This window comes from Pinus tabuliformis, chromosome 7 (assembly GCF_031772625.1).
Source record: "Pinus tabuliformis cultivar Carrire ecotype Pingquan chromosome 7, CPIR1, whole genome shotgun sequence".
Taxonomy (NCBI): Eukaryota; Viridiplantae; Streptophyta; class Pinopsida; order Pinales; family Pinaceae; genus Pinus; species Pinus tabuliformis.
In genome coordinates this window covers 1,859,940,816-1,860,012,904 of record NC_142293.1, presented here as the reverse complement: position 1 = coordinate 1,860,012,904, position 72,089 = coordinate 1,859,940,816, and the positions used below count along the sequence as shown (strand labels likewise).

The 72,089-nt window shown below is 37.8% G+C and overlaps 1 protein-coding gene and 1 pseudogene across 1 annotated transcript; both read left to right on the top strand.

Annotated features, from left to right (window-relative positions):
• Positions 1-30,365: 30,365 nt before the first annotated feature.
• Positions 30,366-30,818, top strand: LOC149255878 (protein mago nashi homolog pseudogene; annotated as a pseudogene).
• Positions 30,819-43,191: 12,373 nt separating this feature from the next.
• On the top strand, positions 43,192-45,032 carry LOC149255877 (GCN5-related N-acetyltransferase 1, chloroplastic-like). Its single transcript, XM_089460585.1, has one exon. It carries the CDS (start codon positions 43,415-43,417, stop codon positions 44,159-44,161), a length of 747 nt encoding a protein of 248 aa, XP_089316711.1. The 5' UTR covers positions 43,192-43,414; the 3' UTR covers positions 44,162-45,032.
• The last annotated feature ends 27,057 nt before the right edge of the window (positions 45,033-72,089 follow it).

The following is a 72,089-nucleotide window of genomic DNA, read 5'->3' as shown; positions in this document are numbered from 1 at the left end:
CCGGGGTCGTAACTTTGGCATATGATCTCCGTTTGACATGCACAATATCTCGTTAGAAAGATCTACCTGAGAACTATAACTTTGGAAAGAGCGATATCAATCTATAGACCCATGTTGCTCCAAGTTTTCCAAAAAAAAAAAACATCGTTTAGGGCCTTAAAACAGCTTCGGAAGTTCAAGACCGAAAAATTGCTAAAAATAGTAAATTGTGCTACAATTAAGGAAACTAAAAAGCTGAAAGAAACAATGGTGGGGGTCTAAGTGGACTTGGAAGGTGGCCACCAATATCCACCTAGACCATTGGACGTTGGATGCTCCTACGCATCCCTGGGTATCATGGCCTAAAGCTGTGATAATACGCTTCAGTCTGCACCTCACTGACATAGTCACCTCCATAGTCACGTCACCAGGTCGTCCGATGAATGGATCTCCATGATCTCAGATAATTGGATCTCCCCTCCTAATCCTCCCTAAGAGATCTAACATGCAAATATCCCCATGTACCTGTGGGGGTGTCCCTAAGGTGATGCTCCTCTGCGACCATTGTGCCCCATATATACATGGGAAATCCTCCTCTCCATATAAGGAACTATCCAGTGGCTTGTCGATGCCACCACCTTTGACAACCTCCTGCAAATGTACATTGATCATCTTATGCCCCCACACATGGCCAACATGCCAAGATAACTCATGGAGCCTTCCTACCCCTTTGTCAGCTCGACCTGTCATGGGTGTTGCCCAAAACTCCGGTGGGAATATGAAAATGGGGGTGATTCTGTTATGAAACCAGCTCAAGAAAAGATAGAAAAGATAGATCAACGCCTTAGAATTCAGCCTCTTCGAGGGGGCAACCTCCTTTACATTACATAAATGAACAATTCTTGGATGATACAAATGACAAAACCTCCTTTCTATATATAGGAGTCTAGGGAGTCACAATATAATCCAGCCGACCTAACAATAATAATATAAAGCCACAAAAATAACAATAGAGGGATTCTATGGGGCACAGAAATAACTATATGGGGGTAATAGGGGCACAACAATATAAATAAGGGGTATAACTACAATAGTAATGGGGTAATAACTAGTATTATAGGGACCCAACATGCCCCTCTCCTTAAAAAAAGTGTTGTCCTCAACGCTTGAGTAGTTCTGGATACTTCTGCATAAAATTCTCATCCTCCCATGTGGAATATTCAGCGGATAAGTTCTTCCACTTGATAAGATACTCTGAAATTGATCGATTTCGTAGCTGTCGAGTTCTTGTTTCTGTGACTGCTTCCGGTTCCAATATAATTTTTCCTTCCTCGTCAAGTTCTGGAAATATTGTTTGAATTGGGAGCTTGTCACCTATAACCTTCTTTAAACATGAAACATGGAAAACTGGGTGCAATCGAGAAGCTGCAGGAAGCTCCAATTTGTATGCCATAGTACCAATCTTTTGCAACACCTTGTACGGACCATAATACTTTGGTGATAATTTATTATCCTTCTTAGCTTGCTTTAGGGACATTTGCTTATATGGTTGTAGCCGTAGGAATACCCAATCACCTACATCAAAACTTCTTTCACTGCGATGTTGATCTTCCTGTTGTTTCATTCTATTTTGTGCCAACACGAGGTTATCCTTTAAGAGTTGGAGGACTTGTTGTTGATGTTCGATGTGATGTTCCACTGTTGTGGGGAAAAATGCCTATGCAGGACGATCCTATCCACCTAAGGTGTGACAGTGCCTTAGCAACAAACAAATACAGCTATTCTGGTTCTTTCCTTTATGAAATATGAAAGAGGGGAGATCGATAGACTTACCGTTGTCTTCCGTTTGTCCCTCGATCTAGATCCTCTCCTCTTTGGGTGTTCACAGTACTTGCCTCCTCGCTTGGTCAAGAGAACAGCTACTTGATTCCCACGAGATCACAAGAGAACAGCTACCTGTGACAAGAGAACAACTACTTGCAACAAGAGAAGAACACAACAAAAAGGCAAATATACATATTCATAAATGATTCAGGATTAGAAACAAATCAAATACACTAATGCAATCATATAAATACACCAGTATATAGGAGAAAACCAAGATAGCTTTATTGATTGATAACAAGGTTCAGGAAGAGATACAACCCAGAGGGCTCCAATCCAGCATCTCCTTCCCAGCAGAATGGAATTCCTTCTTCAGCTCCCTTCAAAGCATTAAGCACCCAATGTTTCCAGTCTCAAACCAACAGCAATTCTTTACATTCACAAAATTCCAGCCCCCAAATCTCATGGAGGTGAGATCCATATATAGATGTTTGGAGAGAGGATGAGTCAGCTTGAGATCTGACTAGTGTCCTCTCCCTCTGTCAGTTCTTGAGTCCACTTGGAGGTTCTTGCTTCCACTTGGAGATTTGGAACCTCTTACTCATCACCAGTCGAATTACCTGAGGCAAGTGTCATTTTGGAAGCTTCCTGGCTTCTGACACCTTGAGGAATGAGACTGCCACATGTCCAAACTCGCTCAGCGCAGGTAGCTAGTGTTGGAGTTGACATTCAACGCAGGTAGCCAGTGTAGCAGTTGACATTCAGCGCAGATGCTCCGTGGAGCAGTTGACATGATCCTGAATTGACTTGTTTTTGAGTGGTTTCAGGTGGAGAACTTCTGTGAATTGCTGTGGTTAGTTAGCCTTGTTCCTCTAGGGGTAGGAACAACATGTTTAGGGACTTTGGATCCCTTAGATTATGGACATTTCATGCTCAATGTTGTAAGGCACAAAAATGTCTATAACAGTTGCCCCCTAAAGTATGAGGCCGTTTATCGGGTGAAATGCTTTGTCCAGGAGGGTCCGAAGTTCATCCATTTGCTGGGAGGAGACCTATAATAAGATACAATACAATACATTATGATTCATACTGCTTTCATGATCTAGCTGAGTCGGGCATTCCCATGCTCAGCTTTATAAATTCATTTTTGTACATAGAACAGACGATCGTCTGATGGTAGACTGATAATTTTGGCGAAACTATCATCCTTTGAATAGGATGATCATCTGCTGCAATGATGTACATCTCAAATGTCTTTATCTTTCCTGAATATATATCGCAGCCCGGATGGATGAAACTAGATCCGGGGTCTTCAAACTCGTTCGATGTTCACTCTAAGTACAAGTCGATCCATGTGAGAATTGCGCTGAAGTCGAACATGGAAAGACATCGCTTGATTACCGGTCAATGATGTAAACCGTTAACAAGCGCGAGAGGAATCACCGATAATGATAATGACCCTCAAGGTACTGCAGTACAATTCACGTGGTGTGAATAAAGGACTTGGCGTCGAACACCACGCAAAATCTTCTGGTCGAAGGTCATTGATGTATACCTGTCGCCGGAAGTGAGAAACTTGCCATTGAGGCATGCAAGCTTCAAAGTACTGAAGGGGTTGTTCCTAGATCAACTTCTTGGATAATGAGCTGATGTCGACAAGAAGCGATCCGTCAAAGGAGGGCCTTGATGAATCCCACATCAGTGACACGGAACGGAGCTAATGATTTTAATGGAGGTGAAAACGATCTGTGACATATGATTCAGGGTGGCGGTCATGAATGGATGAAGGATAATGTATGGCAGTGGATGGGACCCAGTTGACTCTTTCTGAACGACTTCTCTTGAACATATGGCGACACTGATGCGATGGATTGGTAGCATTACCCCAAATATGGATGGTATGGCGAGACCATGGCGATGTGACCGGTGAATGAGACAACCCAACCCGATTGTAGTACGGAGGAAAAGTGTCATGTTCAAGAGCGACCTGCTACCATCAAAGTTTTCTTTAGTTTTCTCCCAATTTTTCCCCAGTCATTGCTGACCAGTACCTCTTTATTTTTGTCAAGCTTGAGGAGGATAACATATGCTTGTTCTATAACCTGCCCTTCGGGCAAGCCCATCGCTATGTTTTAACGAGCCTAGCGATAGGGAAACTCGTTCTCGTCTAAAGACAAGTTTGTCGCTATTTAATAATTTTAACGAGTCTAACGACAAGGATAACTCGGTTCTTTTCATTTTTAGAGAGTCTGAAAAGATACATAAAGTCAACTCCAAAATTCTTTTTTCGTCATCTAATCCCTTAAGTCCGAAAAAGTATAAAACAATACAGAAGGGATGAGTTTTCGATAGTTTTAACGAGCCGAACAAAACAAGCGCTCGATCTTTTTGTGCAATAATCCCTCAGGTCCAAAAATATTAAAATCTAGAGGAGGGATAGCACTTCCGGTCCTTTAACGAGCTGGAAGGCCGAGACTCGGCAATCTTTTCATATTTTACGAGTCAATTGAAAAGAGCTTAAAGAAGACTCGTCTTTTGAGGAACGAGTGATAAACAGGGATAGCAGCTGATTCCAGGTACAGGTTGGAATTTTCCAATCACGGCAGTGTCACAAGGATGGCTAGGTGAAATCACTCTTCGCAGCTGTTCCTCAAAATGGGTAAACAATCATATGGAGGTGAACGATCGGCCAAATGAAAAGTGGAGGTGGCAGGTGCAAACACGACCAAGGCTTTTATGGCTGATAAATTTACGATCACAGTGGTTATTTACCGGGATAGGTTCATTTTTTATTTTAAAATGAGCTTAAACACTGGAGGAAACTCTTGCTCACTGCTTATATTTATTTTTTAACGAGCATGAAGACCGTGTTAAAACTGCTCGGATCTTGCGTTTATTTTTTAACGAGCATGAAATTTATGCTAAAACTGCTCGATTACCCAGTCATAAGATAAGAGTGTCTCATCAAGATTCTATTTTTTATGGAGCTTCATCTCACTAAGCTTTGTTCCCTATCCTTTCTTTATGCAAGTTCGGAAACGACTAATCCTACGAGTTTAAAGGGTTAGAGGTCCTAAAAATTTAAAAAATAAATAGTTGCCCCTTGCTTGCACTCCGAAAGATTTGCATGCCCCCAGGTATAAAGTACGATTTCAAGGTCACCTCTACTTCTCCTCCTTCAAAACAATTGTTTTAAAGAGAGAGGCTTACCTCTTTCAGGTTACCCAAAGATTGTCTCGTTACTCTTTCAAACAAAACACTTCCTCGGCAATGTCTACCGAAATAGACAAGGGTGAATGACTCTGGCGCCAAACACGTAACTTTGACAAAAGAATCCTATTCTAGAACAACCCCTCTTCCATCCACGGACGGGGTACGGACTAGTCATATTCTCCCGCGGAAACCTACCCTATACCCAAAGTTTTCCTGCCGAAGCAGGCCAGGACGCATGCCCCCTGGGTTCCAGTCATACCCTCCCGGATTACTCGCGCTCATCAGGAGGACGGACCGTGGGTTGAGACACTTCTTGCGTGAATAGATCATTTAGGGATGGTTCATGACTATTTGCGATGCGTGATTCGGGAAATGAAAGTTGGTCCACGAGCTTGACCACTCTTCCTCCATACGGAAAACACATTACTCTAAAGAGTGAGGAGACTACAGCTCCCATGCAATATATATAGTCTCGTCCAAGGAGTAGGTTATAATCCAAGGGTCCTTGAACAACCATCACGTTCATTTGAACGGTCTTCCCTTTCAATGTTATAGGCACATTGGGGAGGATCCCTAAAGGTCGACTGGTTCCTTTATCAAAGCCCGATAGACTTCTCATCTCAGGCAAAAGCGTTGGCGAACCAAGCGCTTTCCAAGCAATAGAGGAAAGGATACTCACAGATGCCCCCTCATCAATGATAGTGCCAGCCATTACCATTCTGTATATTTGACAAATAATTCTGAATGGTATACTGGCTGGCAACCGGGGTCTGCCTAGTTGGTTCCAGTCAAAGGACACAACTAGGTTGCTTGGTGGTGGGACCAAATATACAGTCGGATAGCGCTCTGATGAACTTCCTTCCTGCGATAAAGGAATGGTGGCATTGCCCCCTTGATCATCAGAGTCAGTGCCGATGAAGAGAATCTGGACGGTGTCGTCTTGATTCTCCTCTGTGACGGTGTCATTCGAAGATAGAGCCTCTGAAGGCAAAACCGGGTCAACTGCCGTATCAACCTTTTGACTTTCGTCAGGCATGGATCCAGACGGTTCATCTTCAATGACAGGTGCTTCGGCTGACCACCTGGGCGGGTCAGTCGGATTCTCAACTAGCGAGGGACTTGGCAAGAGTTTTTGATATCCAAGAGGAAGTTGCGCTCGTAAAATCGGGCGATCTTCCAGAACTCTTTTTGCCTCGTCTAAGAAGGGACAATGGTGGATGGCGTGATCGCCTTCACACAGTCTGCAGGGAAATTTAGCTTTCCCGCTCTGTCCTGGGGCTTCACTCCCGCTAGTTGACGGTGAGCAGTCGACATGGCTATCAAAGGTCGATGCTACCGAACTGTGCAAACGGGGGGACCAGTCTCTTAGTATCCAGGGGATACAGGGACAATCTCTATGGAAGTGGTCTCCCTTGCATATGACGCATGGCGATTTAGGCCTTACGAGTGCTGTGTGTGGATTTTTGTTAGATGACACTTGTTTGCCCCCAGTCTCCTTAGGCTCCTTCTTCTTCTTTTCCTTCTTCTCCTTAGGAACACGGTTTTTTGATTTACCAGTTCCGTCAAGCGAAGAGGAAGGAGGGGAGGAAGATGAAGTGGAAGGCTGGGAGGCAACTCTTGTCTGATCTAACGGTTGACATGACTGTTCAGGAATGGTGGTATTCTGAACGACATTGGTTGAAAAGAGCCAAACTGGTAGGTCAATCGTCAGTCCTGGAAGCGACAATGTGGCCATGTGGGGCGCACCAACATCTCCCCAAGAGGAGAAGGGACTAGGATTTCCACCAAGAGGAATTCCTTGGTTGGTGTGCTCCATCTTTTCAACCTAAAGATCAACGCAGGATTAAAGGGTGATTGTTCCGTTTAAAATAAATTGTTAACGACGCTTTAGACACAACTTGCTTTTTCACTTTTAAAGAGTCGAGAAAAAGCTAAAGATGACTCTAGTCTCCTTCGATGTTTTAACGAGCCCGAAGTGACAAATGCTCGGATGGACTTTTTCTGTTATAGAGTCTGAAAAAGGCCAAAAGAAACTGCTCTGGAGTTCTAGGCAGAGGGTGTGCCAAACTTTTCGCAAAACCGCAGAATACTTTTTAGGGTATGGGCGGTCAATCTTCGTGAATGCTATGTTCACTGCATTGCGATCAGTAGGGCGGCCGACACGGCTTCCTAAGGATAAAAGATATATGCCTATAGGGGTCTCCCAATATATACGCGACGGTACGAGGGAGCACAATCCGTACTAGCGCTATCGTCCCTCAAGAGGAATCACCCACCTTCCACGAGATCGACAGTCACTAGGCTTAACGACGTCGGAACACGTCTCTAGCCTAGACCTCTATGTTGTGCGTTATGTTACAAAGCGTTGTTAGGTTCATTCAGTTTATTTTAGGTTGATCTTTTTAAAGTTTGCCTTTCAAGGTTCACCACGAGATGTATGATACAAATTCCTAAATGCAGTCTAAAGATGATAAGCAAGCTTTAAAATCTTTTCAACTTTGAAAATCCTAGCTACTAAGGGAAAAGAAACTATCTTTTCTCAAAGAGCAATCAGCACACTCTAATGCACTTTTCCTAAATCCAACATGCAAACTTATCAAATGCAAATGCACAATGCAGGTGTTTTTTTCCACTTTCTTAATATATATGCGTACAAAGAAAGATTTTTGTACAACTTTGAATTTGCTTTTAAATGATCAATACAAACAAGTTCACTTTTTCGAAATCAACAAGGGTAGAAGAGATTACAATCACTTTGCGATTTTCGAAATAAAGACTTGTTTTGACACTTAAAAGAGACAAATTCAAACCAATAAACAAAAGTAAATCTATAATCAATCTGCAAACAGCCAATGAACTCTCTTCTAAGATCACAATCAATCAGATCTGAATCAAAGGCTACAGGATGACTATTTTACTCATGCAAAGGAAAACTGTAAATGACGCCACAAACACATAAAAACACTTACAGTCTTTTTGTACAAAAGGAGGCGGAATCTAAGCAAAGAAAAGGAGTTATCAGACTGGTACCTATGCTGGTTAAAGGCTGCAAAAACAGAGATCAAAAACAGGGCAACAGAGGACAGAGAACCCCAACTGCACAAGGCCAAACTGGTTCAGCGCAACCTCAACACTGAGGATTTGACATTCAGCGTAGGTAGCCCTCACGGGAACTGCGTTGAAATGCAGACTGCCTTCACAGCAGTTGCGCTGAAGGAGAAACTCTCGTTTCCCCTGGGTTCTGGGTCATAAAATGCTCAAAAATCAACTGTTTCAGGCCAAATCAGAAACACAAGCAAGGTATAAACAGAGGGATGCTTTGAGAGGGTACTAAAGACTATCACAAAGGATCATCACATCATTTGTGAGTCCATTGTTAGATCATAGCCAAAATCCAGTGAAGGATTGAGGCAGCAACAGTCTACTTTGCAGAAGCAGTTCGATGCTGTTGACTCTATGAAGCAAACAATGATTTAAACACAAATGAAATGAATAAACAAGTTCCTCCCCAGCGGAGTCGCCAATTTGTTGTGGGGAAAAATGCCTATGCAGGACGATCCTATCCACCTAAGGTGTGACAGTGCCTTAGCAACAAACAGATACAGCTATTCTGGTTCTTTCCTTTATGAAATATGAAAGAGGGGAGATCGATAGACTTACCGTTGTCTTCCGTTTGTCCCTCGATCTAGATCCTCTCCTCTTTGGGTGTTCACAGCTACTTGCCTCCTCACTTGGTCAAGAGAACAGCTACTTGATTCCCACGAGATCACAAGAGAACAACTACCTGTGACAAGAGAACAGCTACTTGCAACAAGAGAAGAACACAACACAAAGGCAAATATACATATTCATAAATGATTCAGGATTAGAAACAAATCAAATACACTAATGCAATCATATAAATACACCAGTATATAGGAGAAAACCAAGATAGCTTTATTGATTGATAACAAGGTTCAGGAAGAGATACAACCCAGAGGGCTCCAATCCAGCATCTCCTTCCCAGCAGAATGGAATTCCTTCTTCAGCTCCCTTCAAAGCATTAAGCACCCAATGTTTCCAGTCTCAAACCAACAGCAATTCTTTACATTCACAAAATTCCAGCCCCCAAATCTCATGGAGGTGAGATCCATATATAGATTTTTGGAGAGAGGATGAGTCAGCTTGAGATCTGACTAGTGTCCTCTCCCTCTGTCAATTCTTGAGTCCACTTGGAGGTTCTTGCTTCCACTTGGAGATTTGGAACCTCTTACTCATCACCAGTCGAATTCCCTGAGGCAAGTGTCATTTTGGAAGCTTCCTGGCTTCTGACACCTTGAGGAATGAGACTGCCACATGTCCAAACTCGCTCAGCGCAGGTAGCTAGTGTTGGAGTTGACATTCAACGCAGGTAGCCAGTGTAGCAGTTGACATTCAGCACAGATGCTCCGTGGAGCAGTTGACATGATCCTGAATTGACTTGTTTTTGAGTGGTTTCAGGTGGAGAACTTCTGTGAATTGCTGTGGTTAGTTAGCCTTGTTCCTCTAGGGGTAGGAACAACATGTTTAGGGACTTTGGATCCCTTAGATTATGGACATTTCATGCTCAATGCTGTAAGGCACAAAAATGTCTATAACATCCACTGCCTGAACCTTAGAATTTTCTCTTAAATATGATGTGATGGATGGTGGTTGATACCCATAAAGTGCCATAAATGGGGTCATTTTTGTTGCTGTATGGAAGGAAGTGTTATACCACCATTCAGCCAGAGGCAACCATTTGACCCATTGTGTCTGTTTATCAGATACAAAGCAACGAAGATATCCTTCCAAACATTTGTTTACTATCTCAGTTTGCCCATCAGATTGAGGATGATAAGATGAGCTATGAGCTAACTGAGTACCAAGACAAGAAAATAATTTTGTCAAAAAATTTCCAGTGAAAATGGGATCTCTGTCACTTACAATAATCTTTGGGTTTCCATGTAGCTTTTGAACTGTTTCCATAAATGCAGTAGAAACTGTACTGGCTTTAAATGGATGTGATAATGCACAAAAGTGTGCATACTTGGTAAGTCTGTCAACTACCACCATGATGACACTCTTTCCCTCAGACTTGGGTAAACCTGTGATAAAATCCATTGAAACCTCCTCCCAATGTTGGCTTGGAATGGATAAAGGTTGTAATAGACCCGGTGTCTTAATTGTTTCAACTTTATTTTGCTGGCAAACCAAACATTCCGCCACAAACTTTTGAATATCTGATTTAAGGCCATCCCAAAAAAATTCCTTCTTAACCCTGTGGTAAGTTTTTAAAAATCCTGAGTGCCCTCCTAAGGGAGAAGTGTGCAATTCCATAAGAATCTTTTGTTTTAGTTGGGAATTCTTACAGAGGTATAAGCGATCTTTGTACCATAACGAATCATTTTGCCAGCTAAATGTATCAGAAGTACTGGAATCTTGTTGTAGCTTTTGAATAAGTGCCCACACTTCTTCGTCATTCTTCCATTCCTCCCTTGCTTCGTTTATCCAATCTGGTTGGATAATAGAAATGGCACACAACAATGCTTCCACATCCTCATCCTTTCTTGAGAGTGCATCTGCCACCACATTTTGCTTCCCTTTTTTGTAGATGATTTCAAAGTCATAACCCAACATCTTTGTGACCCACTTTTGTTGCTCTTCAGAGGATAATCTTTGTTCTAAAAAGTATTTAAGGCTATCATGATCGGTTTTTACCTTGAAGTGTCTTCCCATTAGGTAGGGTCGCCATTTCTTAAGTGCATGGAGTATTGCCAACATTTCCTTCTCATAAATAGCTTTGCTTAAAAACTTTCCCTTGATTGGACGACTTTCAAAAGCAATGGGTCTTTCATCTTGCATTAGAACAGCACCAATTCCATTTCCTGAAGCATCACATTCCACAATAAAGGTTTTTGTGAAGTCCGGTGTAGCTAAGACCGGTGCTTGGCACATTGCCTCTTTAAGATGTTCAAAGGCCTTTGTTGCTTCCGGAGTCCATGAAAATGAATCTTTCTTCAATAATGTTGTTAGAGGTGCTGCTATTCTCCCATAATTCTTAACAAACTTGCGATAATACCCTGTCAACCCAAGAAATCCTCGCAGATGCTTTATGGATGTGGGGATTTTCCATTCCTTAATGGCTTTAATTTTGCTAGGGTCTACCTTAACTCCTTCATGAGATACAATATGACCCAAATATTCCACCTCCTGGACTCCAAAGAAACATTTGGATCTTTTTGCATATAATTGTTTCTCCTCCAATAGTTGTAGCACCCTGTCAACATGTTCAACATGATCCTTCCAAGACTTGCTGTAGATTAGTATATCATCAAAAAATACTAACACAAATTTTCTAAGGAATGGTTTGAAAATTGAATTCATCAAACCTTGAAATGTTGAAGGTGCATTGGTAAGGCCAAAAGGCATGACCAAAAATTCATAATGACCCTCATGAGTTCTAAATGCCGTTTTCGGAATGTCTTCAATCTTCATTCTGATTTGATGATATCCCGAACGAAGATCCAACTTGGTGAAGTAAATTGATCCATGCAATTCATCCAGTAATTCATCAATAACAGGAATGGGGAACTTATCTTTAATAGTGAGCTTGTTGAGCTCCCTATAATCTGGACACATGCGCCATGATCCATCCTTCTTGTGCACCAATACTACTGGAGCTGAGAAAGAACTTTGACTCGGTTGAATTATACCAGCCTCTAGCATTTCTGCAACCATACGTTCAATTTCACTTTTTTGGACATAGGGATATCTGTACGGCCTGATGTTTGGAGGAACACTTCCTGGAATCAGATGAATAGCATGATCATGATCACGCATAGGTGGGAGACCCTTGGGAGTCTCAAATACCTTGGAATGATTGTCCAAGACTTTTTGGAGATCTGGAGAAATAGATGATTCCAATGTGGAAACATCTAGCGAACATAATTGTGCAATTACACCTCTTTGCTCCTTTTTTAGAAGCTTTGTCATACCATTAGAGCTGATTATCTTTCCTGGTTTCCCTGCAATACCCCTTAATTCAACTTCCTTTCCTTCCGTAGAAAATTTGATGAAAAGTTCTTGAAAATTAAAAGCTATTGTACCCAAGGATTGTAGCCATTGGACTCCTAGTACAACATCAGCACCTCCCATTGGAATGGAAAGCATTGGGCTAGTCAATACATATTCTCCCATGGATAGCTTGATATTATGGCACTTTCCAGAGCAATTTATTGTTCCTCCATTTGCAATCATCACTTGACACTCTGGTGCTGGATATAGGAAGCAATTCAATTCTTTTGCTACCCTACAATGAATAAAATTGTGGGTGCTTCCTGAATCAATCAACACTATTACCTTTTTCTTCTTGATTTGTCCTTCTATCTTGATGGTTTGAGGAGTGGTAATTCCCGCCAATGCATTACAAGATATGGTCGGATTTATTTGTTCTTCATCTAGGCTTTGTTCCTGAAGTATATCTTCTTCTTTTGACCTTTCTTGCTCCTTTTCTTCTTCCTCTTCACAATCTATGTAGAATAATTTCTTCTCAGCACACTTATGACCTTTAGTGTATTTGCTATCACAACTGTAACAAAGCCCTTTTGCTCTTTTTTCTTCCAATTGTTGTGGTGTCAACCTTATAGGTTGTGGAAGACTAGGGGCAACAACACTTCCGTCTTTATAGTTGTGAGTGGTATGCTTCCTGGTTGCCATAATTTTGCTTTCCATTTTTCTTGCTAACCTGAATGCCTTCTCTAATGAATCAGGTTCCCAAAGGCGAACATCATGTTGGATATTATCCTTTAAAGACCCTATGAACACATCAATCCTATGCTCCTCTGGAATATCTTTTACCCTTATGTTCAATTTTTGGAACTCCTCAATGTGCTCCATTACTGAACCCTTTTGTTTGAGACTTATCAATTGGCTAAAAAAAGTGTTGCTTTTTGTATCTTCATAATGTGCTATCAATTCTTCTGTAAAAATTGCCCAAGTGATAAATTGTTTACGAGAGCAAAGCCATTGATACCATACAAACTGATTTGGTTCCAAATATACAGTTTCCATACGTACCTTTTGTGCGTTTTGCACATTATTGAGATCGAAGAATTGCTCCATCTGTAATATCCATGTGGCGGGATCCTTGCCATCAAACTTCCTCATATCGATTTTTGGAATATGGTGATTCTTCGATCCAACATTAGCGTCTATGGAATCATGATTAACATTTCTTTTGTTCTCATCATGAGTTTCCTTTACTACCTTTTCACCATTAGTGACCCTTTCTTGTAGCAACTTCTTCAATTCTTCCATGTCTGTCTTCATATCTATCTTCAAATCTGCCATGTCTCTCTTCAAATCTGTCTTCGAATCATCCATCTTAGCTTCCATGCCCTTTATCTTATATTCCACGCCATTTATCTTAGATTCCACGCCACTTATCTTAGCTTCTGTTAGCTTTTGTGAGCGTGACATTTGTTGCACTTGTTCTTGTAATTTTGATATATCATGTAGCATTTCTTCCTCTTCTTCATGGGTCATGCTAGAGCTTTCAGGTTCCTTACTATGTGTTTGCATTTTCTTTCCTCGGGGCATCAGTTACCGATAATAATGATTTACTATGCCCTTTGAATTCCGTTAAACCAAGCTTACACAAAAATTAAAAAAAAAACTACACACCTTTTTTCACTTTATAGAATCCTGATATTGAATCTGATGTATCTCTGTAATTTCGGATCATCCAATTCTGAAATTGCTACCTATAGTAGCCTTCTGCTTCCTCTTTCCAATGCCACAAGTCTGAGCCAAATTGGATTCTCCAAGGAAGAGTTATGTGAAATCTCCCACAGTGACCTGTTTTTAGACTGGTTCAGTAGAGCGAACTTGTAAGACGTGCCACGAGTCACTGTTTCAACCTTTGAATCTGAAACACACACACAAGAAACTACAGTCCGTCCTCTTTCTATACCTTCTTACGAAATTTCAATCCGATCCCCAGAGAGAAAGTTATGACGATTTTCCCCAGGTCACCTGTTTTGAATGTAATTCAGGAGTCTGCAAAAAGACCAACTTCCTCAGATCATATCTCCGAAAATATCGCGCGAAAAGCTTTGAAATTCGGACCCAAGGTTCAGCGTGATTTATTCTCAAATGGGTTTTTTTTGCGACTTCTGAAACGTCACAGAAAAAAGTTATAGCAAAAATGCCACGATGACCTGTTTGGAGCAGCGAAACCCTAGAATCCAAAGCTCTGATACCAAATGTTATGAAACCAGCTCAAAAAAAGATAGAAAAGATAGATCAACGCCTTAGAATTCAGCCTCTTCGAGGGGGCAACCTCCTTTACATTACATAAATGAACAATTCTTGGATGATACAAATGACAAAACCTCCTTTCTATATATAGGAGTCTAGGGAGTCACAATATAATCCAGCCGACCTAACAATAATAATATAAAGCCACAAAAATAACAATAGAGGGATTCTATGGGGCACAGAAATAACTATATGGGGGTAATAGGGGCACAACAATATAAATAAGGGGTATAACTACAATAATAATGGGCTAATCACTAGTATTATAGGGACCCAACAGATTCCAATCCTTGGATCCCCATCTTGCTACTACCCTGATTGAACCAATCCATGGAGTGGTCGGGAGTCCCACCTGGGTCCCAATGACGATCCAACCCTTGAGCCCCTCTGGAAAAAAACAACACCTGCTGAACTATGCACCTGACCATGGATGTATTCAAAAACCTAGTTAGCCCTATCAGGTACCAACTAAATAACTCATGCCACCCAACCCCATGAGAGGGATCAAATGCAAGGGTCCCCAAATACGTAGCAAGTCCATCATGCGAGTGTTACACCCTATGCAACTCATGTTGGCTCATCTCACTGGCCCGGTCAACGTATACAATCTATCTATGTAACTTAGGCACTCTCCCTCCAACATGCAGAGGTAGCCTAACAATACTGTAGGCCTCATTCATGTAAGCCCAAAGAGAGCTACTGAATGGAAGTACTACAACTCTACTATCTTCCTGTGCATCTATCTGCTCCATTTTGATGGCAGACCCAAAAGATGACTTCCCATCCTCCTCCATCATGGACTCAACCGAAGTCTTGAGCTACCCCACCACAGATGCCTCCTCAAGCATAACATCCTCATCTAGCTCACGCTTCTCAAGGTGCTCTCCATGATGCTGTATGTAGCTATCGTCTAGGAACTCTGTCACAGATTTTGGTACCTCTGTGCCTACTGACACCTCGTCAATGGATGGTCACATGGGTGTGTGCCCAATTGTCTCCACCAATGTGTCAATCAAGTTTACCAAAGGAAACTCCCATAAGGGTGGCCCCTGTGTCATGCTATGTGTATCTACGTGATCCTTACAACCTTGCGTGGCCTTAGCCTCATGTTCGACTTCCTCATCAGTTTCCTGATGTCTAAAATTAGGTCTCCACCAGCGAAATCGCCTCTGGGTCTTATCCTCTAACTACCCACCTCTACATGTTGGTCCAACCCCTGAACTATACTTCTCCTTCTCCTGTTCATCCAAGGAATGAGGCATGGTAGGATGGCCAGACTGACCATACATGTGGGTGTTGTACAACTGGGATGCGAGTGTATGTACTTGGCTTCTGTGTTGGTTATGTATCAATCATTGCATCCCCTCTAGAATTTGTTGGTTCTGCCTCAACAATTGTTGGCTTTGCCTCCTCAACTCCTTCATGATCTTGCTAGCCTTTCCACAGCTGGCCAAGATCATGCTATGATACCACTATAAGGTTCTTAGGGAATTTTTATAGTAAATAACAAAGCAAACATAAAGATAAAAACCATGAAAATCAAACACATGAATCAGTCCATGAAATTGCACTAAAAACTGCTTTGCTGAGCCATTTTATTATAATATGAAGATGATAAAATGAGGTGCTGGAAAGAGTGCATCTGGGCTTGCTCAAGGTAAGCTAGCTAAGCCCAAATGAACAATAAGAAGTCCCTCCCAAATTTGATGTGGCTCTCTCTTAGCTCTGTGCTGAAACTGCCAAGAAATATGCTGCTGGTTGTGAAGAACTGCTGCTAGGGCCTCCTCTAGTGCTCGAAAAATTCTGGGAAATTAACCCCAAGCTCTCCACCAAAAACCCACGAAGGAATTGGCCAAATGTTGACCTCGGAATTTCGACCCAAATTTCCCCTAGCTCCTCTTACTGCTAGCTGAGTTGGGACCCATGTTTTACCCCTCAAATCTACCTAGAAAATTATGCAATTTTAGATATGATATCCTTATTAAAAACCCAGAAAGGGTTTCCCTTGGTTCCATCCTTCAAAATTTGACCCTTCACAGCTTAGCCCTCCACCAAATTCGAATTCTATTATTGTGGCTGCTCCTATCAATCTCTACTCTCCAAACTACAACAATCCTCCTCCAATGGCCCTCCAAATGAAATCCCAGTAGCTTAGCTCCTAAATCCTTCTCTCAAGCCTCCCCACAATCATCTCCACTAATGACTATGCAGTCCTGGGACAAGTCTACACAGGCCCAACCAAAGAAATCTGTCTTGCTGAGAAGGGCACTCTCAACTCCCATAAATTCTCTTCCTTCACTTGCAATTTGGACAAGGAATTTCCCAGTAATGGTGTAGCCTCCAATTTCAGTGCCCCACTTCACCCAAGAACCGTGTGGTTCTTCTTCTGCGTCTAGGCTGAAGCTAAGGCAAGTCGTACCACTTGAGACTGGTCCCCCAAGTCTCCACAAAGTCGTGACAACACCTTCCTAGGGTGGCACTCTTGGTCATAGAAGAAGAGGGTGAGATTTCCCCTTTGAAACCTCTAGTGCTAAACAACACCTGCGACTCAGTTGAATAGCTAGAGCAACAATGTGTGAATTTCAAATTATCAAAAGGTGCCCAATGCTGCCTTTAACTCTCTATTTATAATTGTTGCATCACCTTTCCTTGTGGGTCCCTCATCCAAATATTTCGAACTCCTCTCCATAAAATCGATTCTTCCTCCAAGGGTTGTGTATTCCATGAGGGGTGGCCCCCATATTCCACTAATATTGAGGTTTTCGATTTCTCATAAGTCCCATGTACCAAAAATGTCTCCAATGCTCATATTACAAAATTGTGCTATGCTTAGCACTTCCCCAATAAACTTAGTTAATCCTATTAAATAAAAAAAAATCAAAATTGGGGATATCACAAGTACTTTGAAAATACGTTGAGGAAATATTAATGTTGTGGCAATATTAATCTGTTGTAACATTAACATTAATCCTACATTGAGGCAATATACGTTGACACCCATATTGCCACAAAGCCACTACCAACGCTGTAATTCATGCAACTGTCATTCCATCTCATTCAAACTCAACATTGTCATACCAACTCAATGTTGTTCATTCCAACAATGAGAGCATGAGGATGGAAGCCATTGTAATGTAGAAATTCCCACTGTAGATCAACAGATTATGCAATATACTAAAGCAAAATACAAGATCTACTTCTACAACAAAATTTGCAGAAGCTTAATCGAATATGAGCAAGATCAATTAGAAAACATATCACTGAGAATGAGAAATCAATCACACATAACACAGAAGAATAACCTAGGGAAAGCCTCAGCCTAAAACCCCAATCTCTGTATTATCATACAAGTGGAAATATGTTCGAGTTACAAAAAGAACCAGCTCACAAGCTATCATACTCTCTATGCAATCAAACAATACAACTCACAGGCTGAGTAGACACAAGATATGGATTTCCTCAGCCCTCCAAGCCTCCTATTTCCTTGCGCAGTTTTTCTTGGGGTCCAATGATGTCACATGTGTGAATTGGCCTCATCACACTCACTAAACTGAAGAAGTAACTGCGCAATCTCCAAGGAATGAATTCCTTCTGCATGCAAGAGATATTCACAATGGAATATTCCTGCAACTGATAGTACATTGTCCCTCCATCTGATCTCAACTGGGTCTCTATCTGAACTGACATGCATGAGTTATTTATGAGAGAATATTCAGTTATTTGAAGTGCAGTAGTTACATGCATGCATGCATTAACTAACTGAACTCACAATTAATTCAACAAACTGTTTGAATTAATCTAACTGGACTTGACTTAGTTAACTGAGCCAACTAATTACAACTCATCCTTATCTCTTTAACTGATGGATAAATTCCTCAATTAATGGAGAAACTGTTGCATGTCCCCACATAGACTTCATGTTTGATTTTCTACAACTAATTAACTCAGGGTTAATTAATATATTATTTTACAAACAACTGCTAAGATCAAATTCGAATTTTTACTTCTTTATTTTAGTTCAGGGACTAACTAACATAGGAAGGTATCCCAGAATGCTATTTATAGCAGTACTAAATTTAGCATTTCTTGCTACTATTTTCAACACTCCCTCTCAACAAGAAAGGGATTTTCAGTAACCCCAATCCTGTCTCTGTGGAACTCGAACTTGCATTTTGACAATGCCTTAGTCAAGATATCTGCATCATGTTCCTCGGTCGAAACATACAACAACAACATGATCCTCTTGACCACACAGTCTCAAAGATGGTGATATTGGATATCATTGTGCTTGGACCTATCATGAAAAATTGGATTCTCAGAGAGTTTGATACAACTCTGATTATCGCAGTAGACCACGGTTGGATCCATCCTCTGACTAAACAATCCCACTAGAATCTTTCACATCCAAATGGCCTCACATGTAGCCTAACTAGCAGCCATGTATTCAACCTCTGCTAAGCTAAGTGCAACTGATCTCTGTTTCCTGCTGTACTAGGAAACTGCAGCTGAACCAAGGTTGAATATTCCTCCAGAAGTGCTCTTCCAGTCTGATGGACACCCTGCCCAATCTGCATCTGTGAAGCCTTGAAGCTTCACTCCCTCTGTTCGTCTGTACCACAATCTGCACTGAGATGTGCCTCTAAGCTATCTCAGCACATGCTTCGCTGCCTTCCAAAACAATTTGGTAGGCTGAACCATAGCTTGACTTAGTTGGTTCACCACAAAGCATAAGTCGGTTCATGTGTTCACCAGATACATAAGTGAACCCACCAACTACCGATAAACAGTAGCAACTACTACCTCACCTGAAGTAGCATCCTCCTTCCTCCAGTTCTCAGCTAGAGGAGTCTACATGGGCTTGCACTTCTCCATGTGAAAGCATCTGAGTATCTCATTGGCATACTTGCCTTGAGACACAAATACTTCACCATCTTTTTGCCACACCTCCATGCCTAGAAAGTAGTGCATAAGACCTATGTCTTTCATTTCGATCTCTCTTGCAGATCCTCCTTACACGATTGTATCAGCTAATCATCACCTGTCAAAATCATATCAACGACATAAAGAACAATGATCAATGGTTTACCTTCTACCATGATGTGGTAAAGGTTCGTATCTACTTCACTCTTGCTGAAGCCCAACCCGGTGAAATAACTGTCGATCCTAGTGTACCAAGCACAGGGTGTTTGCTTCAGCCCATACAAAACCCTCTTGAGTCGGCACACATGCGACTCACAATCGAAGGTCTCGAAACTCTCTGGATGCTCAATGTACACCTCCTCCTCAATCTTCCCATTGAGGAATGTTGTCTTCACGTCCATCTGATGGATCTTCCAACCCATCTGAGCTGATAGTGCCAACATTGATCTGATAGATGAGTACCTTGCTACAAGAGCAAAGGTCTCATCGTAGTTGATCCCCTCGACCTGTGAGAAACCTCAGGCAACAAACCTTGCCTTATGTTTCTCAACATTGCCATCAACTGCCTGCTTTACCTTGTAAATCCATCTGGAACTAACCATTGACTTGCCCTGAGGTCTTGGGACAACATCCCACACACTATTCTGAATGATAGAGTCGTACTCCTCTACCATTGCATCAACCTAGACTGGTTGCTGCACTGCCTCCTTGAATGAAGAAGGTTCGGTATCTACACACTCCCCAACCAGGGCCATGTACCCAGTGTACTGCTCGGGCGACCTCCTCTATCTGCGCTGAGAAGATGGTTGTCCCACATTCTCCCGTGCATCCAACATCAACCTGTCAGCTTCCCTTGAGTGTTTCCACCCATCTCTGGAAGTCTCAGCATGAGTGGATGTCTCCACTCCCGGATCCTCTGCATGCGGCTGCTCTGCATCAATCTGAGGCTCCTCCTCCTTAGGAACTAAAAGTTCCTCCTCTGCATGCAACTTGAGCTCCCTCTCAAGTGATAATCGCATGGCTTTCTGCTCGTCGAACTTCAGATCCCTGCGTACCACTGTCCTCTGACTGGTAGGCAGGTACACCCGATAGTTGTGGGGTGTATCCGTGTACCCCACAAGTATTCCCAACTCAACTGTTGGATCTAACTTCTTCCGGGCATCTTTGGTCACATGACAGTAAATTGATGATCCAAAGATTCAGAAGTGACTCACATCTGGTCGCTTCCCAGAAAAGGCCTCCATAGGTGTCTTCATTCCCAGTATATGGTGCGGGCTTCTGTTCTGCAAGTATACTGCTATATTGCATGCCTCAACCCACAAATGCAGTGGTAGGCTTTGGTCATGCAACATCGCTCGAGCTACTCCCACAATAGATTTGTTCTTCCTTTTTGTTGTGGGTTATGGGGTGCCGTCAACTCCCGTTTAATTCCTTCTTCAGCGCAGAAGTCCTTAAACTGTTGGGAGACATACTCTCCACCATTGTTGCTACGCAAGGCTTTTATTTTCTTTCTAGATTCTTTCTCTGCCAAGGCTTTAAACTCACAAAACCTCAAGAAGGTTTGATCCTTCTTTTGCATAAAGTAGATCCAGCGTCTACAAGAAAAATCATCAATAAAAATAACATAGTACCTTTGTTTAGCGGTGGAGGCTGTAGAGAAAGGTCCACAAACATTTGAGTGAACTCGCTCCAAGATTTCTCTAGCTCTACTATCTCGATCCGGAAAGGAAGATTTTGCATACTTACCTAAGGTACAACCTTTGCATGTATTCGTCTGCTCCAGTTTTCCCTTAGGTAGCCCGGTAGGAATCTGCTGCATGATCTTCAAGGCTCCATGGTGCAAGTGGCCCAGTCTTCTATGCCATAGCTCACCAACATCTTGGCTCTGAACCATCTCAACTTTGGAACTCAATGCAGCACAATCATCTACCTCCAGCTTGTAGAGATTCTTTACTCGAATCCCGATTCACTTTGTTTGTCCAGTACTGATATGCCTAAGGAATACCTTTTCTTTACTAAAGACTACATCATAGCCTTTATCTTCTAGCATAGTGACAAACACAAGATTCTTCTTCAGACCTGGTACATACTTTACATCAATCAGGGTGAGGGGAGTTCTATGCTCCCTCTAAAACATAACCGTACCTTCACCTGAAACACGGTACTTTCCATCATCACCCATCTCGATCCGCATCTGGAGATCCTTCTCCTCCAAGGTACTGAAAAGATTCTTGTCACCTGACATGTGGAATGAAGCTCCATTGTCCAGGTACCACACGCATCCCATTATGGATGAAACCATGCATGTGATAAGAGAGAAATCCAACTCAAGCTGTGAGGCCAGTGCCTCACCATCAGATCCCTTCGAGGATCCCTTCTTGGATTTCTTCTGTGGACTATTCATAGTGTTGTAGATCTAACCCAAATATATTATGATAATAGAAATAACCCAAGAATAACAAGATAGAAATAGATAGAAATGCTTCTTTATTGATATCAAACCCTTAAGGTAGGGCAACACCATACGTTCACTCCTTAAGGAAGGAGAACACTCCACAAGCCATATGTCTGTTCATACAATATTCCTTCACTATCTCCATGTGGAGTCTCTAGCCTATATATAGGCCTCATACATACAATACCATGGGTCATTACCATGGTTCCCTCATACCATCAACTAATACCATGGGCCCATTACATTATTATTAACTACTTGTGGTCCCTTACATGATATGGGTTAACCACCTTATTTATTACTATGGTCCATCTCATTATTACATTATTACCTTGGGTACCTCCCTTGGTACCCCATATTATCCCCCCTAGGTATATAACATTCCACCCCCCTAAGCATGTTTCGTCCCCGAAACATGGGAAGAACACAAATAATAAGATCTACTTAAAATAGTAGTCCATTGATACCATGCACGTGCATCTAACCATCCAAGAGAAAGGTGAACCCTCGATCTCGATGATGCCTCGCTCACTTGAGATGGAAGTTGACCGTGGCAGTTTTTTTGTGTTGATGTGTGGTAGGTGGATCTTCTCTCCTCGCTATCCGTCATATGGGGGTTGTTGTCCTTGTGACTACTTGGTTTCCATCTTGATGGTTGTCTTGCGGGGTGATGTGGGTGATGATATGTTGAATTTTTAACCCACGATGTATTTTTCTTTAATTCACTCTGCTGTGGTGCCTGTTGTGGTGTCTTCTTTTCCAATATGACTTCAACCACTGAACCCTCATCATATGTGTCAGCACCTGTTACCTTTTCGGCTTCAGCCTCTGTTTGTGTTTGATTATCGACCATCAACTGCTCATCATCTGATATGTCAGTCCCTGGAACATCTTCTGCGTCAACCTCCGTGGACTCTACCTGTTTATTGATGGAAATATCCTGTAATGTAATTTTCTTCTTTTTATACCAGAGCTTCAGGAATTTCTTTTGCACATTAATATTGACTGTACCCACAGATTCCATCCAAGGATATCCCAAAATAACATCCATGTTATCCATATCTGAAGTATAAAAGTCACAATGCAACACATACTTATCTATAGAAAGCTTCAAATCTTTATAAACTTGAACATCCTCATTATCAACCTGTATATTTTCAATGTGTTTTGTTGGAACTTGCAATTTTTTTGCCAAATTAACATTGATAAAATTATGCTTACAACTAGGATTTATAGACACAACGATCTTCTCCTTTTGGATGAATCCATGAACCTGCAATAAGGAGACACCCGTAGCAATTAACCCCTTATGTGTCTCATTCTCCTTTTTTCTAGCTCGAGACCATTTGTCCAAAAAGACTTTTTCAAATTCTGCATCTGAAAGTTTGGTCAACTGCTTGTGGTCAAGTGATAACCACCATTTTTCAGCCTCATCTCTCATATTAAGCTTCATTGAAATCTTCCAATATCTCCCATGTATGGACTTGTATCTCTGTATGAATTCTTCAATAGTAGGACCATCATCTTTCCCTGTAAAATATAGCATCTCCATGAAGAGGGTTTGAGAAAAATTCACTTACTTGGCGAAAATTTGAAATTGTCACAGTTTCGTCAATATTGCTCAGAATCCCTATTATGACCTATTTTCAGAAATGGAACAATCATTCTGCATCTACCCATATGATAGAAATCTTGATTCCGGCACTTAAAATTTCAGATCTGCGCTGCAACTCTCCCGCCGTCACCAAAATTTCTGCAAAAAAGAGCTGATTTTAAATCAGCGATATCTCCCTCATCCGGACTCCGATTCGACTGATTTTTTTTTTGAAATTATGTGTTTTTTCACAAAGATTCCAGATCTACAATTAGATCTTGCACCAGGATGTCCAGATCTGCGCTGCAAACTCGCTGCCCTGAAAAATTGTCTGCAACCCCACTGATTTTTAGATCAGCGATATCTCCTTCATCTGGACTCCGATTCAACCAATTTTTTTTTTAAATCGGCTATTTTTTCACAAAGAATATAGATCTACAAATAGATTTTTCAGATCTTGCACCAAAACGTATAAATCTGATCTGCAACTCGCCACCCAAAAAATCTCTGCAAAAAAAATAAAAAAAAATAAATAAATAAATAAAAATTAAAAATTCTCCACTTTTGTGCCCAAGAAAGTGCTCAAATACCACTTGTTGTAGATCTAACTCAAATATATTATGATAATAGAAACAATCTAAGAATAACAAGATAGAAATAGATAGAAATGCTTCTTTATTGATATCAAACTCTTAAGGCAGGGCAACACCATACATTCACTCCTTAAGGAAGGAGAACACTCCACAAGCCATATGCTTGTTCATACAATATTCCCTCACTATCTCCATGTGGAGTCTCTAGCCTCTATATAAGCCTCATACATATAATACCATGGGTCATTACCATGGTTCCCTCATACCATCAACTAATACCATGGGCCCATTACATTATTATTAACTACTTGTGGTCCCTTACATGATATGGGTTAACCACCTTATTTATTACTATGGCCCATCCCATTATTACCTTGGGTACCTCCCTTGGTACCCCATATTATCCCCCCTAGGTATATAACATTCCACCCCCTTAGCATGTTTCGTCCCCGAAACATGGGAAGAACATAAATAATAAGATCTACTCAAAAGAGTATTCCATTGATACCATGCACGTGCATCTAGCCATCCAAGAGAAAGGTGAACCCTCGATCTTGCTGGTGCCTCGCTCGCTTGAGATGGAAGTTGACCGTGGCAGCTCTTCTGTGTTGATGTGTAGTAGGTGGATCTTCTATCCTTGCTATCCATCATACTGTGGTTGTTGTCCTTGTGACTACTTGGTTTCCATCTTGATGGTTGTCTTGCGGGGTGATGTGGGTGATGATATGTTGAAGTTTTAACCCACGATGGCTTTTTCTTTAATTCACCCTGCTGTGGTGCCTGTTGTGGTGTCTTCTTTTCCAATATGACTTCAACCACTGAGCCCTCCTCTGATGTAACTGCACCTGTAACCTTTTCTGCTTCCGCCTCTGTTTGTGTTTGATTGGCTATCATCACTGGCTCATCATCTAATATGTCAGACCCTAGAACATCTTCTGCTTCAGCCTCTTTGCACTCTACCTGTTTATTAATGGAAATATCATGTAATGTAATTTTCTTCTTTTTATACCAGAGCTTCAGGAATTTCTTCTGTACATTAATATTGATAGTACCCATTGATTCCATCCAAGGGTATCCCAAAACCACATCCATTTTATCCATATCTGAAGCATAAAAATCACCATGCAACACATACTTATCCATAGAAATCTTCAAATCCTTATACAATTGAACATCCTCATCATCCACCTGTGTGTTTTCAATGTGTTTTTCTGGAACTTGCAATTTTTTTACCAAATTAACATTGATAAAATTATGCTTGCAACTAGGATTTATAGAAACAATGATCTTCTCTTTCTGAATCAATCCATGAACCTGCAATAAGGATATACCAGTAGGAAATAGCCCCACATGTTTCTCCTTATCTTGTTTTCTGGCATGAGACCATCTGTCTAAAAGTAATTTTTCAAATTCTTCATCGGACAGGTTGGAACACTTCTTTTGGTTAAGTAATCCCCACCATGTGGCTGCCTCGTCTTCAAAATTACACACTACAAAAGTTCTCCAAAGATTTGTCCATAATAACTTGTGTTTTTGTATGTATTCTTCAATAGTAGTACCATTATCTTTTCCTGTAAAACATAGAATCTCCATGAAGAGGGTTTGAGAAAAATTCACTTACTTGGCGAAAATTTGAAATTGTCACAGTTTCGTCAATATTGCTCAGAATCCATATTATGACCTGTTTTCAGAAATGGAACAACCATTCTGCATCTGCCCATGTGATAAAAATTTTGATCCAGGCAATGAAATTTCAAATCTGCACTGCAACTCTCCCGCCGTCACCAAAATTTCTGCAAAAAAGAGCTGATTTTAAATCAGCGATATCTCCCTCATCCGGACTCCGATTCGACTGATTTTTTTTTGAAATTGGGCAATTTTTCTCAAACAATTCATATCTAGAATTAGATTTTGTAGATCTTGCACCAGGACGTCTAGATCTGCGCCGCAAACTCGCTGCCCCGAAAAATTGTCTACAACACCACTGATTTTTAGATCAGCGATATCTCCTTCATCCGGACTCCGATTCAACCGATTTTTTTTTTGAAATCGGCTATTTTTTCACAAAGAATACAGATCTACAATTAGATTTTGCAGATCTTTCACCAAAACATACAGATCTGATCTGCAAACTCGCCGCCCCTGAAATCCTGCAAAAAATTAAAAAAAATTCTCCACTTTTGTGCCCAAGAAAGTGCTCTGATACCACTTGTTGTAGATCTAACTCGGAAATATTATAGATCTGATATGAAAATATAAAATAATGCAAATAAACCCAGAAATAATATGAAATGATTCTTTATTGATATCAAACCCTTACGGTAGGGCAACACCATACATTCACTCCTTAAGGAAGGAGAACACTCCACAAGCCATATACCTGTACATACAATAATCCTTCACTCTGATACCAACTGTCACGCCCCTACACCTGCGGTAGTCTTCCAACCGCTTGTAGCAAGGTGCGGCACCACCGAACGCTTACTTATCAACTGTCAAGTGCATCCACACCTGCACTTCGTCACGAGCAACCCTGCTCACCAGCTCCAACCGAGCTTTGATACCACTTGTTGTAGCTCTTATACCACTTGTTATAGATCTAACCCAAGAATATTATAGATCTGATATAAAAATATAAGACAATGCAAATAAACCCAAAAATAATATGAAATGATTATTTATTGATCAAACCCTTAAGGTAGGGCAACACCATACATTCACTCCTTAAGGAAGGAGAACACTCCACAAGCCATATGCTTATTCATACAATAATCCTTCACTATATTCCTTCACATGGAGTCTCTAGCCTCTATATAAGTCTCATACATACAATACCATGGGTCATTACCATGGTTCCCTCATACCATCAAACTAATACCATGGGCCCATTACATTATTATTAACTACTTGTGGTCCCTTACATGACATGGGTTAACCACCTTATTTATTACTATGGCCCATCCCATTATTACATTATTACCTTGGGTACCTCCCTTGGTACCCCATATTATCCCCCTATGTATAATATGGTATAAAACATGAAGAGGGTTTGAGAAAAATTCACTTACTTGGCGAAAATTTGAAATTGTCAGAGTTTTGTCAATATTGCTCAGAATCCCTATTATGACCTGTTTTCAGAAATGGAACAATCATTTTGCATCTACCCATGTGATAGAAATCTTGATCCCCGCACTTAAAATTTCAGATCTGCGCTGCAACTCTCCCGCCGTCACCAAAATTTCTGCAAAAAAACGCTGATTTTAAATCAGCGATATCTCCCTCATCCGGACTCCGATTCGACTGATTTTTTTTTTTGAAATTAGGTATTTTTTCACAAAGATTCCAAATATACAATTAGATTTTGCATATCGTGCACCAAGACATCTAGATCTACGCCGCAAACTCGCTGCCCTGAAAATTGTCTGCAACCCCACTGATTTTTAGATCAGCGATATCTCCTTCATCCGGACTCCGATTCAACTAATTTATTTTTTGAAATAGGCTATTTTTTCACAAAGAATCCAGATATGCAATTAGATTTTGCAGATCTTGCACCAAAACATACAGATCTGATCTGAAAACTCGCCGCCCCCAAAATCCTGCAAAAAAAATAAAAATTCTCCACTGTTTGCCCAAGAAAGTGCTTTGATACCACTAGTATCAGAGCACTTTTGTGCCCAAGAAAGTGCTTTGATACCACTAGTATCAGAGCACTTTTGTGCCCAAGAAAGTGCTTTGATACCACTAGTATCAGAGCACTTTTGTGCCCAAGAAAGTGCTCTGATACCACTTGTTATAGCTCTGATACCACAAGTAGTAGCTCTGATACCACTTTATTGATCAAACCCTTAAGGTAGGGCAACACCATATATTCACTCCTTAAGGAAGGAGAACACTCCACAAGGCATATGCCTATTCATACAATAATTCTTGACTCTTTCTCCATGTGGAGTCTCTAGCCTCTATATAGGCCTCATACATACAATAACATGGATCATTACCATGGTTCCCTCATACCATCAAACTAATACCATGGGCCCATTACATTATTACTAACTACTTGTGGTCCCTTACATGATATGGGTTAACCACCTTATTTATTACTATGGCCCATCCCATTATTACATTATTACTTTGGGTACCTCCCTTGGTACCCCATATTATCCCCCCTAGGTATATAACACATAACATAATGGCCCACTTCATGACAATAAAAGCATCGCACTTTCGATTTGTCAAACTTCTTCCCACCATGGGAAGAACTGGATTTGGAATGGGACGCCTTCCCTTTCCCCTTCCTCGCCTTACTCGCTAAGGCTAGATTTTCCTTATCATCTTGCTTCGATGAGGATCCATCTTTGGTGCTTCTTCTTATCTCCTCCTGCATCAGATCCGGCCAAAGTCGCTCCCAATCTAGCAGTCTTTCTCTTCCATTAACCGAGTCTTGGTAGCTATGCCAGCTCTTAGGAAGATCGAGGAGTGCAAGACTCACCATGTCATCATCCGCTGTCGTGATCCCTACGCTTCCAAGCTCATCCCTGTAGGTGGTGAGCTTGTTCACACTTGATTTTTCGAAGCTTGTCTTTCAGGGCCAGCTTCCTATGATTAATGCTGTTCTGATATAGATCTTTTAATGTTTTCTACATCAAAAATGGTGTCTCCTTCCCATGGAGACTTAAGACTATGTGGTCTCAAACTCCCTCCAGAAGGATTTTCCTTACTCTAGCCACACATTTCTTCCATTCCGCTAATTCTGTAGCATTAGTCGACTTGGGGACTTCTTGATCAATGAAGTCCTTTAGACCATTATCCTCTAATACTGCTTCCATGCGATTCTTCCAGGCTATATAATTCGAGTTGCCATCAAGGGCATACTCGAGTCTTAAATCGTTGAATGCCATTGGTGAAATTGAGATGTGATAAGAACTCGATTTCTATATTCAGGAACCTCAAACTTCGAACTTCTCCCTTCTTGTATATTGTTCTTCACTTTGATCAACTTTGCTCTGATACCATGTAGAAATTCCTACTGTAGATCAACAGATTATGCAATATACTAAAACAAAATACAAGATCTACTTCTACAACAAACTTTGCGGAAGCTTAATTGAATATGATTAAGAACAATTAAAACACATATAACCGAGAATGAGAAATCAATCACACATAACACAAAAGAATAACCCGGGGAAAGCCTCAGCCTAAAACCCCAATCTCTATATTATCATACAAGTGGAAATATGTTCGAGTTACAAAAAGAATCAACGCACAAGCTATCATTGCTCTCTCTGCAATCAAACAATACAACTCACAGACTGAGTAGACACAAGATATGCCTTTCCTCAGCCCTCCAAGCCTCCTATTTCCTTGCGCAGTTTTTCTTGGGGTCCAATGATGTCACATGTGTGAATTGGCCTCATCACACTCACTAAACTGAAGAAGTAACTGCGCAATCTCCAAGGAATGAATTCCTTTTGCATGCAAGAGATATTCACAATGGAATATTCCTGCAACTGATAGTACACTGTCCCTCCATCTGATCTCAATCGAGTCTCTGTCTGAACTGACATGCATGAGTTATTTATGAGAGAATATTCAGTTATCTGAAGTGCAGTAGTTACATGCATGCATGCATTAACTAACTGAACTCACAATTAATTCAACAAACTGTTTGAATTAATCTAACTGGACTTGACTCAGTTAACTGAGCCAACTAATTACAACTCATCCTTATCTCTTTAACTGATGGATACATTCCTCAATCAATGGAGAAACTGTTGCATATCCCCACATAGACTTCATGTTTGGTTTTCTACAACTAATTAACTCAAGGTAAATTAATTAATTATTTTACAAACAACTGCTAAGATCAAATTCGAATTTTTACTTCTCTATTTTAGTTCAGGGACTAACTAAAATAGGAACGTATCCCAAAATTCTATTTATAACAGTACTAAATTTAACACTTCTGTATTTAGCATTTCTTGTTGCTATTTTCAACATGTAATACCAACTAAAGGTTGTTTCCCAACGCCATTGTAATACCAACTCAATGTTGTTTCCCAATGCGATTGTAATACCAACTTAACATTGGAGACCCCATTGACGCTGGAGGCAGTGTAATACCATATTAATACATCATATCAAACATTAATGCAATCAATATCAATGTATAACGCAACACACGATAATTATCCACCATGATATGCCAACACACCATTACGTGAATCGAGGTAATATATATATATATATATATATATATATATATATATATATATATGCCAATATACCAATGTTGTAGTGAATATGCATGTTAGAAAAAGTATTGAAGCTGGCACAATATGAATGCAACCATTGGCAAACATATTGAAGCTAACTGAAGCTAGCCACTAATACCCTTACTAATGCCGATCAATTCAACGCCATACATATTATTGCTCACCAAATCCTGATGAAAAATCAAATTTCGACAATGGCAAACGATCTAAGAGAGTTTTACGTTAGGTACTACGTGGGTCATAAGGGAAAATTCACCCAGGAGTTTCTCAAGTTCGAATTCCATCCTGACTGCAAGCTCTGTTATGCAAAAAAATTCAAACTACAAGATCGACACAATGATTCAAAGAGGATTTTCCTTACTCAGGTTGTTCTTGGGAAATGCCAACAAATCATTGTCGAATGTGAGACAATGAAAGAGGACGATAACAACTGGCCTGAGCTGGACAGGGTTGGGTATCAAGAGTTGGAAACAATTATGGGGAATGAGCATATTTTCTTTACTATTTCCAAAATAGGACCTCTTGTCGATGAGAAATGTAGCAAGGATCCTGAAGGCCTTCAAATTTTCTATTATCTTGTTCAGGACCTCAAATGCTTTGTGTTCTCTCTCATTGGTCTGCACGTCAAAATTAAGCCTATATAGACATAAATGGTTGCATATACATGCAAATGCATATTATATGATCTGAAGATTTAGATTAAAGAGCACAATGGATCTTTTTGTATGCTGTGTATTATTGTCGTGCGCCATAAATCATTTGAAAGCCAACGATCCATTTTACAACAACCGATAGGCAACACTAATATGACATTCGTGCCAACATATATTATTATAATTGGCTGATATATTAATAAAACCTTCTATATCAACGAGCATTTCAACAATAACATCAAATATACTTTAAGCACCATATAAACCATTGAATGTAACCACCATCGTATATGTGATAAAATACCAAGCCATACATCTCTGTATTAATGCCACTGTATACCACCAATTGAACGCACTGTCATCATTGTACGCACTGTAAGATGCAACACTTGTTTACTGTAAGGAATGTAATATGCTCTATCATAGGCTAAATTAAGGCATGAAACCCTAAAATTCGTAATGGACGTTGCAATGCAATGAATATTCACTGAATATAATATCGTTGCCAATATAATAACGCATTATCGCTGCCAATATAATAATAATCCCATAATAAAATATTGCTGCCAATATAATAATGCATTATCTCTGTCGATAAAATACCCCTCCCAAAATATTCGCTGCTAGTGAGTTTACACCAATAGATTTAGGTTGCAAAATTAATAATGTATAACGTTCATCTGACCATCCATCAGTTTCAGTTATCATTGCCACTTTTTTGAAATCCTCTTTGTCGATTCTGATGCTTTATGCCTCCTTCTCATACTTTGAATGATTGTGCCAGCTAGAGCTCTTCTTTTTAGTTTTATTACTATTCGTGACATCAATATGCTCCTCTGAAACATTACTGGCCATATTGTCCATTTTTACCTCTTTATAATCGTTTCCCATGGAAGAAGTTTCAAAACACCGTTTTGATCGATGATGATATTCAATAGATGGGGCTTTAGCTAGTTTTTCTTGACCTCTACCAAACCATACTGAATGTTTATTTTTATCACTAGACAACACTTCTTTGATGGCATTTTAAATATAATTTTCTTTCAAATTCTTTGCCTACTTAGTGGCTAACACTGGTTCATTATCTCCTTCATCCAACCTTATCACTGCAGGTCGTGCTTTAGTCCACTGTGGTTTTTTTGGCAATAAAAGATTGCCCATGTTGCTTCCATTGTTGGGATAAAAGTGAAGTTGACGGTGACTCCTCCTTAGTGCACAAACAAAACACAAGAGCATCATCCCACTCTCTGAGCTGAGGGATAGACCACTCCCTTTCTCCACTGTCATAGACACACTGTATATTATTCTTTCCAAGACATTCTTGGGCTTGCTCTCTCCATGAAATGGTGTTTCTCTTAAAATCATCATTTTCTTTCCTGAGAATCTCCCCTTGAAGTCATGCTTGCTTCATTTTGTCATTGAACTTCCATGTTGCTATTTTTTCTTTTCTTTCCATATTTTAGTAGGCTGCATTCTACTGTCTGCATTTCTTTTTAATTCAGAGTTTGGTCTGCTTTGTTTGGCTTTCATCATTTGCCTAGAGTTCTTTAGGGTATTTGGAAGTTTGCATTCTTTGGATTTGTGACCAATATCATACACAAGACATCTTGTGTGGTCGGTAAATAGAGAAAATTATGTGTTTCTTCTTGCATTTAAACTTTCCTTTATGCACAATTTGCATTCAACAACTTTATGTCCAAATCATTGCACAAATAACAATTACCATAAAAATAATTTGTATACCTTGTGGATGACTGTTTTCTCTGCTTACTTGCTTGAGGTAACTTTATTTGATTGTTTGGTTGAGGAAATCTTCTTGCTTTCTATACCTTATGCTGATTAGTCTTGACTTGCTTTTTCTTACAATCCGCTGCTACATGTCCAGGTCCATGGCAAGAAAAACACTTGATATCTTTCCCAGGAGCAAAGAATCTCTTTTGAGATATTTTGAATTTTCTCAACTCATCTCTAGGAGGAAATGCCCTTTTTGCAAAAAAACACTTTCTTTGATTCAATCTTTTCATTTTTATTCTATTGTTTGCCTTTGTTTTTAATCATCTTTCTACTAGCTTCTTGTAATTTTAACTTTGAAATTGTTTTATGTTCATTATCACTGCCTTTGAGTTATTGTTCTTTTTTTCGAGTTCTTCTTGGAGACCTTCTCCTCTTCTAATTCTTTAAGTAATATACTCTTTTCATCTAATTCATTATTTGCTAAGATAACCTCTCCTAATCTCCTTGCTTCTTCAGGATGTGTCTTCAGGCTAACAATTTCTTCCTTGTACTCACACTCTTTCTCATCACATATCTACATGATTTTCTTTAGGTCTCTGCTCTCATTCCTTAGTCTTTCTATTTCAGCCAATGCTAAGTCAAGCCTAGCTTGATGTTCATCTATCTTTTCTTCATGATATTCAGGTACATCCACATATACAAAGGTTTCATTTAATTGAACACTTTCCTTTTGACATGGCTTTTTCTTCTTCTTCTCTCTCTGTTCTTTTTTCTGCACTGCTACTACTAGTCTCTCCTTCATGCATAAGCTGCAATCTATCCCAAATTTATTTTGCAGAATTCAAGTTTATTACTGTATCGAGATCCTTATTATGAAGATTGTTATACATAGTACATTTTGCGTTAACATTTGACTATTGTTCTTGCGTAGATGGAGAGTCTTTAAAATAGCCATCACATACTAGTTTCCATACATCAAGTCCATAATCTATCAGTCCAAATTTTACCTTATCTCTCCCTTCGTGAAAGTTTGTTGCACTCAACACAGGTACATTTGATACTCCATGACTAAACTATACATACCTTCAAGCTGTTAAGCTTACACAAAAGGAACTAACTCTGATACCAATTGATGAAAAATTGACTAAAATAAAAGGGGAGGGAGAAGGTGAGGATGAATCCGTTTAGTCCATTCATGGACATTAAAATTCTTATTTAAACTCATTAACTCAAAAATTAAATGAGCAACTTAACAAATAATGACTAGTGGATTGAATATGTGAACAACAAGTAATAAGCAAACCTAAACATCACATAAACACATAATAACAACACATATTGATACCAGATATAAGTGGAAACCCATAAAGGGAGAAAACCACAATTTTGTTATTGTTGTGATGCAAAGGCAAGTTCCCACTCCCTTATTACATTTGATTTTTTGCAGGCTCCACCCTACAGGAGGATGCTACCTCAATTTTCAACAAGTTGCAACATGCAAGGATGCTCCATCTCCCATATGTTTTCTATAGGCTACAACCCACAGGAGGCTCCTACCTCAATAGGCTCCAACATGATATTTATCAAGCCACTACTTGAAATGAGACTACAATCCCCCATTGCAAACAAGAAACAACAATGTGTTGGTTTACCTGGTCATTAATTCTGCATATCTCCATCTTCATCTTTATCTCTTATTCCCTTCAAATCCGCTTCACATGATCTTCATATATGCCATGTAACTAATGCATAACACCTCAATCAACTGCCACACATTGTCTAACTCTCTAATTCTCTCTTGCCTTCCAAAATCATATATTTTATCTGGTTGTTTGTAGCCAACATAAGAATATGAAGTGAATAGCCTTGACTCTCTGCCTTCCACTCATTCGTTTCCAAACTCCTCATATTTTGAATATTAGAAGACAAAAATAAATGCTCCACCCAATATTATTTCCATCCATGTGTAATGATCAAATTCATCAAGATAATGCCAACATCATGTAACATTATAGGAATAACATATGACTATATAATTGAGCATTCATTTCTCATTATCAATAACAACATTTTCCATTAATGCATCACAATAATATCTGCAACATCTTTGTCTTTGCCTTGGACTTGCATCACAACATCTTCATGTCATTGTCTCAACAACCTTGCCTTTGTTGCCTTGGATTCTTGTCTTGTGTGTCATGGAGTCTTGCCTTGCATCACAACAATTTTCTCTGACAAACCAGTCTTCAAATAAGCCTTATACACAACACATGCAACCATCTATGTTCTGCCAAACCATCAAGGTATTTGCTGCTCCTTTGTTCTGTTGTCATCTAGCATACCAAACATAACTCACTGCTTTGCAACCTAAACATCACATCAACACATAATAACAACACATATTGAGATTGGATATAAGTGGAAACCCATAAAGGGAGAAAACCAAAATTTTGTTATTGTTGTGATGCAAAGGCAAGCTCCCACTCCCTTATTACATTTGATTTTTTGTAGGCTCCACCCTACAGGAGGATGCTACCTCAATTTTCAGCAAGCTGCAACATGCAAGGACGCTCCATCTCCCATATGTTTTCTATAGGCTACAACCCATAGGAGGCTCCTACCTCAATAAGCTCCAACATGATATTTATCAAGCCACTACTTGAAATGAGACTACGATCCCCCAGTGCAAACAAGAAACAACAATGTGTTGGTTTACCTGGTCATTAATTCTGCATATCTCCATCTTCATCTTTATCTCTTCTTCCCTTCAAATCTGCTTCACATGATCTTCATATATGCCAGGTAACTAATGCATAACACCTCAATCAACTGTCACACATTGTCTAACTCTCTAACTCTCTCTTGCCTTCCAAAATCATATCTTTTATAAAGATAGTTTGCTGGTTGTTTGTATCCCACATAAGAATATGAAGTGAATAGCCTTGACTCTCTGCCTTCCACTCATTCATTTCCAAACTCCTCATATTTTGATTATTAGAAGACAAAAATAAATGCTCCACCCAATATTATTTCCATCCACATGTTGTTATGTAAAAAATTAGTTAATTTTAGGTTTAACCAGACGAAAGGGCACGATCATAAGATCATGCCCTTTCCCAAAGGGTGCCCATGGCGGTATATAAGCCAGGCAACCCATTGCAAATGATCATCGTCTATCTATTCATCTTTTTAATAAATATTTATATATAAATTTCTGCCTATTTTAAGTTTTTCTGCTTCATCTGGTATCAGAGCGAGTAGATTCTCTGGTCTCCACCTGCAAATACATAGAATTTGCGTTGTGATAGTGTTATTTCCTTCCACCACCGTTTTCTGTAGACGCTACCAGCCAACGCCTTCTTCTTCTGTTGTGCCCTAAGTCATCTCCCTGTTGACATCCTCTACCCTCGAATTCACACAGTGTCCCTGCTGTTCCCATCCACTCCTATCCACAGCCCCACACCATTCGTTGTCCGCAGTCCGCACCAATTTCTTAACCCTCGTTATCTGGCCACGTCTCTCGGTTGTGCCGTTCCATTTATTATATATATATATATATTAATATATATATATATATATATATATATATATATGTGTGTGTGTGTGTAAATTATATTAATTAACTATATATTATATAATTATTATATATAATTTATATATACATATAGTATATATTTGGAAACCATATCGGTCAACGGTGGTTATATACATTTATAATATATATATAGTTATATTATATATTATATACAATACAAATAATTTGATTAATTAAATTTATTTTAATTAATTAAAAATTATATATATATATATATATATATATATATATATATATATATATATATATATATATCTTATTTTAATTAATTAAATTTATTTTAATTAATTAAAATTTATATGTATAAAATTTATTTTAGTTAAAAAAAAAGAGGGACGAAAAATATTTTAGCTGGCAAATAAATACACGTCCCCGCAAACCCGCTCAATGTCGACAATGACAATGGCGGATTTCCAAAAAAAGTTGTTGGATGCAGAGCATAAGATAAATAGCAACCACGATGAGGTCAATAAAAGATTAAATGAATTCCAGATCAAGCTTGGAGAGCAAGCTGATGAAATAAAAAATCTTCACGATACGACAAATCGAATAGAAACAAAGATGGAAAATTACCATGTCGAAATAGATGCAGGCATCAGAGAGGTCTTAACAATGCTGAAAGTTTTGTGTAAAAGGTCGAATTGTACACCCGAACAACTACTAAAAGAAGGAGAAGAGAATCAAGAACACGTCTCGTCAAATTCAACTAAATCCACAAATTCTCATGACAAGGTTGAATCCCCAAAAAAATCAGCGACACCCCACCAAGAAGCAAGTAACACAGCCTTTACAAACAAACAACTCTGGGATAACTTTACCAATCAACACCATTTTTTCGCTCAACCAGTAGCAACATACCAGCGAAGGGCAAAAGTCGAGATGCCTAAATTCGATGGAAACGAAAAAAACAATGTTGCATGGATAAATAAAGCAGAAGAATACTTTGAGATATATGACATCAATGACGATGACGAAAAGCTCAAGCATGCATCCATGAAAATGGAAGGAGAAGCATATAAGTGGTATATGTGGTGGAAAAAGACAACACACGTCATTAGCTGGAGAAAGTTTAAAGATGCATTCTTCAAAAGATTCCAAGGTGTAAAGGAAGAAGAATTCTTTTCAAAACTCATCAAATTACGACAAAAAGGAAGTGTGGATGAATACACTCAAGAATGGGAGACCTTAGTAACTCGAGTACCTGGGTTATCAGAATCTCGTCTAATTCAGTCATACATCTCAGGACTCAAAACCCATTTACAAGCAGAACTTGAGATGCATGACATTACATCTATAGAAGTAGCAAGACGAAAAGCAAAAACAGCCGAAAAGAAATCCAAACCAATATTTTGGTCAATAGCGGAAAAAGCTTATGCAAGACGAAGGATACCCCAGTATGTGGACTCAAATAATACAAGATATGTTCCACCACATCGTCGTGAAGATGAAAAATCTAATGTGGAAATGCAAAGGATAAAAGAGGGTAAATGTAAACGCTGTGGTGAGAAGTGGGACCCCAAACATAGATGTGCTAAAAGAAAAGAACCTAAGAACCTATATAATTGTGAAGCAACCAATGATTCAAACAGTGAAGATTATGACATAGAAGACACAGAAGACGCCCCAGAATTCTCACCAGAACTAGATGATGGAAGTATTCCACAAGTATCATTATCAGCTATGACAGGTATATCACAACCTCAGACTTTAAAGTTAAAAGGACACATAAAGAAGAACAACGTAGTGGTTCTCGTCGACTCTGGAAGCACACACAATTTTTTAGATGCAACGGTTGCAAAGAGACTCAATATCTTTTCATTTCCCTTACCAAATATGAAAGTGATGGTAGCTAATGGTAAGAAGATTGAAAAGGTAGGGAAATGCCATAAGGTCAATTTGCAGATTCAAGACTTTAATCTAGAGTCTCCATTCTTCACGGTACCATTAGGAGGAGTAGATGTAGTCTTAGGTATCCAATGGTTACGAACTTTAGGTACTTATGCCGCCAACCATCAAGTACAATTTATAAAATTCAAATGGGGAGGTCAGAAGTACAAGCTACACAGATTCCAAGCACCAGAAAATCAAGTTGTATCATCATCTCAGATGATGAAACTAACTTGGAAAGGAGCACCCGCTTATGTAGTACAATGTCACCAGTTAGAGATGTTATTTGCAAATATGACGAGAGAAGAGTCACTAGAGATACAAGATTTGATTCGGAAGCATGAAAAAGTATTTCAAGACCTACCTATGAAGATGCCACCTAATAGGGAAATTGAGCATACAATAGAAGTCAAGGCAGGGTCAGACCCTGTCAACATCAAGCCATACCGATATCCACATCACCAAAAAATGGAACTTGAGAGATTAATCCAAGACCTTTTAAAGTAAGCGACCTTGATCATCTTGGAATATCTGATCAAGTGGAAGGACTTACCCGAAGAAGACGCTTTCTGGGAGAATGAATCATTCTTCAACAACATCCGTCGTTTCTTATGCTTTGAGGACAAAGCATTCTTTTGAGAGGAAGGCAATGTTATGTAAAAAATTAGTTAATTTTAGGTTTATTATTTAATTTTAGGTTTAGCCAGACGAAAGGGCACGATCATAAGATCATGCCCTTTCCCAAAGGGTGCCCATGGCGGTATATAAGCCAGGCAACCCATTGCAAATGATCATCGTCTATCTATTCATCTTTTTAATAAATATTTATATATAAATTTCTGCCTATTTTAAGTTTTTCTGCTTCACATGTAATGATCAAATTCATCAAGATAATGCCAACATCATGTAACATTATAGGAATAACATATGACTATATAATTGAGCATTCATTTCTCATTATCAATAACAACATTTTCCATTAATGCATCACAATAATATCTGCAACATCTTTGCCTTTGCCTTGGACTTGCATCACAACATCTTCATGTCATTGTCTCAACAACCTTGCCTTTGTTGCCTTGGATTCTTGTCTTGTGTGTCATGGAGTCTTGCCTTGCATCACAACAATTTTCTCTGACAAACCAGTCTTCAAATAAGCCTTATACACAACACATGAAACCATCTATGTTCTGCCAAACCATCAAGGTAATTGCTGCTCCTTTGTTCTGCTGTCATCTAGCATACCAAACATAACTCACTGCTTTGCAACCTAAACATCACAGCAACACATAATAACAACACATATTGAGACTGGATATAAGTGGAAACCCATAAAGGGAGAAAACCAAAATTTTGTTATTGTTGTGATGCAAAGGCAAGCTCCCACTCCCTTATTACATTTGATTTTTTGTAGGCTCCACCCTACAGGAGGATGCTACCTCAATTTTCAACAAGCTGCAACATGCAAGGACGCTCCATCTCCCATATGTTTTCTGTAGGCTACAACCCACAAGAGGCTCCTACCTCAATAAGCTCCAACATGATATTTATCAAGCCACTACTTGAAATGAGACTACAATCCCCCAATGCAAACAAGAAACAACAATGTGTTGGTTACCTGGTCATTAATTCTGCATATCTCCATCTTCATCTTTATCTCTTCTTCCCTTCAAATCTGCTTCACATGATCTTCATATATGCCATGTAACTAATTCATAACACCTCAATCAACTATCACACATTGTCTAACTCTCTAACTCTCTCTTGCCTTCCAAAATCATATCTTTTATAAAGATAGTTTGTTGATTGTTTGTATCCCACATAAGAATATGAAGTGAATAGCCTTGGTTCTCTGCCTTCCACTCATTCGTTTCCAAACTCCTCATATTTTGAATATTAGAAGACAAAAATAAATGCTCCACCCAATATTATTTCCATCCACATGTAATGATCAAATTCATCAACATAATGCCAACATCATGTAACATTATAGGAATAACATATGACTATATAATTGAGCATTCATTTCTCATGATCAATAACAACATTTTCCATTAATGCATCACAATAATATCTGCAACATCTTTGCCTTTGCCTTGGACTTGCATCACAACATCTTCATGTCATTGTCTCAACAACCTTGCCTTTGTTGCCTTGGATTCTTATCTTGTGTGTCATGGAGTCTTGCCTTGCATCACAACAATTTTCTCTGACAAACCAGTCTTCAAATAAGCCTTATACACAACACATGAAACCATCTATGTTCTGCCAAACCATCAAGGTAATTGCTGCTCCTTTGTTCTGCTGTCATCTAGCATACCAAACATAACTCACTGCTTTGCAACCTAAACATCACATCAACACATAATAACAACACATATTGAGACTGGATATAAGTGGAAACCCATAAAGGGAGAAAACCACAATTTTGTTATTGTTGTGATGCAAAGGCAAGCTCCCACTCCCTTATTACATTTGATTTTTTGTAGGCTCCACCCTATAGGAGGATGCTACCTCAATTTTCAGCAAGCTGCAACATGCAAGGACGCTCCATCTCCCATATGTTTTCTATAGGCTACAACCCATAGGAGGCTCCTACCTCAATCAACTCCAACATGATATTTATCAAGCCACTACTTGAAATGAGACTACGATCCCCCAGTGCAAACAAGAAACAACAATGTGTTGGTTTACCTGGTCATTAATTCTGCATATCTCCATCTTCATCTTTATCTCTTCTTCCCTTCAAATCTGCTTCACATGATCTTCATATATGCCATGTAACTAATGCATAACAACTCAATCAACTGTCACACATTGTCTAACTCTCTAACTCTCTCTTGCCTTCCAAAATCATATCTTTTATAAAGATAGTTTGCTGGTTGTTTGTATCCCACATAAGAATATGAAGTGAATAGCCTTGACTCTCTGCCTTCCATTCATTCATTTCCAAACTCCTCATATTTTGATTATTAGAAGACAAAAATAAATGCTCCACCCAATATTATTTCCATCCACATGTAATGATCAAATTCATCAAGATAATGCCAACATCATGTAACATTATAGGAATAACATATGACTATATAATTGAGCATTCATTTCTCATGATCAATAACAACATTTTCCATTAATGCATCACAATAATATCGCAACATCTTTGCCTTTGCCTTGGACTTGCGTCACAACATCTTCATGTCATTGTCTCGACAACCTTGCCTTTGTTGCCTTGGATTCTTGTCTTGTGTGTCATGGAGTCTTGCCTTGCATCACAATAATTTTCTCCAACAAACCAGTCTTCAAATAAGCCTTATACACAACACATGCAACCATCTATGTTCTGCCAAACCATCAAGGTATTTGCTGCTCCTTTGTTCCGTTGTCATCTAGCATACCAAACATAACTCACTGCTTTGCAACCATAATAACATATGCCACATCTAACATACCTATAATCTCCTTTGCATACCTTGTTGCTCCTACAATACACAATCCCTTCAATACAATGTTCACACAATGCCATATCTAGTTTTGTAACTGCTGCTCCTTTCTTGCTCAATGACATATCTTTGTTATGTTGGTGTTGCTCCTTTGCTGCTCTTCTAGTGTTCCTTGCTGTTGCTCCTTTGCCTTGTTGCAGCTCCTTTGCCTTTGTTGTTCCCGCTGTTTCTTTGCCATCACCTTCATCTCTTGCTGTCAAATATCCCTACAACATACCTTGCTGCTCTTGTGCTGCTCCTTTGCCATAAATGACAACAATGCCATCAATAATAATTGATTTTTATTTGTTTATTTTTATTTATAATAATATATAACTCTTTTTTAATATATATATATATATAAAATTGAGCAACAACAATCTCCTAAACCTTAGCTTTTTGTCAACAACACTCTCTAAATAAATTTTACCTTGCATAACCTTGTAAAAAATTTCATCTCACACATGTATATACCAGTATAGATCCATCTTAACCATGGATCTAGCAAGAGTAGAGAGTCAAATTTCTTGAAACAAAACTTATTTTCAAGTGCAAAATTTGAATAAAATGTTTGCACCTCTACATATTTGATCCTCTGATTATATATATATATATATATATATATATATCAGAGGATATACCACTTGTATTTTTTAATTGTTTATGTTGCATTTTTGAATGTATAAAATGGATCAAAATTTACTTGAACATAAAATAGTGATATGGACATCTAAATATTTTATTTATGGTTGAGAGTGACAATGAACTAGTTTTACTACTTAGTATGGACATTGAGAGTGAAATTATTGATGTTTTATGATACTTTTAATTAATGTATATTTATTTTTGTTTTTTTATTATAAATATTTTATTTAATGGTTAAGAGTGAGTGAAATATTTTTACCACTTCTCTTTAGTATGGTCACTGAGAGTGAGATTGTTATGTTTCATAATACTTTTAATTAAACAAACCAAATACTTTCTGTTTTTTTATTATATCAACCCTGAAATATTTTACGTATGATGGAAAGTGAGTGAAATATTTTTACCACTTCTTCCTATTAGATTGATAGTAAGTAAAATATTTTTATCACTTCTCCGTATTATAACTAGTGAGAGTGATGAAATAAACTTCTCAATACAATCATCTTTTTTTTTTAAAATTATTAATTTTTTTTTCCAAAATAGAAATTAAAAAACAAACAGAAATATGGTTATGGTTAAAACATGATTTTTTATTACATTTTATATCAAAATCTAAATTTAACACCATTTAAATTTTTCCATCTCAAAATTAGAAAACCAAAATGATAATCACTGTCCAAAAATAACATACAACCTAACAACTCAGTAATGTAACTCCCCAACTCCCAAGGAAGAAGGCGGTCATCCACAAAGTAATGATAGCCATTCCAACAACGCAACACACTCACGTCTATTCACTGTGCACGTAATAATCAACAATGCAAATGCAATACACGCCACATGTAATCACAATCCAATCCAAATGATAGCTTGTGTTCACTTTTGTATATACAAAATAGCAATCAATATTAAATGCCCTTATTATAATCAATAACACAGCGCATATATGTTGCGTGTACCCACTTCTCGACAAATAATACTAGAATCTCGAGAATGTAAGAATTTTTAGAATTTTAAAACAACACAGGTTCGTCCGCCTTATCCAATGGAGAGAACTACTATGCAACACACATCGCCTTTATATGGATGCCGTCCAGGTAAAATGCAAATGAACCTGGATCCAACATGTTTGAATGTAAATCTGTTTGTGGTCTGGGGATGGATAAGAAAGGACTCAGCAGTCGAGGATCCCTTTCATACTAACGCGGCTGTGAATGGCGCCTGCGAAAAGATGAAGACCGAGAGCAATGGCATCGATCACCTCTGCTCATTTTCATCATTTGAATTACATCCCGACAACATCGATGATGACGATATCGATACCCTCTGCCCATGTTCATCAATTGAATTGCTTCGGCTCTTTTGAACCCCAAAAAGCCATTACTTCATGCAAATTTTCCTCTCTGAGAACTCCTTACAGACGCCGAAGAAGTGGATTAAATGGGCGATTGGCTTGCAGGGGAGCGTCAGAACCCATAATAGCTGAAGAAAGAGAAGAAAAAGACAGGGGAATTTGGATAACAGAGTCCGGCAAGTTTTCCATCTCGGACTCCCAGCTCAGCTCTCGCGGATTCGAGCTTCATTACTTCTTGGACAACCTGGATTTGGATGAATTGAATGCCCTGTTTGTCAAAGTGGGGTTTCCTCGCAGGCAGAAGGAAAGGCTCAAACGCGCTCTGCATAACACCCCATCCCTGCTGTGGGTGGAAGAGAAGAAATCCGGCAAGGTTGTTGCATTTGCAAGGGCTACAGGGGACGATGTGTTCAATGCAATCATATGGGATGTTGTGGTGGATCCCGCCTTGCAAGGGATTGGATTGGGTAAGGCTGTTATGGAGCGTTTGATGGGCAGTTTGCTGGATAAGGGTATTACGAATATTGCTCTTTATGCTGAACCCCATGTGTTGGGGTTTTATCGGCCCCTGGGATTCACTGCAGATCCTGATGGAATCAAGGCTATGGTCTATTCTAAGACAATTTCAGGAAACCGATGAGGGAAAAACAAATTAGGTATGTTGTAGTTCTACATTTGGAATTTGGTTTGGAGGTTTTGGGTTTTTGATCATTATTTTCAGTCCACGAATTCCAAGTTGGTTTTTGTTTTCAACCTTGCTATTGGTATTGACGCTGTCTTGTTAAGTTCAGATAAAGTTCTTACTTGGGTATTCATATTACTTGTTAAGGCCAACAGTGTAACGCTCAGATTTAAATCTCGAATTTGGTTGAAGTTTTGGATTTTCTGTCATTATTTTCGGTCCCCGAATTCCAAGTTGTATTGTTTTCAACCCTCCAATCGCTATGTGAACTGGCTTGTTACGTCCAGATAATGTTCTTACTTGGGTAATCAAATTATTTGTGAAGGCAAATTGGGTAATGTTCAGATTTATACTTGGAATTTGTTTTGGGTTTTCTATCACTTTTTTCAGGCTTCGAATTCCAAGTGTTTTATTTTCAACCCTGTAATCGGTATCTAGACTGACTTGTTACGTTCAGACCAAGTTCTTAATTGGTAATCAAATTACTTGTCAAGGAAAATTGGGTAATGCTCAGATTTACATCTCTCAATTGTTTTGGAGAGTTTTCTATCATCATTGTCAGCCCCCATATTCCAAGTTGGTTTGTTTTCAGCCCTGCAGTTGGCATATAGACCGAGTTGTCATGTTCAGACAAATTTTCTTACTTGGGTAATCAAATTACTTGTTAAGGCAATTTGAGTAATGCTAAGATTTACATATCGAATTTGGTTGGGAGGGTTTGGGTTGTTTATCATTATTTTCAGCTTCCCTAATTACAAGTGTGTTCGTTTTCAAACCCGCAATCAGTATGTAGACCGACTTGTCACGTTAAGACAAAGTTGTTCTCATTTGGGTAATCAAATTACTTGTTAAGGAAATTCGGTAATGCTCAGATTCACATTTGGAATTAATTTTGGAGGTTTTGAGTTTCGTATCATGATTTTCAGGCCCTGAGTTCCAAGTAGGTTTTTTTTCAACCCTTGAATTAGCGTGCACACTGGCTTGTTAAGTTCAGTCGAACTTCTCGGGTATTAGAATTAGCAAATTGGGTAATGCTTAGATTCGCATCTGGAATTTGGTTTGGTTTTGAATTGTATATCATTAATTTCAGGCTTCAAATCCCGAGATGGTTTATTACTATCCCTGTAATCGTTATGTACATTGACTTGTTCATTTTAGAATTTTCTTACAAGGAACCCAAAATTCAAAATTGTAAAGGTTGCAATTTTAACCCTTTTCAGCAATCTGCGTTTCTAGTTGTGTCTGCATTTTATCGCCAAGAATGTGCTACTTCTCGGTTGCTGTGCTTTATGCAGAATAACTGTAAGCCGATTTGGTTCACTTCTAAAGAACTGTTAACTGTGACGAGGAACATATATTTTATCGCATTTCTGGTCAGTTCTGGACATCGCAGAGCTGCTTTACTTCCAAGGATGACCTTGTAAAAGAAAGGATATTGTCCTTGAGTGGAGAATTGATCTTCATATATGTAAAGGTCATTCAAGTTACATTCTTCCATTTCCACACAGTGTTAGTTTAAGTATATCAAATTCCCCTGATCTTGATGGTGAAACTAGTTGTATTTACTGGATAACATACAATGTTCTAGCTTTTAATTGGATGGCAGTAAGTTACCCCCAAATTCTATCGAACTTCGTTTGCATAGGTAGCATAAACCATACAGCAGCAACAATGAAGCAATGCTATTTCTCTGATGGAGTACAAAATGGCTGAAGGTTCCATGGAGTTTTTTGTTGCACCAAGATAAGGGAGATGCTCTGGTGGGCAGTGTGGAAGGGATGTCAACTGTCCATTGGTGAAATTCTAATAAAATGAAATGGTAGTGTAAACCAAAAAAGGGACCACAAGTGAAAAGACGGCTGACCAAAACAATAAAAAAACAGCCCGGGGTGGAAGGGATTGGTGCTGCCCAAAGTGCAAGGTTTGTCAGTTCTTTGTTGGTGTAACCTTAATAATATTAAATGGGAAAAAATTGACATCTAAAGTAAACTGAAAGAAAGTGACTTGAAAGGTTAAAAACATTGACCTAAGAAAATAAACTAGTATAAATCCATCTTAAGCGTAGATCTTTTAAGCATGGGAGGTTTGCAGTTTGGTTTTTAAAACCTCTTTTAGTGCTTAAGATGAATCAATGCCAGTGTTATACAGTAAAATTCATCTTATTAACTTCGAAAAGCTGGCTTTTTTTTCATCAATTTCTTAAATAAGGATGACATTATTGCCTTTTAAGATGGAATGATCCAAATTGTCCTTTGATCTGGTTTATTGATTTATTGGATAAGAAGGATATTATTACCTATTAAATGCTTTATGTGGGATTTGTATTCTTCTCTGATGGCATTGTCAAAATGGAATCACACAAATTGGTCTTCTGATATGGTTTTTGCAAGTGGCATGCGTTGCTACAAAGAACAGAATTATACTAATGAATTTTGTGAATGTCATAAGCAACCAAAAGGATGATTACCATAGTCATGGTCACATAACTATGTGTAAGGTTTTAAATAATTTACTCGGATATTTACCTTAAACATAATATGAAACCTGTTTTAAGAATTTAACCGGCATTCATAATATCATAATTTATCAGTTTGATGTTGGGTACCTACTTGGGTTTATGTGGTTAAAGATGCTTTTGATTTTCTCTTGCTCTCGCTCCTCTTACCAAAAGATTAAAACTTCCCAGCCAAACTGGGTAAAACCTATGTACTCAGTCAGTTCGAGAATGCGTCTCAATTGATGCAATCTGGTACCCCATGCCCAAAAACCTAAGAACAATTGATGCTCCTCCTCTCAGTTGTAAGACTTTCCTCTAAATTTCCCTTCCTCCTTTTATTTCTCTGCCCACCGGCTTCCTCCCATCTTCGTGTCTTTGTTTTTGTTACGTGGAACTTTACATGAAATCAAATCTCATTTGATTTTCATGGATTTTATTTGAATACGTAGGATTTGGTATGATTAAAATTTATATTATTTTAATAATTTAATTTAATATATTTAGTTTATTATTTTTAATTAATTTATATTATTATTTTATTAATCTTAATTTAAATATAATTTGCAAATTAAAATTATCATTTTCTTTTAATTAAGGATTTATCATATATATGTACTTAAGGTGGTATACGTATCACATATCTAATTTGATATATTCATTATATTCTGGCGAGGTAGGGATTTATTTCGATAATCAATTCATTACTTTAATTTAGACATTTCCCTGTATTAAACAGCATATATATAGTGCGATACATGCGGGTCCATGCATACGTAGCTATCGTATGGATGTCGCATATGTATGCTAATATTCATATATTTTGTTTGTAATTGTAGGTGGGCCATTACACTGCAAATCAAGTGCAAATCAAGTGCGTTTTGGTATGGATATGGTGAAACGCAGGTGATACACGTATCAAGAGGGATGATATGTGTATCTAGCACCATACATTAAGAGGCTATAAAAGAGGCTTTCCCTAGCATTTCTCCCCACACTGTTTGAGGCTTGAGCAAGGGAGAATTGAGCAAGCACTTGCTCATTTATTCTTGAATCTGTATTTATATTCTAAATTATAATGTTAAAATTTTAATTTTAAATGCTTGCTTTCAGAGTTTCAATATAATTTTCATATATATATGGCATATCCACATTTCCTGATTTTTTGGGGTTCACGTTTCGAGCGCATTCCTGTGTCAGAGATGTGTTTCCAACTTTCCATTTCCCTGTACCATGCAACTTAGGTTAAGATCACACATTAGATTCCCTTATTAAGATTGCAGAGCATATTGTCTTGTTTTAAATTACAAAAATAACATAGCAGAGATGTGCTACGGCATACATCATGTAATTGAAGAGAGGCAGCCAATAATCAACAGTGCATTTCATAGGGACATGCTACTCTACTGGACTGGTATTTGTTTTAAATATCGCTTCAAGTTATCAATTTAGATGCGCTGGCAAACAAGTGCTTAAATCATACACTAATACTAGGAGATGGTGCTTAAATGATCGATTAATACAAAGATATGGGGTGTGGACAGACTGGGAAATGTCTTGATAGAAGCCGTTGGAGTTACAGGTGGAAAATTCCTCTTGTATTAGGTCAATAACATAGTTCATGTCACATCAACGCTTCCTTTTCATCAACAAAGTGACTAAATAGAATAGAATGGCTATTTTTCAACCAGACCCACTCTGCGCTGTTTTTGTGGGAGCTAATGAATATGGCAATAGGCTACCCACATTATCCGGCATGCTACTATTCAAAAGGATCGAGAAATTGTGCACTTAACGTATTGGCATATTGATGCTCTCAAACCACTTAAAATTCGTTAAAAGGTTGGAATTGGATTAGTGCCAGGCTGCCAGCCAGTTTGCTGGTCCGTGCTTCCTTGGAAGCCCTTCGGGTCTTAATGGAATGGACAAATGAACACATCAATATATTAGAGAGATATATTATAACTGCATTCAATGGGAGCATTTACTCTAGCCTTTTTCAAGGACTAACTAGATTTTTGTAAGATTTGTCATCCCTGAAATTACTACATTCCCCTATAGTGAACACAAGATGCAGCTACAGCATTTACATTAAATGGAAATTTGGCTCTACTAGAAAATCTTAACGCTAGCAACCATCTTATTTGGTTATTCTAAATTGAAAATAATTAATATTATTTTGTATTAATGGAGAAATGGTTACATAGTTGTAATGTATCTCCTTAGTTTAGGATTTGTTTCTAGAGTTTAGGAGTGTGGTTGCAACTTCCTGATTTCCAGAGTTGTATTTAATGATGTAATCTTTTCATTGATGATAATAGAGTGTACGAGAGTGATTTCTCTATTTTGTGAGTGTAGTCTCCAGGTGCAGGCCACACCTGAGAGCTACATCTCCTTCTTTTCAATTTTGTTCACATTTTATCTTGGTATCGGAGCTCAGATTGGGTGAGCTTGATCTTTTATCACCTTTATGGCTGAAGTGCCTTTGTAGCTAGCTTGCCTGTGTGGTAGAATTGCCTGTGTGGCTTGAAGTGCCTTTGTGGCCGCGTGTACACAAGAGCTCTGTGCTCAATTGAGCAGGTGGACTGCAGAACACCTGGCTCGGACTCAGAAATTTTTATTTATTTATTTTTTATTTTTTCTGAGTGGAAAGGAGATTGGCGCGCTTTTCGCGCTGACAGTAGCGCCAAGAGGCGGAATTGGCGCGATTGTTAGGATATTAATCGCGCCAGAGCGCCAGAACACCAGATTGGCGCGGAATTTCACGGATTAATCGCGCCAGCAAATTTTACTCTAAGCGATTTTTCCTTGGCGCGGTTTTCTAGCTCGGGAACGCGCCGATACGCACGGGGACGCGCCAATCTACCTTCAAGGGGATCTGCGGGAAGCCTCATCTTCGTTTGGCGATTTGCGAGGGGTGCAGATCGGCGAAGTTGCAGATCTATCCGGGAGAGGCAGATCGGATCAGTTTTGATCAGATCAATTCTTCGGCTGTATTGAAAAACGCCGAATTTGCTCAACGGAGCGGGACTGCCAGACACTGTAGATCGGTGGCAGAGGTGACAGATCGATCTGACAGGTATCGTTTTTTGTTGGGTAATTTTATAGATTTGATCAGAATGAGTAACACGATGGAATCTTACCTTCATGAGTCTGGTAAACTTGATGGATCTAACTTCACGAATTGGAAGTTTAAGATCCAGACCTTGCTTGAGGGTGCGAGTGCTTGGTCCATAGTTACAGGCGATGAGCAGAAGCCGAACGCAGGGCCACAGGAGCAAAATTGGGAAAAACGAGAGAACAAGGCCAAAGTTTTGCTGAAAATGTCTGTGAAGGACAACGTTATTGCGCACATCAGAGACTGTAAAACATCTGTGGAGATCTGGACGACCATCAAAAATCTGTATCAGACCCAGAACACAAGCAGAGTCTTGGCACTTAAAAGCAAGCTATTTTCGATGAGGATGAATGAAAATGAGATTGCTGCTGCATTTGTTGCGCGAATCAAAGATGTGAAAGACGGATTGGGGAACATCGGAGTCATGGTGTCTGACTCTGATCTTGTCGCAATCACACTGAATGGGATGCGAGATGAATTTCAAACGTTCATCACTGGATTGGCGGCAAGGGAGAAAGCGCCCACATTTGATGATTTGACAGGGATCTTGCAGCAAGAGGAGGAGCGGCGGCAGAACCTGAACCCCCAGAGTGATGATCTTGCACTGATGGCGAAACGGCGATCATTTAGAGGGAAGCAGCCACAGCAGCAATCACAGCAAAAAGGAGGAACATCGCAGAAGCGTCCACATAAAGGTATGATTGCAAATCATTCTGAAAAGAAATGTTATTATTGTGGAAAGAAGGGTCATATACAGAGTGAATGTTATAAGAAGCAGGCTGATGATGCAAAGAGGAAGCAGGCAAATGCAAAGCACAGAGGATACTTTGTTGAAGAAGAAGATAAAGACTTCAGTCATGAATTTCGACTATTCACAGTCGACTGTACCCTTTCAGCATCTAATGAGGACGATATTTGGTATGTCGATTCCGGAGCATCCTCTCACATGACAGGTAAAAAGGAATTTTTTGATAGTCTTGAAGAAAGTATAAATGGATAAAAAATATGCCTAGGAGATGATAGTGGATACGAGATTAAAGGTTATGGGGTGATTTCAGTTAAGTTACCGAATGGAAAAATTAGTCACCTTAAAAATGTTTTATATTTACCTGGAATTAAGAAAAATCTGATATCTGTATCCATGATGGCTGATCAAGATATGCAAGTCGAGTTCTTCAAGACTCATTGTGTGATAAAGGATTGCAGGAATGAAATAGTTGCAACAGGCATGCGAGTTGGAAGCCTATACAGATTGGATGCAAAAAGTATACCAAAGCAAGCCATGGTTGCAGGAGGATCGACAGCCGAACAACTCTGGCATCAGAGGTTTGGTCACTTGAATTTGCAGGACCTCATGTTATTGCAGAAGAAAGGTATGGTTGAGGGGCTCCCTATCTTTCGTAATATTCAGTTAAATTGTGATGGTTGTGCCTTAGGAAAAATGCATAGAGAACAGTTTCCTGTGCATGATAGGAGGAAGGAAACATATATTTTAGAACTAGTGCACACGGATGTATGCGGACCTATGCAGACAAGGTCGCTAGGAGGAGCATATTATTTTCTGTTATTTACTGATGACTGCACTAGATATTCATGGGTTTATTTTTTGAACAAGAAAAGTCAGACTTTCCAGTGTTTTATAGAATTTAAAACCTTGGTGGAAAAACAGTTTGGTAAGAGTATAAAAATTCTCCGATCTGATCAAGGGGGAGAATACAAGCTAAGGGAATTCATGAAATTCTGCAAATCTCACGGGATTGTTCAGCAGTATACAGTGCCACACACACCACAGCAGAATGGAGTCCAGAGCGCAAAAACAGAACCTTGGTGGAGTGCGCAAGGAGCATGTTACAAGGTAAGGGTCTGTCTAATAGTTTTTGGGTAGAGGCTATTAACACTGCTGTATATTTGAAGAACAGAAGTCCTACCAGGTATCTTGGCTTCAAAACCCCTTTTGAAGCTCTATATGGATTTAAACCAGTAGTAAACCATCTAAGAGTATTTGGGTCAAAAGCATTTGCCCATATACCCAAAGCTGATAGGAAGAAATTAGACCCTAAAGCAGTTAGATGCATCTTTGTTGGTTATGGCACAGAATTTAAAGCATATAAATTCTTCAATCCTGAGTCTCGTAAGACATTTGCAAGCGGGGATGTAGTGTTTCATGAACAGGTACAGGAAGGGAAAGATGACGTTGGAGATGATTGGCACATTCCATTGCTGTTGGAGGAAAGCAGCGAGGATGAAAGAGAGCAGGAGCAGAAAGAAGAGCAAAAAGAAGAACAACAAAAAGGTGATAATGCAAGCCCAGTGATAGTAGAAGAAAACAAATTTGAGGTAAGTCCCCTACCAAGGAGATCAGGTAGGAAGACTCAATTACCATTAAAATTGAGAGACTATGCTTTGATGTCAAAGGTCTTGAACATTGTAGAACCCACTAATTACAAAGAAGCTAGTCAATTTAAGGAGTGGAGAGCTGTAATGAATGAAGAAACAGAATCAATTCTTAGAAATGATACTTGGGATTTAGTTGAGATGCCTAAAAATAAAACACCTATAGGATGTAAATGGCTGTTTAAACCAAAAATGAATGCAGACGGAAGCATAGAGAAATTAAAAGCTAGGCTGGTTGCAAAAGGATATTCGCAGCAAGAAGGTATAGATTTTGATGATACTTTTGCAGGTGTAGCAAAGTTAAATACAATCAGAATGCTTATTGCTTTAGCTACTAAATGTAATTGGGAATTACACCAGCTTGATGTTAAATCTGCATTTTTAAATGGTGATTTAAAAGAGGAAATTTACTTAGTACAGCCAGAAGGATTTGTAAAGCAGGGGCAGGAACATCTTGTTTGCAGATTGAAAAAGGCTTTATATGGTTTAAAGCAAGCACCCAGGTCTTGGTACGAAAAGGTTGATTCTTTCTTTTTAGAGCATGGCTTTCATAGAAGTTTAAATGACCCAAATTTGTATACCAAGTACAATAATCAGGGGCAGATTATTTTGATTTCTTTGTATGTGGATGACATGATTATAACAGGAGATGCAGATGATTTAATCAAAGGAATCAAAAGGCTTATGGCACAAGTTTTTGAGATGAAAGATCTCGGAAGCCTTCATTACTGTCTGGGATTAGAAGTATGCAGAGATACTGGGCAAACTTTTCTTACCCAAGGGAAGTATGCCAGAAATCTGTTGGAAAAGTTTGGTATGGATCAGTGTAGATCAGCAGCGACACCTTTGCAGCAGAATCTGAAATTGAGCAGTGACGATGGCACTAAAGAGGTTGATGCTACAATGTACAGACAGCTGGTTGGCAGCTTGATATATCTTACAACAACCAGACCTGACTTGGCATACTCTGTTAGTGTGTTGAGCCAATTCATGTCGAAACCGCTTGAAAGTCACTGGGTAGCAGCAAAAAGCGTGTTGAGGTATCTTTGTGGTACTGTTAATTATGGTATTTTATACACTGACGCATCTGATGTTACTCTAGCAGGTTTTTCAGACTCACATTGGGCAGGTAATTTGGATGATCGGAGGTCCATCACAGGTTATGCATTCAACATAGGATCCGGGGTCATAGCATGGAGCAGCAAGAATTAGAGTACTGTAGCTTTGTCTTCGTGTGAAGCTGAGTATCAAGCATTGTGTGTAGCGACGTGTGAAGCGATTTGGTTGAGAAGGCTTTTCAAAGATGCAGGAAAAGAACAAAAGAATCCCACTTCCATCAAAAGCGACAACCAGAGCACCATTAAATTGGCATACAATCCAGTGTTTCACAAAAACACCAAACATATAGACACTCAGTTCCATTTTGTTAGAGAGAAAATACAGTCAAAAGAAATTGCTGTTGAATATTGTAAAACTTGTGACAATGTGGCTGATATTTTTACAAAGCCTCTTGCACGAGTGAAATTTGAATTGTTTAGAGGGATGTTAGGAGTTCAGGAGAACCCTTTCTCCATTAAGGGGGGGAGTTGAAAATAATTAATATTATTTTGTATTAATGGAGAAATGGTTACATAGTTGTAACGTATCTCCTTAGTTTAGGATTTGTTCCTAGAGTTTAGGAGTGTGGTTGCAACTTCCTGATTTCCAGAGTTGTATTTAATGATGTAATCTTTTCATTGATGATAATAGAGTGTACGAGAGTGATCTCTCTGTTTTGTGAGTGTAGTCTCCAGGTGCAGGCCACACCTGAGAGCTACATCTCCTTCTTTTCAATTTTGTTCACATTTTGTCTAGTATTTCAGTCCAACAGTCTCAATATAATGCGCGGAGCGTTTGGGCCACTCAGTCGTTTAAGTTGTCATCGTTTAATGATTGGTCATTTTCCCGTAGAATATTGCTCCATGTGAATAAAGCTTGTGCCTTGAGAAGAGGTTCCTTGAAAGACGTTTTTTATTTTTAGTCTTTCCTCATTCTGAATTTGCCTAGTTGTCTTTGCAGGGTTTGATTCTTCCTGTTTTAAGCTGCGTCTCTCTGCATTTTTGAGTTAACATGGTTTTATCTCTGTTTCTATTTTTTCCAACATGGCTATATGGGCTGTTGGTTGCAAAATGAGTTTTTTCTTTTCTCTTTCCAAAACCATTTTTGTGGACATTTCCTCTTAACAGTTTTGTTTTTCCTATTCTTTTTCAAGTCAGTGATTGATTAAAAATTGCTAATTTTAGGGTAATAATGGTTATGTTCTATGCTTAGATCAATTTTACTTCAATTTCTTTATTAGCCCAATATCAATATCCAGTTTAGCAATCACATCAACATGATAGTAAAATGAAGATAGAACATAAACAATAATAGTAGAAGACTAGCCAAGACAACAGGACACAAGATATGGCACCAACCAGGGACAAACTCCAATGTGGAGAAACCTTTGATCAATTCTTCTTACAATTCTTCAAAAGTTTAGCAGAGAGAGAGTACATTGTATAATATTCACTTGTCCAACTACAGTGAAAATCTGATCAGTCAAACAGCAGAAACAGAAAGCCCTAAACAGAAAGTCAAAGCTGGTCAAAAGTGCAGATTTCTTCCTCAATTCAGCTCGGTCAAACCTAGTCAACTTCGGCCTCCAACAGCAAATCTAATCAGCCCAAAACAGTCTGAAAAAGTCCAGTCAAAACTGGTCAACAAAAGTCAACCGTGCAGCCAGTGCTAGTACAATGAATGTTGGTCAAACAGGAGGTCAGATTGCCTCGGTTCCTGTGCCCACAACTGCGGCCTGCTAGGATGGAATTCCTCCACCCAAAACTGCACCAAAACAGGTCAACTCTTTGTCAATGTAGTCCAAAAACAGCGTCTGCAATTTTGGTCAAATCTGGTCAACTCTGGAACAGAAAACCCTTTCTTCCCTTCGCACGTGTGGAGAGCAGCTTCTGATTTGCTGTACACAATCAATGAAGGAGAGAGAAGATGAGTGAGTGAAGTGTGTACAAATGAGGAGGCATCATGTATTTATAGGCAAACATCGACGATGAATAGACGTTGGGCTCTGGGCCTACATTAGTTTGCTGGCCGACCTTGTCAATTTGTCGATAATCAAAATAAATTCATAATTTCACTTGTACATGTCAGAATGGGATGATCTTTAAATCAACCCTACACCTCTCAGAGAGAGGAATCCAAGAAAAAGTGACAAAACTGACCAAGTGTAGACAAAATTAGGAATTAAGTGGGAAATTGGAGATATGAAAATCTGACCTTGTATATCATTCATCACTAGTTTGATGATATTGTTACCATTATCACAAAGGTGAATACAATGAAGGCTGCATGGGATTCGTTGATTAAAGTATGTAAAACAAGGCCATGAGCACAAACGAGACCTCAGTTGAGGAAGAAATTCCTTGGGAGGAACATGCATGAATGAAAAAGCTTGGGAGATTATATGTTAATTTCAGGGACCTCATTGATGATTTACCCCCTGCGGTGCATCAGTCTTTGATGAGGATGCTACTGTGTTTCATGAGTTAATAGAATAAAGGTAGACTGGGTTTATGGGTACCGATATGGAATATGGCAAGAAGCTTTGACTAAATTTGCAAGAAATTAAAGTGACAAATATATATTAAGAAATATAAAAATAGAGGATGCTACTGTGCTGCATGAGTTTATAGAATACAGGTAGACTAGGTTTATGGGTACCGATATGGAATATGGCAAGAAGCTTTGACTAAATTTGCAAGAAATTAAAGTGTGACAAATATATATTAAAAAATATAAAAATAAATTTAAAAATAGAGGAATTTTCAAAAATTGAAATAGAACATGTTTGATTAGTTTCACAACTTAAACTGCTTTACTGGTTTTAAGTATTTAATAGTAGTGATTTTTCAGTCTATGTAAATTTGCTAACTCCTATGTCGATGTGCAGTGATAAATAGATTGGGCTAATGTGACATTAATTCACTCTTATCAACTATGCATGAATATATATAATATATCGTTAGGGCCATGGCATGTTTTGTAAATTTGATCTACAACTTTATCGTATCGTGTGAGCTTGTTAAATCAATATGCAAATCTATAAATGTATGAACCACTGATAGTTTCATATACTATGAGATTGATTTTTTTTGGTTGGGTTAAATTCCTTGTTCCTCCTGTGTTATTATTGCTAAATTCCTGGTTCTTCCTTTAGTGCTATTATTGCTCCCAAATGTGGTTAGTATTTAGTTTCTTTTGGCAGTGGCCACCCCCATACTTTTCATATAACTGAATTAGGTTGTTTCAACTAACTTGTAACTTTTGAAGTTTTTGATATTTTGAGGTTGATATTCTTTATGATCCTAAATCACTATATCGGTGGTTAATAGGAATAATGTCAGCTATAAGCATTTAAGATATGAAATTAGAGTTATTTAATATCTAAACATTGGTGCAGAAATACCCATATTTATGCGCTTAAGCACATTGATAACTCATCTTGAGTCCAAACAAAGCTAAATTACTAACAGCGGTGAGTCCTTTTAATTCATGTAACTTTAAAAAGACACAGCTAAATTACTAACAGGGGTGAGTCCTTTTAATTCATCTACCTTTAAAAAGTTTAAAGGTTAAACATGTTATGATTGATTGATATATTGATTTTTTAAAATATCTTTTACATTTTTTAGGCATGAAAAACACTAATGATAAAAATAATTTTTGACAATTTTTTTTTAATGATTCGGAACCACACATAGTGCAACCAGATTTCCTAATGTTCCTTGCATGTCTAGGAACTTATACAAGCTTCCAAAAAAAGCTACCAAACCAAGCTCCCAAAAACCTGTCAGAAAGTTTCCAAGCTTTCAAAAAGGCTCTAAACAAAAAGGAGTGTTTCAAAAGTTCCTTGCATGTCTAGGAGTTTATACAAGCTTCCAAATAAGAGCTAAGCTTATATAAGCTACCAAATAGAGTGTTTCAAAAGTTCCTTGCATGTCTAGGAGTTTATACAAGCTTCCAAATAAGAGCTAAGCTTATATAAGCTACCAAATCAAGCTCCCAAAAAGATTTCAGAAAGTCTTTGAGGTTTCAAAGAGGCTCTAAACAAAAAGAGTGTTTAAAATATTATATTTATTTAAAAATATCATATAAATATAAATATCTAATCAATAATCAAAATTATAATTTTACATTATGTGTTTAAATTTTATAAAATAAAATTAAAATATAATAATGTGTTTAAATTTTATAAAATTAAATTATTAAAATAAAATATAATAATGTGTTTAAATTTTATAAAATTAAATTAAAATATAATAATTTTAAATTCATGTGAAGTAATAAAAATATTGTACCTAATAAATTGAATCTCTTTATATTTAATACATCACATCTAAATTTAACATAAAATAAAATAAAATAAATATTTATAAAATTAAATTCACATATTCATATATCCATACTATATTACTTTTTATTTTATTAAAGATAATTAATACATTATATCTAATTTTAAAATAAAATAAAATAAATATTTATAAAATTAAATTCACATATTCATATATCCATATTATATTATTTTTTACTTTATTAAAGATGTTTAATACATTATATCTAATTTAATATAAAATAAAATAAAATAATATTTATAAAATTAAATTCACATATTCATATATCCATATTATATTATATTATATTACTTTTTATTTTATAATAATGTAATATTTATATAATCAAATCATTTTATAGTTTCATTGTTTATTAAATGATAATTAATATTCATATATTCATGTTTTATTAATTTTTTCATAAAATAATAATTAGTGTAATATTTATACAATTATATTATTTTATAGTTTCATTACTGTGTTTATTTTGTTTAACATGTATGGAGTTTTAAATCGGTGACTTATCACAAGAAGTGCCTTAATAGTACATCCATTTACTATCAATCTAAATTTGCAAATCTCCATTGACAATTTCTTTGCTTATCAAATAGTAATTAATACAACATATATAAAATAAAATTCACAAATTCATATATTCATATTTTGTATTGTTTCATTAATTTTTAAGAAGTAGTTAATCTATTTGGTTTGTTATACTTATTTATATAAACATATTATACTATAATTTGTTAGTAATTAAATAATTTTATTTGTATTGTGCAATAATTTTTTAATAAAGTTTATTGTAATTATACATAAATTATATATTGAAACGACAAGTACAATAAGAATGACGAGGATGAGGATAAGGATGATGATGATGATGATAATTGCAATGAGGACAATGTTGATGGTGATGGCAAGAATGATGACAATGATGACAAGGATGAGGACGAGGTCAAGGATGATGATGATGAGAATGAGGACAAGGAGGATGAGGATGACAAGGATGATGAGGACATAGATGCTAACAGATGCAAACACAACTATTGACACTGTTATAATACACCCTGCCCCACCTAAGCCTTTCTAAGGGTATGGAGTGTATAATTTTATTTGTATTGTGCAATAATTTTTTAATAAAGTTTATTGTAATCATACATAAATTATATATTGAAACGACAAGGACAATAAGAATGACGAGGATGAGGATAAGGATGATGATGATGATGATAATTGCAATGAGGGCAATGATGATGGTGATGGCAAGAATGATGACAATGATGACAAGGATGAGGACGAGGTCAAGGATGATGATGATGAGAATGAGGACAATGAGGATGAGGATGACAAGGATGATGAGGACAATGAGATGAGGATGACACAGATGCTAACATATGCAAACACAACTATTGACACTGTTATAATACACCCTGACCCACCTAAGCCTTTCTAAGGCTATGGAGTGTACATGCCTAACCCCTAATGTCATTGTATGGAGGTAGGGAATCCAAATTTCCTCTTATTTTAACCACCAAACCTCTTTTCTAAGGTCACCATCGTCTTTTGCTTATTGAAAGCTTTCCAAAAAAATTAAATTAAATTAAAATAAAATATAATACTGTGTTTAAATTTTATAAAATTAAATTAAAATATAATAATTTTAATTAAAATATAATAATGTGTTTAAATTTTATAAAATTAAATTAAAATATAATAATTTTAAATTCATGTGAAGTAATAAAAATATTATACCTAATAAATTGAATCTCTTTATATTTAATACATCATATCTAATTTTTAAAATAAAATAAATATTTATAAAATTAAATTCACATATTCATATATCCATAGTATATTACTTTTTATTTTATTAAAGATAATTAATACGTTATATCCAATTTTAAAATAAAATAAAATAAATATTTATAAAATTAAATTCACATATTCATATATCCATATTATATTACTTTTTATTTTATTAAAGATAATTAATGTAATATTTATATAATCAAATCATTTTGATGATGATGATGGTTAATGTCCTCTGAGACCAAACAATGATCTATCGGACTTAAATAAATAAATTATTTATTTTGATTTAAGATTTTATTCCTATGCTCAAAAAGCTTGGAGAGAAGCCTCTCGAGCTCACTATAATTTTGACATTGTAAAAGGCTAGGAAGGCCAGTATTGTAACAAAGATTGTGAAACTGAGATCTAATGTGGTTGTACGCAGGGCACTCTAATAGGAAGTGGTTTTCATCCTCGATGCTCCTATTCTCACAGATATGGCAGCTCCTTTCCATCCATGGTGTTTTATAGTTTCATTGTTTATTAAATGATAATTAATATTCATATATTTATGTTTTATTAATTCTTTCATAAAATAATAATTAGTGTAATATTTATACAATTAAATTATTTTATAGTTTCATTTCTGTGTTTATTTTGTTTAACATGTATGGAATTTTAAATTGGTGACTTATCACAAGAAGTGCCTTAATAGTACATCCATTTACTATCAATCCAAATTTCCAAATCTCCATTGACAATTTCATTGCTTATCAAATAATAATTAATACAACATATATAAAATAAAATTCACAAATTCATATATTCATATTTTGTATTGTTTCATTAATTTTTAAAAAGTAGTTAATCCATTTGGTTTGTTATACTTATTTATATAAGCATATTATACTATAATTTGTTAGTAATTAAATAATTTTATTTGTATTGTGCAATAATTTTTTAATAAAGTTTATTGTAATTATACATAAATTATATATTGTAAGGACAAGGACAATAAGAACGACGAGGATGAGGATAAGGATGATGATGATGATGATAATTGCAATGAGGACAATGATGATGGTGATGGCAAGAATGATGACAATGATGACAAGGATGAGGACGAGGTCAAGGATGATGATGATGAGAATGAGGACAATGAGGATGAGGATGACAAGGATGATGAGGACACAGATGCTAACAGATGCAAACACAACTATTGACACTGTTATAATACACCCTGTCCCACCTAAGCCTTTCTAAGGGTATGGAGTGTACATGCCTAACCCGTAATGTCATTGTATGGAGGTAGGGAATCCAAATTTCCTCTTATTTTAACCACCAAACCTCTTTTCTAAGGTCACCATCGTCTTTTGCTTATTGAGAGCTTTCCAAAAATGTATTTTTCATCAAATTATCGGTATGGATACAAAGTTATGACGATTAGAAGTTTTCCGATTTTGTGCTAGGTTAGCATCCATACTACTAACATGTGGTAGTCTTGTGTCGCACATTGCTATCACACAACACCATGCCATTTGACATGTGGTAATCTCGTGCTCACATGTCACCACGATACTGTGCCACATTTGTAAGTCAAACATGATCTACTAGATTAGAGTTAGACTTGTGTTATTTAAAATAATGCTTTTTATGAAGGGGTTGGACTTCCATATGGCCAAATTTGTAGATGTTTAGAACATTTTCAATTCAAATGATTCAATAAAATCCATTTGAAAAGAAAAATTAGATTTGGATATCTAGATACCTAAATTTTTGGAAATTACTTATCCAAAAAAATTAAAATGTCCCCTTTAATCCAAATAGCCAGATATTTGAATTCCTGGATCATCCCCTTCTATAGATTCAACATCATCTTGCATGTAACTTCCCACCTAGTCTTTAATGTTAGCACCAACACTCCTCCACAACCATGTGATTATCCTTGCTAGCAAGGGTTAATATTCATATTTTCGAATATCCATATTTTTAGATATTTGGACCATCCGACATTTAAAAAACCCTAAAAACAACCATTTTCCATTTTTTTGGATCTTGTACCCTTGGTCTCAACGTCAAACACCACGACCCATGCCATGCCAATTGCCATTTCAACTTCTTTGCATCTTGTGCCATGTCAACATGCCAATTAATGGTGGCACACCAGCATGCCACATCACTCTTGATTCTTTATAGAGTTTGGTGTTGACTCACATATACTCCACATGCTTTGCCTTGTTGGATTTTTGAATAAGGTTTTAGATGTTTGGATACTGGATATTTGGAACATCTGATCTTTATTGCACTTCCACACTACCAAAAGTCCGAGATGTTGAGATATCCATATATGTGGAACATCCGCTTCTTGCCAGACTTTGGAACTACCAAAAGTCCTGGATATTCGAATATTCAGAACTTCCTCTTCTCACTAGACAACACCCCCTTTATCCCCTTTTTTCTACAAGGCGTTAGTCACAACCACTGCTGGTCCGTGTTATCAGGGGCTAGGGCTAAATATTTTATCCCCAAATTTTATAGTGTTACTAGAACCATTGAGCGACAACTTTTGTTTCCTCCATTGGTTGAATCTAATTCTAGAATGGCCATATACTTGTCTAAATGATTTTAAGGATATTTTCCTAGTGAAGGTCATTCATAATTGTTTATGCTTAAGGAGCTTTAAAGCCTAATTCATCTTTTTGATTTTCACCTCATAAGAATACACCTTAATAATATTATAGGTATACATACTTTAATGACTATATTGTGATATTGAGTTCATTCTTATGAAAAATTTAACTAGTAATCAAGCACAATTATACAATGCTCTAGCTCATCATTACATACATACTTAAAAATCTATTAAAGCAACATACATGAAACTTTGAACAAGTAATGTGATTTCATTGAAAAGAAATATTTGCACTTATCTAAGTTACTTTAAGCTTTTCTTGAAAATCAATAAGGGAGAGCCACTCTCCACCCAACCATAGGCTCGACTACATTGTGATCTTCTTGTAGTCAACCACTCTTGAACCAAATTCAATGTCACGAGAGGAAGATTCACCCAGTTATCCACACAATCTATTATAGGGTAGAGATATGAAGGAAACTCTCCTTCATACATAGAAATTAGTGTGTTGTCTTTCAAGCAATTGATCTAGGGCCTTTAAGTCTTCATAGAGTTGACACAATTGGATTACACAACACAAAGGGAGCCCTTTTTTGCCCAATAATCCCTCGACACCTCCCCTTTCTCAGTGCTTCTCGTACTTAAACAAATTACCCAAAACAATTCGTGTCCCTCTCTCATTCTAGCTTAGGTTGAAGATTTCAACATTCAATTCTCTAACAAGATCAATGATTTTTAGTTCATGGTTTGCTATCACCCAAAAGGTTCTCTACATGCCTTCTATTCTGAATTTCATTTTCAGAGCCCCTCATGTGTCTTTGTCTCTTTTTCCATGAGTTTGTCTCTTTATGTCTTCACATACACACACTTCCCTTCGAACCTCTATCTTTGCATGAGATTTTTACTAGTCCACCATTTGGATTGTGTGGGCAATTCAAAAATCTCTAAAAGGTTATATTTCCCATACCTTTGAGGCAATATTGTAATTGTTCCATCTATTCTCATAATTGCCAGAAGTTGGTAATTCAACCGCAAGTTTCTTTCTTATTTGATTTATGGGGAAATATAGACTGGGCAATTAGGGCAAATATATTTCTACCATTAATGAATTTCCCCAACTTCCTCATGGTATCCCCTCAAGGTTTCCTCTCATGGCATCAAATTCTGTGTAGGATTCCCTCTTCTTTAAGCTTTTGCCAATAAAACAAAGCACAATACCTCAATTAAATTTTCATCAAGATATCCATGGTAGCCATTTCTATCAATACAAGTCATAATTACAATTATAAACTAATTCTATGTTAGATTTTTTTCATTGATACCCTTAAAATTCTTGAGGCCTTCCCACCAAACGAAAGCCCTTCCATTTTGTTAGCACTTCGTAATTTCTTAAGGTTGTGAAAGAAATTGCAAAGGTAACCACAAAATCACTTTGGAAATTGGGATCTAGCCCTACCAGTTTGAGAGAGGGATCTCTCTTTCAGATTTAACTTTGTTGATTTTAGAATTTTAGGCTAGTTGTGAAAGTTCAGAGTTTGGTTTTTGAATTGTTTTGGTTGGAACAACAAAGGAAGGCCATTGGGAAATGGAGTCAGAAGGGTTTAAAATGATCACCTGCAGAAATAATCAAGCTTAAGTGAAACAGGGCAAGGTAGGCATACTACTGGATCTTTGTAGTTTGTGAAATGGAGAAGGAGGAACAGATTAAGATTCACTTTAAATATAGAGCATTGTTACCTAAATTCTATATTTAAACTTTAGTGGAAAACATCGATATTGTTTTAAGCCAGAACAAAGTGTTATGAAACAAATTCTGAACTTAATATTCTTTAAAACAATAGAGGAAAGAAACACATATGAAAACAAAGAAGTAACAAAATTATAGTAAGAAGCACTTCACTGCATTTCTATAGGATCTCAGTCTAGGGTGTTTAGCAACATATTCACCCTTAATTTGATTGGTTATTAGTTTAGAATCTTTGTGCACAGAAATTTGTTTTGCCCCTAATCTCTTTAAAATTTGCAGCCCTAGGATCAATGCATCATATCCAACTATATTATTAGTGCACTGAAAATTTAGTTTGTAACCATGGCCCTTAGCTATACTTGTGGATGAGTTTACAATAAAAACACTTGCCCCTGCCCCATCCTTACTTACAACCCCATCAAAACTCATATTCTAGAGAGCTTCTCCCTCTCCATTTTTTTCCTCATAATCCAATTTTATTTCCTCAGTATCATTGTTTTAAGCTTCTAAGGGTGAACTTTCATTTTCTACACATTCATTATTGTACAAAATAAATGAGTCCATGTTTGAATGCACTAAATAGAGGGGGTAATTGTTGGGTTTGTCTTGACTACTAACCATGTACTTCATTAACGTTTCCCTGTATAATCTTATTGATTGACCAAACACTGGAATTGTAGCATAAGTCATATCCATTTGCAAAGTCCCTTGTAATTTTTCTCCCCAGGATCTAGAGAGAAACATTCCATACTTAGGAGGTATGTTTGCTACCACAATGTCCATTACCAAGCTCTTTGCTGGTATTTGGACTAGAGTAACACATAAATCTTTAATTAATCCTAAGCATCTGACTTTACTTGAATCAAATGAATATAAGTCTTTGTAAGGCCTGGTTATGTCTAAGCCTAGTTTCTCCATAATAGCTCTAGGCATTAGATTATGCGAGGCTCCAGAATCAAGCATAACATTGTGTAGAATTTTATCATGAATGTTTAAGCTAATGTAGAAAGGGGGTACACTGCCATCCTGAGATTTTCCTTCGACCTCAGGCCCAAACAATAACTCAGGTTGGTCATCAGCCAAATTGACTGTGTCAGTACCTTCCCCTATCTTCAAGGCTTTTATAACTTGTGATATGTATGCATTTTTATTGATTAATTCAGTGAGAGGAATACTTTTTTTTACTTTAGCTAAAATATGTAGGATGTTTTTCTATTTCTTTAGTGGCTACATCCTATTTCTTAGAATTTTCCTTCCGAGAATCATCTTTAGGTTGACTAGTAGAAGGGGTATCATTTTGGGTCCTTTTGGGAGGAGTTTCAGGAGTCTTTTTGGGAGGAGTTTCAACAGTGTTTTTGGGAGGAGTTTCAACAATATTTTTACTCCTCAAGTTATATTGTTTATGTACTTCCATAATTGTGTTTTGATATCCTAGTTTGTAGTCTTCAGAGTCTAATGGAATGGTTTTTGGTTGTGAGAGTAGGAAAATGTCTTGCTCTTCCTTAGCTAGGAAAATGTGGTCAACTTCAGCTTCCTCAAATAACCTATTTGGTTTTCCTCAGGATCTTCAAGTATGTCAGCTTCCTTATCTGCATAGTTTTCTTGAAATGGAGGTCTAATCTGTTGTTGATCATTTTGGCCTCTTTGCTCTCTTTGTTTAATTTGAGGTTGGTTTTTCCTGAAATTTGCATTTCTAATTTGGGAACCACCTTGCTTTTCCCTTGGAGCGGTTATATGAGCTATAGAAATTCTCTCCATCATTTTCTCAATTGTTCTTACTAAAGTGTCCAACTTAACATCAGAGGAGAAGACGCCTGTTCCTCTTTTATAGTAACTCTCCTTTCAGCTTTCATTCTAGCTCTTTTTGCTAACATATTGGCCTCAACACTAAATGAATTTCTCCGCATTTCCTCCAGAGTTGCAGGGTTTCTTTCTCTTAATTGGTAAGACATATTAGGGTCAAAACCATCTGGGAATTTAATCAGGGCTAGCCCCGGAGGAGGTTGTATTACTGTAGGGATAGAGTTATAGATATTGTTAAATATGGTATAATAGTCTTGGACTGATTCACCTGGGGCTCTTTTTATACTTTCATATTTTGCTAAAATTTATAGAGGGTTCTTTTTCACTTCCCATCTTCTAAGGAAAGTGTCATGAAATTGAGCAAGGTTCGGGATGGAGTTGGCTTGTAACCCTTTAAACCATTTTTTAACCTCACCAGTGAGACTTTGAGCAAACAATCTCATTTTTACATCAACATCATCTATCTCTTGGTGGTCTAAGTAGTCATTCATTTTATCAATATGCTGCTGAGAAATTATGAGCCCAGTGGTGTCAAATGGAGGAATCCTACTCTAGTAATCTTGAGGCATTGCATTGAGTTGTGGAGGAAGGACCAAGGGGGCATATCGACTTCCCATGATTGGTGTTTGAGATGCAGATGGGATTTCAATAGGTGTGAGTATAGAAGGTATGAAAGGGGGTATAATTACACTTTGCTGTGTTGATGTAGACGTGGTAGTGGTTGAAGATGAAATGGATGTAGTGACAATGGGGGTGGTTATTAGAGGGGCAGTATGAATAGAAGGAATTTGTACAGGAATAGAAACCACAAGCAATTCTAAAGAGACATCAATAGTATAAAAGGAATTGTATGAACAACTGGTATTTCAGATGGAACAAAAAAACTAGGTGGAATTACTGGAGGAGTTGGGGATGAAGCAGTGGAATAAGAATGTGAGGATTTAGGTGATTCAAGAGTTTTCTGTACAACTTGATCTAGTTCAGACGCCAACAATTCAAGTTTGTTAAATTGTTTAAGGACATCATGCTCAGAGTCAAATTTCAGAGTTTTATGTTTTGAAGTGTAAGGTTTTAAAATGTTTTCGTCAAAAACAGCTTCAACTACAAACCTGTCAGATTTAGTTTGGAAGAGGCTATGTTCAAATGGTAAATCAAATTCTATGTCTTCTACTGTTTCAAAACCTCCAGGCAGATAATTAACCCTAGGGAAAGGATTATTACTTGCTTGACTTCCAGCCAAACTTTTCTTTCTAAGGATTTTTTTTGGATTAACTACAATTTTTGGTGGATTTGGATCTGGATTAGCTCTAGTATAAATTCTTTTAGGAGACAAATCTACTATTAAGTATTCATAGATAAGATATATACAACTTGTGAAGTGGAACACAACCTTAAATCAAAATCAATTTTTAAGCCACAAAACCTAGAAATAGCTTTAAGTACTGTAACAAAAATTTACCAGGGAAATACAAATCAGATTTGTTCGTTCCTCGGTACGGTCACTAGGATGTTAGAACTTCATAATTTCTTAAGGTTGTGAAAGAAATTGCAAAGGTAACCACAAAACCACTTTAGAAACTGGGATCTAGCCCTGCTAACTTCAGAGAGGGATCTCTCTTTTGGATTTAACTTTGTTGATTTTAGAATTTTAGGCTAGTTGTGAAAGTTCATAGTTTGGTTTTTAAATTGGTTTGGTTGGAACAACAAAGGAAGGCCATTGGGAAATGGATTCAGAAGGGTTTAAAATGATCCCTTGTAGAAATAATCAATCTTAAGTGAAACAGGGCAAGGTAGGCATATTATTGTATCCTAGCAGTTTGTGAAATGGAGAAGGAGGAATAGATTAAGATTCACTTTAAATATAGAGAATTGTTACCTGAATTCTATATTTAAACTTTAGTGGAAAACATTGATATTGTTTTAAGCCAAAACAAAGTGTTATGAAACAAATTCTGAACTTAATTTTCTTTAAAACAATAGAGGAAAGAAACACATATGAAAATAGAGAAGTAACAAAATTACAGTAAGAAACACTTCACCAATAGATATGACACATGAATCTTGGAACAACTTGCTTGTATTAATGCAAATGGTCACTTAATCTCAGTGATAAACTTTTACATTAAATGGTAGTATTTCTCAGTACAAGTCCCAACACTAATACTTCGAATTTTGAAGTATTTATAAAAATTATTACAAAATTTCTTTGGAAAATATCTAGAATTGCTTGCAAAAATATCTCAAACTTATTACAAAAATAGAACCTAAATCTAGGAAATTTGAAACTGCTGAAGCTGCTGGCACTATTTTCTTGGGTTGTTGGTGATGACTGGATTTGAAAAATAGAGGCTTTGTTGTTGATTTCCTTCTGGAGGCTTGATCACTATTTACTCTAGTAACTCACACCATTTTGTACATTTTTGCTCATCTGGAAGTTTAAACTTAATTAACTTCCGATATGTCTCATCTACCTCTGTGTATTTCTCGAAGGTAGGCTTGCCAAGAAACAAATGACTGATTTCATGTTTAATTAGTAGGTCGTAATTGAGGCCTTCCATGAATGATTTTCCTGTAATTGTACCCTTAATCTTAGCAAATTTTGACTTGTCTCTAGCAATTGAGTACAGTTTCTGTTGATAATCTTCAAGCTTGACCAATGTATCTCCCATCCCTTCTAGACCAGGGAGACCTTTCTGATGTAATATATTAAATTTCTTATGAAACCTCTATATGATAGTCTCCAGACCGTTGCATTTTCTCTCTAATTGCAACATCAAGTTTCTCTTAGTGAGAACCTTTCTCACTTCCAAGATGGTGTTTGTTCTGTCCTCTATATCTAGCTCTTCCAATTCTTCTTTGGATTTTGAATTTAAAAACCTTATCAGAGCAGTGGCATCATTGGGTCTGGTGCCAAGGTCCCTTTTCACATCTGTTAAGAGTCTCTTTGATTTCTGCACCAATTCATCTTGTTCAAAGATGATCTCAATGGATGGCCATATCTTTGTGATGGCCTCATTTATCTCCAGCCAGATGTTCTCTTTAGCTTGTGCCATGGTGTCAGCCATAATGGATTGGTTTTCTAGATATTCTATCCTTTGTGTGAGCTTGTGTGTTTTCTGTAACTCTGCCAGATAGACAATATCCACTTTAATTTTTTGTTCTTGCAAATTGTTCAGTTTTGCAGTCAACTTCTCAATCTCTTGGTCTTTAATGGACATGTTTTCCATTGCTTTGGCTAAGTCTAATGGTGTGTTGCTGGATTGTCCTTCTGCTGTTGTAATTGCTGCTGAAGTTGTTGATGCCTTTGCTGTCCATGTACCTGTCACTGGAATCACAACCAAAGGAATGGCCTGCACTGAAATTGCTTGTTGTTATTTTTCTTTTAGGAGTATTTCCATTTCTTTCTCCATTTTAGCAATTTGATTGTTCTGTTGAATAATAATTTTGAACAGATTCTCTTTTTTCTTTTCCTGTTCTCGATACTCCTTAGCCCGTGGATCTTCAATGGAGGAGATCTTAAGCTGTTTTCTCAATGCTGCTATGTATGAATTTTTATTCTTTATAATCTCTCCATCTTCTGTTATATTGTTGGGATCATATCCCAATTTAATGATCAGATCTTCCAAAGACTTTATCTTTGTGTCTTTGGCCAGAGAAGAAATCCTTTCCAGTTTTAACTGGGCTTGAACGTTGTTTACAGAGACTTGGATCTTAGCTGTATCCATAGCTGAATTTATGATAATGTTGTAATGCATCTCACCATACTGCTTATGGAAATCCATTTGGTCTATAGGATGGATCATATTTGTATCGAAAGAGAAAATGGACTGCTTGTAGTCATCTGCTAATCGAGGCTGAGCAACTTTGGGCTCCAGGAAAGAAACCTACATTCTTCTCTTCTCAATATCAAAGGTCGAAAGAACCCTATGCTGGGTGGTCGCTGTTTGCTTTCAAAACTGTGAAAATGTAGTAGCCTTGAGTGCTTGATTCTTTGCTTTAATTTCTTTGTAGATGGAAAAAATACTCTGATCTTTCTTTCTTTGTTCCATCTCTCCTGTTGGTGATGAAACAGGTGTATCTATTGTTATTGAGGTCATTAGAGATATATGAATGGTATCCTCTCTACTTGACACTGAAGGTATACCTGAGCCTGTTAAGATAATAGGCTGTTCTTGTTCTACACTCTGTTGCTGTGTCTCTCCTACATCCATGGTTTTTTGCCTCTTATTGTACACTATGAAATCCTTTGTTGAAATCTCTGTCACTGAAGGGGAAATGGTTTCCCTTGGTCTTTTTTCAACCTTTTCCTGTGGTATTGGTGTCTGTGAAGTTGACAACCCATGTTCTTTAGCCTCTTGTAATGAATTCTCCTGCCATTCTTCTTGGTTCATGAATTGCTCTATCTATGGTATGGAAGTATGGGCATAAGGAGCATACCTTTGTTCTACCCTCAATATAGAGATTATACCAAAAGGGTCATAGGACAATGTAAAACCATGCTTAAAGTTCAACTGCTTCAAAATGGCATCTGCTTCTTGTCCCGCTGATATTACATTGCATGTGAAGGGACCAATTTGTGTTTTTATTTTGAATTGTGCTTTCTTCTCGGTTTCCAGGAAGTGTAGTTGGTCCATGTTGATCATTTGCCTAATAAATTCTAAGGCAAAAATGTGAATTGGCACAAACTTGGGGAGTTTATAAGGGGGCAATTCAAACCCATATATCCTAAACTCTGTATAACTCTGGTATAAATACTTATCTCCTTTCTTGATCTGGTCACCTAGGTGCAAAATTCTGTTTATCTCTAGATGTATTCTTGGTTCTGCATCACCGTTTAATGAACTAGCTTCCATATGCAAAAATTGATCCACAAAATCACTGAATATGAATTCAGTGCTGTTCTTTTTGACCAGGGAGGTCCAGTGAATGACTAATTGGGGGTTCCCTTGACTGTCTAACTTCTGTATATGAAAAGAAAACCTATCTGATTGATAATAAATAAACAAATACACCAAGACAAATGCATACTTGAAGACTCCTTCATTTGAAAATTTCATGAATTGTTCATGAATGCTCTCGGATAAAAACTCACTATAACAAAAGATAATAGGAGGCTTCACCTTTGGAAAACACAGAAATAAAGGTTAGGATGATTTCATCGACCCATTGGTCAAAATGGTATCCTAATAGGCATGAAACTATTGAAATTATCTGTTTGGTCATCTTAGGGAACATAGAAGCAGGATAAGGAGGGTTTGTTTTGGGCAATTAGGCATTTTCTGGTAGGAAGGTCTCAAATATTTTGGCTCTCCGGGAGAAATCTAGCTTATTGTACATTTCCAGGAGGAAATATGGGTAAAAAGGCTGCAAATGATCAAGATTTTGGATTTGGAGCATCTTTGAGATTGAATGACCATTAATGGCAAAACGAATTTCACCATTTTGGGCCACTATTGTTCTCTGATTGGGAATGTATCGAAATTGACACCATGTTACAAATTCTGGGAAATAATAGGTATGGGGAAAAATAAATTGGGGCAAGAGGGAGTCCCACAGTTCCAAATCATCGCTGAGGTCAAGGTAATTATGTTTGAGCTAACTGTGAAGTTCGTAAAGATCGAACTCACAATTGGTCTCTGCAACTTGGTATAAATGGTCGACTAAGGGTTGATGGTCCAAATCAATAGGTGGAGGTAACATTGGGTTTTCATTGGATGCTTTGGATTTCCCCTTAGGTGCCATATAGAAACAGAAAAAAATTAGATATAAAAGATAATGGTTATTCGGGAAAAACAAATAGGTCACTGTGTATTTAGCTACTGTCATAGGTACTTGACCGAAGGAATGTTGTATGGAATCTGCAGTAGCTGACTGGATAGCTAGGTAGAAGGAGGTGGTAGTCGAGTCACGTAGTAGACCTTTGTCATGAACATAAAAAGAAAGGGAGTCCACTGGGGTAATTTTTGGCTTTTATAGAGCAACTGTATTTTCTGTTTCATTCGGCTCGTTATGGAGTGGGTCTATTGCATATAGGAACGTTCCAATTAGGAATGGTTGGATTTTAATGCGAAGTGGCAACGTACGGGAGCGAGGAGGGAAGGTGGTAGAATGGGAGTGGAAGGGATGGTGATTCGTGGCGAGATAGGATGATGAGAGGCAATTATGTGGCGGGGTAGGATTAGACGGGAGGTGATTAGGTGGCGGGGTATGATTAGGCGGGAGGTGATTAGGTGGCGGGGTATGGTGGAGTGATGGGAAACGTTCCTGTGGGTGGTCATAAATAACGGAAAGAGGATTAGGGGGGAGCTTGGGGGGGGGGGGGTACTGGCGGTAAATGGTTTTGGAGGGGGGGGGAGCGGAGTGGATGAGGGGACGCCACATAGCAAAAGTGGGTTAGAGGATACCACTTACCCGAACCCCCCCTTGTTGGATAACCTTCAAAAGTATTGGGGGGAGGGGGGACACGGAAATGATCCCC

Bases quoted from the DNA above. Each gene is read 5' to 3' on its own strand.
- LOC149255877 (XM_089460585.1), top strand. From the start codon at position 43,415: ATGGCATCGATCACCTCTGCTCATTTTCATCATTTGAATTACATCCCG.